The sequence below is a fragment of the Scleropages formosus genome, chromosome 2 (genome assembly GCF_900964775.1).
Source record: "Scleropages formosus chromosome 2, fSclFor1.1, whole genome shotgun sequence".
Taxonomy (NCBI): domain Eukaryota; kingdom Metazoa; phylum Chordata; class Actinopteri; order Osteoglossiformes; family Osteoglossidae; genus Scleropages; species Scleropages formosus.
This window is the reverse complement of record NC_041807.1, coordinates 32,679,866-32,743,419: the sequence shown is the minus strand read 5'-3', so window position 1 is coordinate 32,743,419 and position 63,554 is coordinate 32,679,866. Positions and strand designations below refer to the sequence as shown.

The following is a 63,554-nucleotide window of genomic DNA, read 5'->3' as shown; positions in this document are numbered from 1 at the left end:
AAAGAAGCAAAAGGGAAAAAGAGTCAATAGCTGCTTTAAGTAGGTCTCAAAGATGCTTTGAAGGAGCTACAAAAAGAATAGCAAATTTAATGGCACCATCTGACGCGCAGTTCAAAAATGCTACTTGTGCATCAAGTAATTTACTTCAATTAATAACCAAGCCGACTATATTTACAAAAATAGGGCGAATATCCTTTGATTCATTGACTAACGCTTTTTTAATCGACTGTTACAGTGCGAATGAAATATTAATGTTCAGGTATGGGGGAAAAAAAATGGAACTGAATTTTAACATAATTCTATATATTTGGGAAAAAAAAGGATCATGTTTCGTAATAAAAGAATAACCCAAAAGACTGTATTATAATTTTTTCACTTAGCTGATGCTTTCTCCAAAGTGATTACAATTTTACTTTACAGTTATTTACCCCTTTATACAGCTGGGTAGTTTTCACTGGAGCAATTAAGGGGAAGTACCTTGGCTCAAGGGTACCGCAGCTGAAGATGAGATTCGACCCTACGACCAGCGGGTCCTAAGACACAGCTCTAGCCGCTACACTATCAGCTGTCCCCGCTTTATTATTATTTTAAAGAGATGTCAGTAGAATTGACCGAATTTAATTTGAGGCAGGATCGGTTCGGAGTAGATGAGCATGGGTGGTGGAGGAGTGTGATGCACAACTGTCCCCCATCATCCCAGGCCCAGCCCTTGCGACAGGGCAAAAAGCAACATTATTGAACATTTGCACTCAACTGGGTAAATCGCAGGGCCTTTCGAACCTGGCTCTGAGCAATACGGAAATGTGACCGAGCGCCACGTTGTCTTGAGTCGCACCATTCAGACGCGACATAAAATACCAGGCAGTGAGCAAAACAGTTTTTCTTCATTTAGGTCTTTGTATGAAATAAGAAAACCTATTTCATAAAGTACGAAGTAAAGCTCTAAAACGGTTGGCACGGTGATCGAACCTGCGGGCGATGGCTTTGTGCCCGCAAAGCAGTGAGTGTGGCCCTGCTCCTCCTGTCCTTCTGTCCTTTCTGCATGCGACCTTCTGTGAGGCTGGACCACCTAGCCCCTCTGCGCGTGCATGTTCAGAATGCTTCCTGTACTTCCTCCCAGGGACTCGCCCTGTTTCAAGCTGCCGCTGGCCAGCTGTCAGATCGGGGCGAATCTGGATCCCCATCCCATCTCCGTCAGTGCCCTGCGTTCGTGACCCTAGTGCGGCGCTTAGCGCTGCTGCCTTTGGGCTGAGAGAGCCTGGGTTCAAACCCCACTTCCTGTTGTAGAAGCCTTGAGGAAGATACTGAAATTACTGTTGTTAAAAAAAAAAAAAAAAAAAAATTACCCAGCTGTATAAATGGGTCAATAATTGTAGGTTTCTTCACATTATAAGTCACTTTGGGAAAAACACATCAGCAAAATGAATAAAGGTAAATTCATCTATTACCACAGTTTTTGTGTCCTCAGCACAAAAATATACGTACGACCAAGCACCTGTCACTTAAAAAAAACACACAGCAATACTCGTTTTGAAAAGTTAATTTTTCTAATTTTATTATATTGGGCATATGAGTTCTAGTAGGTCTATATGAAATATATGAAATAAAATACTGAATCTACATGTATTCATGAAAACGTGTAGTTCTAATTTTTCATAATGTTTTCCCCCATATTTCATTATGTTGTTGTGTATATTTGTAATTTGTCATTTCTTTTTATTTTATTTTTAAGCACTTCCCCAACCCAGGGACCACAGATGAATATTATCTCTGGACCTAACTGGCAGACCAAAATGATGATGATGCTCCCTGCAAAATTAACTAGGAAACTCTACTAAAATATAGAGAATAGTTTGATAAAACGAAAGTGAAAAGTGAAATTGCAGTTTAAAAGAACTGAATGCAGAGTGAGCAGACCTCCCTGCTGACTACCGGGCCGTACGAGAATTACCGCACTGCGTGTAATTGTACAAGGAGGATGGCGAGCGCTTCCCACCTGGAACATCACGAGCCTCCGCGGCAGGACAGCGCTCCTCGGCGCCACCGTGGGCTTCCTGTCACACAGCACTGAGCACTGAACTCATCTCCTTTAGAACCACTTGCCCTTTATGGTCAGCGCTTGCTGGACCTCTTTGTACTCACTTCATCGACCTATCACTAAATAATCCAGAAATGAGAAGGTAACAGAAATTAAAATTAAAAAATGTTTTAAGGGAAAGGCTTATTGCCAACTAGGTAACAAGTAACCCTAACGGGAAAAAAAAAAATAAAATTTTTTGAAGCGTTACAGGGCGTCTGAAATTGAATGTTTAAATTACTGCAGAATGATGAGTATAACACTGTTTCGCTCAGCTTCAGTTTAATGCCCATTCAAACATGATGTGATAACACTTGGCTGTCCAGTAACAAACTGGAATCGCTTTTCTCTTTGCTTCTTCTCGATGGGGACGCTTTGGCGAGGGGGGGAGGCGGTTGGGGGAGATTGGGCCAGTGCACTCTAGCACATGTATATCTATGATGAAGACTGGCTAATCAGGACACCGTTTTTCTTCACACAGAGGTCTAGGCAGCATCTTTCTGGTGTAATGAGATCAGAGGTGTTGTGAACATGTGGAGAATCTGATGATGTGAAGCTTTAACCCTTCGAAGGGGGGAGGAGCTCTGCCTTCAAAGTATAATATTAGGTACTGAGAGTCGGTGTGGCACATTAGGGAGGCTCCCTTACAAAAAAGCAATATAAGTAACCAAATGAAATAAAGAACATAAGTATTTATTTATATTCATACACATCAATATAAGAATATATTTCTCATAGATGTCAAAATCTTCGTAATACAACATATTTAAAATATACACATTATTGCCACTTTCAAGTATTCTGTGCTGAACACGATGCAGCATAGAGATATTAATCACATACAGATATAACATGTACAAAATGGCAATAATAGATATATTTTCCATGTATGAGCCATATTTTGACATCTACAGTATGACCTTTGTGACATTTTCCTAAGGGGATGAGTCCCAGGGGACTCACAGAGTCAGCACCACACAGAAATCTTTTTTCTTTCTTTTTCTCAGGAACCACTTCATCATGCATGTTATGCTAATAACTTTCGTTGGAACAAAGTGGGAGAAGACATAATGCAGATGTCCACAAAATAACATATGCACCTTTGCTTTTGAGCGACTAAAAATTTGTCAGTAAAAACCAATTCATTTGGGCTGCAGTTCACTACTGTACACGTACTGATATGTAGGGGGTTTTTTTTTTCCCCTCAATGCATAACAGACCTACTGTATATGTGAAAGACAAAAAATGTGTGTATTTACAGGGAACACTTAACCATTCTTGTCCTCCTTGAGAACTACAGTAGTCAGTCAGAACGGCTCGGGGAAAAATGACTTGTCAAACAGCGCAGATCCTAGGTCAATACAGAATTGCACTGTGCTCAGTGTGCAAAAAAAAAAAAAAAAAACCAACAAACCCAAAAACATTAAAGCTGAGAAAATAAGCAGAAACCTTAAACCATGTTGAGACTTTTTGGTAATTCAGCAAGGCTTGTTTCGCAGTGTCAGCTCTGTGATAAACTGATACGCACACCCTGACCATTTCTGTGTGGAGGTAATCGATGATTATTGAATGGGTGATAAGGCCCTTCCTGCTTCAGGAAGCCATGACAGGCACTGTACCGACACCGTGGTGAAACAGGTCAGCTGGACTCAACCTCAGTGGGGAGGGCTGCGGATCCGACCGGAGGAAGTGTAAATTAGAGCATGCAAAGCTAGACTAGTCTGCTAGTCATAACTTGAGTGAACTCAACTAAACCAGGCAGGTAGGACAGACCAGGGTGCTCGGTAATGGGCGGACGTAGAGAAAGTGAATAAGAGAACATTCGCACCCACGTCTCAACTGTGCACTATAGCAAACGAAGGCCTAAGGTGTTTTTTTTGAATGAAAGAAACAAAAAAAAAAAATTAAAAAATAATGCCGAGCCAAGTGGAAGGTAAAACAGTTGTACAACGTGGTCCAAAGCGGCCATGCAGGAGTTTCTCAGACACCTGCCGGTGCACCATCTGCCACCACCTCCATTACTATTATAATCATTCTCATCATTACAAATGCGTTAAAAAGTGAAAGAGCTTGCAATAGCAGGGAGCTTCTTCCGCACCGTCAAGGTCGTTCCAGCTTCTCCCAGCCAGTACCCAGTACTCAGTACCTCGAGACAAACATCGGCGAACCTCAGCCTTCGTAGACGAAATAACAGTGACAATAACAATAACCAAAGTGATAGCAAACAACTCTGCAGCGAGCAGCTTAAAACACCGTAAGTGGTTCCATAGGATCAATAGCAATGAACTCCGCCTAATCACTTTTGCATTGATAAACAGTTATTTCCAGCAATGTATGCGCTTGCTGAAGGAGGTGGCGCAGGCAGGAATAAAGACCTCCCTACAAGCTGCCGTGTGTCTGACACGCAGCCGAGTACCGCTGGCATTAGTACCGTTTGAGAGATAGAAAAGGTGGAACCTGATCCGTTTTGTGACCCATGGGCTCATCGCTACGTGTTTGGCTCTTCAGTTCGCTGCCCTAAAATACCTGTTTCTGTAAGAGAATCCTACTTAGACATCATTAATAAAATTAAAATAAATAACATTAATAAAACTTTGACATAGATTTCTATAACATTCTACTAAAAAAAAAGCCATGATCATAGCCGTATTGTTTCCCATAGGTTCCTTAGGACCTATATTGAAATTTAGGTACTCGGGTCCCCAAGGTGTGTTAATTAATTAGCATTCTCTATTCGTTAGCATTGCGTTCCTACAGCCGGGAGCGCGACGCCCCGCCCGCCCCAGGCCCCGCCGTGGCCGAACCCACGTCTCAGGCGGCCGTTCACAGCAGAAAGACAGTGGAAAGGTCAGGTTACACACGAAAAAAGCAGAGCGACAGAGCCCACGTGGCTGTGCTCCGTACCACTTCAGATTAGTCTCCAGTGCCTTATTGCAGATTTTGGGGTGGAAATTAACACACACACGTGCGCACACCGAAAGGAAACAACAGACAAAAAAAGAAAAAGAAAAACAAACGTATAAATCAGTAGTAGGTGTTGTAGTAGCTGTAACTGCAGTGGAATGACAGAATAAAGGTGTCTTCCGAGAACGACCCCGCGTCTTCCAGTTAAAGTCTGTGCAGATTCAGTAACCCCGTCGACCACAGGACACTTCGCAAAGTGTGGGGATAACAAAAATGTAACAATAATCGCAAGAGTAAAAATCCCCAGAAGGATTCCTCCTTAGTGGTTGTGCAATGGAAGGGGGTGTGGGCCTATGACTCAGAGGACGAGCGAGACGCCCCCTGTATCAGGGATTTGTATACGGGCGAATTGAGGAACCTGGGGTAGGAGTCTCTGTGCATGAGGGTGTAGATCTGAAGCTGGGCGTCCTCGAAGGTGTGAGATGTCGGTTCCTGCATCTTTTTGTTGATGACCTCTCTCACCCTGGAGTCCAGACTCACCTGGGGGAAGAGAGAGAGAGAGAGAGAGAGAGAGAGAGGAAGGGAACATTACAGCTCTGAACTCTTTGTCCGGGTGACTCGACAGGTAAAATGAGCCAAACGTGTTTGTGAAAGGTGGCTTTGCACCGATTACTTCATGTAATGCAGCGTATGCTTCGGAGCACACAAATATGAAAACACGCATACTATAACCCTAAACTGCGACATCCTAAAATGAGGGAGTCGATAACACGCGGACGCTTCCTTGCGTGTCGAATCACGGACTCGGAGTTCAAGAAATCACGCGCAACATAAAACGACCTTTACTTTTATACGCATGTGTATATAATGACAGCATGCGCATCGGCCTGATTCAACATCCTTCAAATCAGTGTAAATGTCAACATGAACCAGTATTGTTTCACCCTTTATATCAGCGAGCAGTTGAGATCTGACAATTAGTGTCAACACAATAAAGCACGTACAGTTTAGTGCTTTCAGATATCTTCTTGGTAAGTCGCATGATTCTTTAATCTCTGTGTGCACGCATCATAAAATTGTGATTATTTTGCAAAGATCAACAGCTTACTTCTGGTAAGATCAGATTTTAGTCTCTGGAGAAAATTGCTGATCATCTCACCCAGTTGGACCCAGCGGGAGGAAACGACTAAATGTGCTTTCGGTAACGAAATGGCCACACAGCCGATGTTTGGGTCGTCCGCTTTAAATACTGCAAGTTGTTCCTCGGCGAAAGCTACGGACGTTGCTTTTCGATTATTTTAATCGCAAAAAAAAAAAAACGCGCGCACACAAAAGCGTCTGTATTGAAAGCGCGCTGTGCAAACGAAATGAATGCATGAGCAACCTTCTTCGATAGCGGCCTTTCTCCGTGCTTCGAGAGCAAAGCGTCAGAGCGGTTCGAGTCCCGGCGCCACGCGCCGCACCCGGCGGGGAAGGAAAGCCGACCCCTCACTCGATAACGGAACGACGTCCGGACAGCCTAACATCGCAAGTCCCGGAGCAAAACCGTTTGGACCGAACTTAGCACTTTCCTTTTCTTCACGTCCCGGTAAATTAAAGCCACGGTTTTGACTATTTATAGCCGTTTGTGGCTGCAATTTATGATTTCCTGTATGAAGCGTTTGCCGCGAGTCGTTGCGAGGCCTTGCCTCGGAAAAGGAATAAAACGAGATTTCGAGAGGCTCCAAGCTGTGAACTTTCCAGTTACAAGTTGGAGTCATAATCAAACCTGACAGAGAGCACTCCAGGCAGGCTCTAAATAAAGAACTCATCCGCAGACCGCTATGAAAGGAAAAAGCATAAAACTAAAGGACAATAATGCAGTGCTGTCAAGAGAGATAACAAACTTACATCAACCAGCTCCAAAAAGTATCTGCAAAAAGAGTCCTGCTCCTTTCACGTCTGTTTCTAATCAAACCGAATCCGTCGCCGATGCACACGCCAACGAGCAAGGCTGCAGCGGAGGGTTCGTCTCCGATGGACCGGCGAGTAAAACACCGCGTTTGCCGGTTGCTTCCGGTCCATTATGAAGGGATCCCCAGTGCCGGACCGGGGCCCGTGGCGTCAACGCCCGGCCGACTCTCTCTGGGGAAAGCGCGATACCTCGCGCCGACCCTGTTCCTGCGCATACGCCGCGCGTCGGATGAAGTAACGCAGAACGCGGTTCTAGTCGATAACGGAACAGCGGGTCGGCCTGCGTGTCTCTATGATATAAACACCTGGGGGAATCCGAAGAGACGGTGCTGCGGCACAACGCAGTAAGTACGCTATTTGCAGAGCGCCGTTTTTGAGGAACCGAGACCGCGAAGCGGACTCGTCGGGGGAACTGCTCCGTCGGACGTTTCAACGCTCAACTTGGCGCGCGAATGACGAAGGGACGTACGTCAACCGGTCTCGAACAGGGACCGAGTGTAAGACGAGCCGCTCTGGACAACGTTCGTTTGAACCCTTCCAGATGTGACTGATTCGAGGAGCCAGTCAAAGTTCCACGGGCTCAATAAAATGTCGCATCTACACCTTTTCACCCCTTTCTTTCTTGGAAGGAGTTAATGTAAGCCAGAGCCGGTTCCCGGAGCAAAGCCTTACGCCGGCAACAGACGGCCCCCGATTCCAAGACGAGAAACGAGCGAAAGAATACGGCTGCTGGGAGCAATTTGAAAGCTACAGTCATCCCAAGCGAAAGAAGTCATCCAAGAAAACGCCACTCGATTCCAAAATCCCAGACCGAAGGGCAGCGTCTTATCCTGTTGACATCTGACGGTGTTGGTTAACAAAACGCTGCAATAAATGTGAAGGGGAAATTTTCACTTTTTTTTCTGATGACGGACTGTTTTCAGACATACAGAGGTCGACATACGGCGTTCTCAGCTTTTTAAGGCGGAGCCTCACTCAAGTACAGAAGTACAAGATGTCAGCGACTGTTAAAAAACGGACATATAAGAGAGCCAATTGCTATCTTAAACATGTTGCGTTTCAAATCTGAGAAACAGAAGTTTGAATTTTCTCAGCGGAGACTCGGTTTTGGAATAAACCACAACGCGCGTATTGTAAGACGTCCGCTGAGGCAAATGGCAAAATTCACCAAGCAGTTGCAAGGAATCGAGTGCCTGAAGGCTTTATATCTTTACACTGTGAAAACATTATATTTCATTATCTAACAGCTCCCAGGAAAATGCAAGGTGATGGTACAGAACCAGGACAAGTGTGACTGATTTCATTTGAATAAATTATATTACTTTTAGAGTGAGTGTAGGCAAACTTTGCAGATTCAATTTTGAACCCAGCATCCAAGCACTGTGTTCTTGTTGCAGAAGTTTAACTGGTATCGGAGTTAATTTGTGCCATACGTGGCACCCTGTAGCTGCACACACTAAAGTGAAGATTCCGGCTATGGCCTAAAACTTGATTAAAGGATCTGCATCCTGGTACCGTTAGGGCCGGACCACTCCCTTCACCCCAGCAAGAGTCCTCCTCCACATCTGACTGCTTGGTGGTCCAGCTCACAAGAGTTAAAAGTAAAAAGTTCTCGAATGTGTTGGCACAAACTCCCAGTGTCCCTCAGAACTACTGAATCCCTTTCAGCTATCAGGAAGGGTCTCAAAACCCATCTCTTTCAGATGCTCTTCTCTCCTTACTTCCTGGCAACTTCTTACAATTAGTCCAAGACCATTTTGACACTATTATCGAGATATTTCCTACCCAACTCTCCTTTGAGTAATGGGTCCCAGCAAAAGGTGATATTGACAAAACGAGCTGTGTCTATATCTAAAGCTCTTGTTGTGATATGGCTTTGGGGAGAAGTGCATGCCAGGTGCATTAGGGTAAATGTAAATGTACAACTCGGAGAAGACGGCAGGGCGGTATGCTCTTTGCTGCTGAGACTCATAGCTCACTGCACACAGAGTGCTCTGTGATGCGCGAGACTGAACCATCCAACTCCTTGACAGTATGTCAGGTGTGTCAGCGTGCTGCTACTTGCGTGGAGCACAGTTGGGGATGTGCTCATAATGGTTTTACCTCTGTTAGCTGCCCTACCAACTTCACACTATACAAAGCTCTGTGGTTGCAGATCTGCAGATAGACTTTTGAAGGTAATATAATGATACAGATGGAACCAGTTAACTGTGTCAACTTGTTGCAAATTAACTTGAATCACACAAAACAACTGGTATTCACACTATTGATTAAGGTTTAATGTTTCCTTTAAATGACCCACCAATTTTCCATTTGGATCGTTCTACTACGATGTCTGGATTAATGATAATGCTAACAAACGTTATGGAAAATCCAGAAAAGTACTGGAAATGTGTTTCTATCCAATTCTCCAAACTGAAATATGAGGTATGGGACATTTATTCAACTCGCAGGCCTGGAGGGCCAAATCCAGTAGGTTCTCCAGCCGCTATTGCAACACTGTGAGCTCAGGAGGGGAGATGAATGGCTTCACTCAACGCAGTAAGCTGAACCAGGAGGTTTTATGGCTGCTTGGAACAAAAACCTCCTGGACACTCAGCCCTGGAGGCCCGTTGTTGGGAAGTACTTTGACATTGGCTTGTTCCACAAAGTTTTCCTTTTGTGCAACTGTGAATCTTCTCTAGTTAATTTAGCTTTATGCACAGATTTGGAGAACAATTTATGCTTTTCAATGATATCTGTATTTTTTGAATTTCAGAAAGTTCTACTTTTAAGCCTCTAACTGTCAACTATCTGCAAATTAGGCTGAAACACACAAAATGACAGGTATTCCTGCTACTGACACACACGCATTTTCTGAACCGTTTGTCCCATACAGGGTCGCGGGGAACCGGAGCCTACCCGGCAACACAAGGCGTAAGGCCGGAGGGGGAGGGGACACACCCAGGACGGCACCCCAAGTGGGACTCGAACCCCAGACCCACTGGAGAGCAGGACCCGGTCCAACCCCCTGCGCCACCGCACCCCCTCTGCTACTGACAAATGTTTGAAATTTTCCTCACATGGTTGAACAATCTTCATTTGGATCTTTCTGCTGCGATGGCAGGATTCCTTTTAATATTAGTAAACTTTTGGACCCACTTCCCTCCTGGCAACTTCTTACACGAAAGATCTTTTGCTATTATCATCTATGTATTTCCTATCTGCGTCACATTTCTATAGGCAGCTACTTGAGTATTATGTAACGGCAAAATGGTGGCATCAATCAAAACAAGCTACGGCTGTCCGTACCTAAAGCTCTCTTGTCTGTTGTGAAACGCACCTTGACGTACCCCGAATTACTTTATGAACGTGGAATTGCATGGAACGAGAAAAGAAAACTAGTTCTTGCAGAAAGACTGTCGTACCTCTTTGGGTGAGAGTATTGAGATGTAGTCCTCGTATATCATCCGTGCCTTCTCCTCGACGGCTGTCTTGTTGATCTCCGTTTTGAGGTCCTCACAGGCTAGCCAGAACAACATGTTCTCCTCACTGTATTCAGTCCTTAAGAATTCCCTGAAGACGTTCCTCCCGGCTGGGTTTTTCATCAGCTTGTCAAAAGACTGAGCCCAGAGCCGCATCTCCTCTACCGTGGGTTTGGTGCTGGAGACATGGGAAGGGCAGGAGGTTCAAACATGTGATTGAAACTGCTGAGCTCATCACAAGACAGCTGTCGATGGACACGCTGACTTCACAACAGAAGCAAATGGATCAAACAAACAAAATGAGCGATGAATAGTCAAATCCAAAACACAAACTTGAAGCTCACACAGAAAAAGTAACTCGTGACAAACTTCATGTGCCACAGAAGACACAGGTGCCCTGGCAACTATGTATAGTATATACCATAGTATACATTTATAGTATAATCAGGCCAAGCAGCTCATGCTGACTGAAGCTGATGACCACCTGCCATGATGGATGAGATGGACCTTTGTGAACTGAGACATCAAGTTAACACTCAGCTACAATGTCATTATCAGTTGTAAACTGATTTAAATGTCTTAATCTAGAATGCCCAGGAGGGGTGGATAGCCAATGGCACTTAGACCCCCAGAAGTTTTATTTTTTACCCTTGATTTTCATTTGGGAGTTTTTTGTTCCAAGGCTAATGATGTCATATGTGCATCATGCCATGAGTCAGGACAGGTTACAAAGTCAAACTGTTGCGCTACTATAGTTGTTCGCTTGGAAGGTGCAAAATGACAGCAGATTGTGTGCCAGGATCCAAATGTCATGTATTGTTTTTCCCACAAGGCAAGGCAAGGCAGGAGTGTGTGTGTGTGTGTGTGTGTGTGTGTGTGTGTGTGTGTGTGTGTGTGAGGTATACTCACCAAGCTTCACAGTTTGGTATGGTCTCCAGCTTGGTCTCCTGGGGCTTCGTCCTGCCATTCTCATCTTCATTCCTAACAGTAAGACTGAAAGGTGGTGAAACAGCATTGAGAAATAACTGGACAGCCCACAACTGCCATAACTGCTCAGGGTCCACTGAAACACACATACACACGCATGCAAGCTTAGACACGTGCACACGCACACTTGCATGCGTGCACACACACACAAACACGATCACAAGGGCAACCGCACTGTTACAATTATGCAACAGGTCAAGTCTTTCTCAAGAGGGCCGTTGATATCATGCAATGAGACAAATGAACGGGAAAACGTCTATAAAATTCAAATTTAAACCAAACACCGACAACGAAAAAAAAAAGCAGCATGAAGTCAGTATGGACACATTCTGTGTAGACATCACAGCGTTCAGCTCTGATCTGCCTCACATCTACAAAGAAATCTTGACGCCTCCTGGTTCCTCCTTTCCTGTTTGTGTCCCTGTCTGAATCAGCTTTAACCGCCATGGGTGGTAAAAGGCACAAATGTTGTTTTTCATTTAGGCAGAGCAGGGAACCTGACAAGACACCAGAGAGCCCTGCTTTACAGCGCACGTGGAGACCCAGCCCTCAGGTGGGGTTATGAGCCCAGGAGAGAAGTACTCTCTCTTTCTCTCTATGAACACACACACACACACAAAGGCAGCAGTCCTAGAGAAGGAGACGAGCGTCCCGACTAATATTTGCGCTGATCAAACTGGCACTGGCCTCTGCCCCAATAGTTATCTATCTTTTAATATCCAAAAACTGCAAGGCCTCAATGACGGTTTCTGCTTCCAGCATCTTCCTCCCCCTCCACGCGCTCCATCTTTCTCTCTGCTCTAGCGGAGGCCAGGACTTCCTTGCCCTGCACGCCCTGTCAAAGGCAAACTAGAACTAGTTAACGCGAGAATTACCACCGACACAAAGTTCAGCAGCGGCTTCTCCGTAAAACCAGCCACGCTCCTCTCACCGCGCCGTGCAGAATGCGGCTGCAGACTAGACTTGGATGCATCGAGGAAAAAAAAAGAAACAAAACCGACTTTGAGATTGAAGAAAGACATCCTTTGCAGTCATGCCTCTTCATCTGTCCAGTGTGGTGAATCACTACTTAGTTCAGAAACTAAACCAAATGACTTTTAGGTCAACTACACTATGGAAAAGATACTTTTAAAGGTCCTATATGAAATAAAATTTATTATTTTTAATATTATTATCACTAATATGAATTTTGATGTGGAAAGGAACCTTACAACATTAGACCGCTATTCTGTATATTCCCCCCAGGAACAAAATCATACCTTCACTATGTTATTTACTAATAAGTGCCCATTGTCCGACAATCTGTGTGACAACACAAAACCTCACACATGTGTCCAGTGGCCTGTGATGACAAGACTCGAGTGTGTTTACCACAGCCTGCAAGAAGCTAAAGGGATGTGCTGGGGATACTGCCCTGCTGACAGGAGACCAAACCCTTCAGGACTTCCTTCGCTGGCAAAGGAGGGCGTCCTCGTCCTTCGCGGACTTGCGGGCCAGAAAGGAGCGAAGGCTGGAGCGCCTTCCATAGAGAAACAGTGGAGCCCACTTCTTGGGCTGCAGCAGATCTAGTTCTCCTGGTGCAAACCAGCTGTTGATATGTTCTCCACAAATTAAGCCGAGCTCAGCGAAATAGTAAGCTTGGAAATGTACTCTACTTCTGGTCATCTACAACAGCAAAGACTTGTCCACAATACTATTCTCCCATCATGCACCATCCAATGACTGTTCGTCTGTCCATTTTAGCCTTTTATTCTTATTTGTCAGTTGCAGACATGGCTTTTTCTTTGAAACTCTGCTTCTAAGGCCAGCGACCCAGAGTCGTCTTGTCAGCACAGATGACACTGGTTTTTTGTAAACTAACAGCAGCTGACTGAGGACCCATAAGAAGCTTGTTTCTCAAACTACAGACCCTGATGTGCTCATCTTCTTGTGCAGTTGTGTATCTGGGCCTTTTGCTTTTTTCTATCCCGCTTAGAGCTAGTTTGCCCTCGTCTCTCAAGACAGCAGTGGACACCTTTGTAGGAAACCTTCAGTGTCTTGGCAACCTGACTTGCTGGAATAGCCTTCTTTTCGCGAAACAACCATAGATTGATGCGTTTCTTAAGAAAGCTGTCTTGTTTTGGCCATTTTTGAACCCAGAAATGATGAGCATTAGGAATGGCAGTATCTTGCAACCCAAGAAAAGACAGTTTACTTGACAATTTACTTGACAATTTACTTGCTTTGTTGAACAGAATAGTGGGTTTCAGCTGTGCTGAAACAATTACAAAGGTTTCTCTACTTTTAGGACCATTACCAATAGAGATTACCATTAGCAAATGAGTAATGGCTGCTGAAAATGGGGTCATATGTGAATAACAAATTATAAATACAGGCAGTCCCCGGGTTATGAACGTCTGACTTACATGCAACCTGTAGTTACAAACCACACCCTTACTGACCGGAAGTAAAACTTTTTTGTCACCCTTAAGTGACAATGAAATGAAAACTTCATAATTAAGCCTATTATATAAAAAATTTGAGTTACTATACATACATACATATTGTACATACAGGGCGGCGCGGTGCCTGAGTGATATGAGAGGATGTGGGTTCAATCCCCGCTCAGTCTGTGAGGAGTCTGCACGTCCTCTCCGTGTCTGTATGGGTTTCCTCTGGGTGCTCTGGTTTCCTCCCACAGTCCAAAGACATGCTGTTCAGGTTCCCCCATAGTGTGTGAGTGACAGAGAGAGAGTGTGTTCCACTGATGTAAGGATGAGTGACCCATGGTAAGTAGTGTATCCAGCAGTGTAAGTCACCTTGGTGAATAAGGGGTGTGGGCTGATAACACTACACAGAGTTCATTGGAAGTCGCTTTGGACAAAAATGTCTGCTAAATAAATAAACGTAATGGACATACAATGGTTTGTAATAAAGGGGGTGCAGTGGCGCAGTGGGTTGGACCACAGTTCTGCTCTCCGGTGGGTCTGGGGTTCGGGTCCCGCTTGGGGTGCCTTGCGATGGACTGGCGTCCCGTCCAGGGTGTGTCCCCTCCCCCTCCGGCCTTACGCCCTGTGTTACCGGGTAGGCTCCGGTTCCCCGCGACCTCGTATGGGACAAGCGGTTCAGAAAATGTGTGTGTGTGTGTGTGTGTGTGTGTGTGGTTTGTAATAACAAACATGCGCTACTTTGTGACCCGCATCAAAACACTGCGTGTCTACAGAGCTTCGTCGGCTCGTGGGCGGGTTGCGTGAGCCCTACGTAGGACAGACTTTCTTCTTTTCAGTCGGACCACGTTGCTGTTAAGTGTCTTTTGTGTTACTGTATTTGGCTTTAATTTTTTTGTTTTTACCCTCCTAACCATGGCACCAAAGTGTAAATGTGATGCATCAAAGAAAAGGAAAACAATCACAACTGAAACTGAAATGGAAATAAAGCGATCGGAAAAAGGTGAAACGTCAACGAACGCTGGATAAGCGAACATTAAAGTTTCTTTAATGTTTTGCACGCACACACACACACACACACACACACACACACACACACACACACACACACACACACTCTCTATTATAAATACTGTAGTTGTCACGAACACACCCCGCACCTCAATCGGCAGCTTCAATCGAAGCACTCGGCTATAAAAGACACTTCCCAACCTCTCCCCAGGTGCGGAATCTCACTTGACACAACCGTCCCTTCTCATCGTTCTCAGTCCCGTTCCGCGTCTCTTTGATAACGACCGCCCGCCTTGTCCCTCGACCACGATTTCGGATCCCCGCCTCTGTCCAGTTTGTCCATCGAACAACCATTCGCCCGTCCCCGACTCCCCGACCACGAGAACGTTTAGTCCTTCGATTCTCAATAAACGATCCTGCATTTGGGTCCAGCCTCATCCGTGTCCTCTGTTCATCATGACAGTAGTAACATTTATTATTATCTATTTCTATATCTATTATGTCTCTCTATTATAAATACTGTAGTTACATTTATTACAATAATAATAATAATTATTATTATTATCATTACACACACACACACACACACACACACATTTTCAGAACCGCTTGTCCCATATGGGGCCACGGGGAACCAGAGCCTAACCCGGTAACACAGGGCGCAAGGCCAGAGGGGCAGGGGACACACCCAGGACGGGACGCCAGTCCGTCGCAAGGCACCCCAAGCGGGACTCGAACCCCAGGCCCACCGGAAAGCAGGACCGTGGTCCAACCCACTGCGCCACCGCACCCCCTATTATCATTACATTGTACTATTATTACTATTGCTGTATTGTTACATTAAAAATTAGTGTATCCGGAAGTGTTTCTTTAGTGTTTTTTTATGCACAGAAAGGTACAAAATATACAATATATTAAGACAAACAGTTGACAAACTGACGTTAGATACCCACCATACCAGACTGCGGACATGGAACTCATTCGTAATGTGGGGACTGCCTGTAAGCCATTTCCATCAGTAACAGCCATTTGCAACATTAATAATGATATCCTGGCTATAGTTTTAAATCAACTTAATGGCAGCTTTATTAAACCAATATATCAATTCTTTCAAAAACATGAACATTTCCGCAGGATTCCACACTTCTGAATGCTAGTGTATTACATATGGTCAGTAATATGTACAATGGTACCAAATGCAACAGGCATATTGCCCATTGCAAAAATGCCTGTTGCTCATATTGTACAATCATAACATTGCACTTTTATCCAGAACGAGCCATATTGTCCAGTAAATGTTTCATTCATTTCTACATATTGACATGTTCGCTAAAATTATTAAGATTAAAGATATAGCTTTAAGGTGCAGCAGCAGGCCACGTGGGATTTTAAATGTCCAGGATCTGAACCACTACGCTACCTATTTTAACACTGAGGTCTTCCTGCAAGAGTAGACTAAGACTTTTTCATGAACATGTCAATGAAGAAATATTAAAAATAAAAATGAAATAAATACAATTATCCTCACGGGGAAACAAACAAAAAAAAAATCACAGCGCACTACTGTACTGCATTCATACACCACACAACAAAATGCAAAGCATCAATGAGGATTCATGGATTCATGTCTCGAGTGTGACACAGGCCAGGCAGAATCACACACAGCAGCACTTGGGAGGGAAGTTCCACAAGGCTATTTACCTGCCGTGACACACGAGGCGTATGCGGAGGCATAGAGAGTGTATGACGTACCATGAGCAGCTACAGCAGCAGCACCAGCAGAAGCAGCAGGTGTTCGGGCGCTGCGTGGCCGCCCGCTGGGTCCTGCCGGAGGACGTCCCGCTCCGCACCATGGGAGGCTCGCGCTCTGCCGGGACAGGACCTGTGTACTGAAACACGGACACAGGTCAGCGGGCAGCTCCCCAGCAGGATGCGCTTAGCAGGAACTGCTCTTTTCCTCTTCTCCGTTTTCCCGATCTTCTCTTCTCCTCGATTATTGTCGTGTGATGCCCGGTGTCTCTTGCGCTCGGCTACACCCGGCAGCCTCGCACCTGTCCAGGTGGCGGAAGGCAGTCGGACACATGCTCCTCCGACCGATGCCCGTTTCGCATAGCGTGAACCAACTGGCACCGTGCGAATAACAGACTTTGAAGCTGTGTGCCGAGAGCATCCACCGTGCCGGCGCCTGCTGGTTTCTCCTCCCACCCTCGGCGGACAGGAAGACTCCCTGCCACCGCAGACCGGGATACACATGGCAGACAATTCCAGTCCTGAATGGGAGTAGGCTGTGCACATTTTTGTGACAGCTTAGATTATAATTACTTCATTAAAGTCACTATTCCAATTGCTGGTGTTTCAGGTAAAAGGTGACAGAGTTCTGGCTATTGGAAACTGGACTGCCCATCCTGCTTTAGGAAGTGGGTCAGACTCTTTTGGCACACAACGCAGCAGAGATAATGAGGTGTAACATTTCAGAGACGCTGCTGGCTTCCAGTGGCATAAAGCGAAGGCGTGAAAGTCCGGCGTACTGTGTATGGGCAGCTGGGTGGACACACTGGGTCAGTGTGTGTGCTGGTGTGCCTTGAAATACAGGAGATCCAGAAATCCTGCATTGATTATGATAATGACCCAAGCATCTCTTCAATATTACATTTATAAATTTATTCACTACGCGGACACTTTTCTCCAGAATGACTTACAGCACTAAGCTACTCGCACTGCTTTACTGAATCACACACACACACACACACACACACACACTAAGGGCGATTCAGTCTCCTGTTCTACTGAAACATCTGACTTTAGACTGTGGATGGAAACCGCAGTACTTGGAGGAAACCCGCAGGATCAAATAGAGAACAGGAAAGAAGTTTTCAGACTCGCGTCTGAACCCAAAGCCCATGATCGGTGAGGCTCCAGCGCTACCCGCTGATCCAACTTACCACCCGAATAGTCATAGCTCCCACATTACATAGTCTTTACTGATGTACAAAGCGAGTAAACAAACAGAGAACAGGACAGGACACATTTCAGAAGCCACTACATGTCAGGAGCTACCTTAGAACTTTAATTACAGCAAGTTTTTCCCCACTTGCTGTAGTTAATATTGCGCTGACTGTGTGGGATGGCCTAATTTTCCAATTCGCCACGGACCATTTCATCTGAAACCAAACTCTGGAACTAGCAGATAATTTCTTCTATGCTTGCAGGGAACTGAACGGTCAACCCCTTTTTCCCATAAAGCACACAAGGGGTGATATTCAATATTCTTTGCTCAGTTTCTCCAGAATAAACCCGGTCTGTTGTATCTCACGGCAGCTCGGGTCAGAATCCCAATCTAATTGAGCGATCCCACCAGACACACCATAAGAAGTGTTCTCCGCCCTGGCAGGAAGTGTTATGTAGAAGCAGGAAAAAAAAGGGCAACGTGATGTGTCATGTGACTGTGGCATAAGCAGTTAGCTGGGTCTATGTTATGACACGCAGACCCATATATAGCAGGCAGACTCTGGCGCGTGTGCCCACACATAATCACACAAGCATTCCACTGATCCTGTGTCCGTTATAAAAAAAAATGTCATTTTTAGCATACGCTAGCCATCTGATTCCATGGGTTATTTTTAATTTTCAAAAAGCTTAACCCTTCATTCTTTTCCAATTACATTTGGCCCAACTGTCACGAACAGAGGACGCCTGTACTGTATGCTATGTGTTAGTAATGTGAATCACAATAGGATGAAAAAGGGAAAGAATACAGGGTAAAACAAAAGGCTTTTGTCTGCTGATGGGCCATTTGGGAGAACAGCTAAACATAAAGGGACATGCGAAGTGACAACAGCGCCCTGGACGTTCACAGGCGCCTAAACACGAGAGAAAAGGTGAGACTCAAAAAGCACCCTGAAACCCTCGAACGGCACTGGAAACCTCCGAAGGAAAGCGCAGCTCCAATTCCCGCCAACAAATGCGAGCTTTGGAACCACCGTTTGGATTTATCTACACATGCACTCGCGAAAATTAAACATAACCTACCGAGCATCATCCCAAGTTCTACTACGAGGACACAATTAAATTAATCAGTTTATGGAAACTAGACATTTTAAGTATCAAAGAAACAATACGGACGTGGACATTTTCCTAAAGATATAACAGGAGGATTGGATCCCAGAACCTTCTGGTCATGTTTTATTCATGGTAAATGTTACTGCTGCAGGGGGTGCGGTGGCGCAGTGGGTTGGACCGCAGTCCTGCTCTCTGGTGGGTCTGGGGTTCGAGTCCCGCTTGGGGTGCCTTGCGACGGACTGGCATCCCGTCCTGGGTGTGTCCCCTCCCCCTCCGGCCTTACGCCCTGTGTTACCGGGTAGGCTCCAGTTCCCCATGACCCTGTATGGGACGAGCGGTTCTGAAAATGTGTGTGTGTGTGTGTTACTGCTGCTGTACCTTTAACTACTCAAATACACATCCCAAAATGCTCCAGTAATTTTTCCAACTCTAAATGCAGATAATGTATAACAATTTTGTTTTTGTGGACACAAATATCTAATAAACTCACACTCGGTCACTTTTCGTAAACCACTTATCCTTGTCAGGTTGTACTGGAATCACTGGGCGCAAGGTTAGGAGGGGCACATCCTGCAGGGGATCCATGTACATCGCAGGGTATGAATAATGAACAAAATAATACAATTCTCAGTTCCAGGAGAAAACACATCGCATTTGTTGAAGATGAGTAAGAAGCCATACACAGACAAACATTTATTCATTTAACTGACACTTTTCTTCAAAGAGACTTACAGTGTCAGTCTACCAGCAATTATTTACCCATTTATAAAGCTGGGTAATGTAACCAGAGTAATTTAGGGTAAGTGCATTGATCAAGAGTACTACAGCTGGGGATCAAACCAGCAACCCTTGGATGCAAAGGCAGCACTTCTAACCATGAAGCTACTAGCTGTCCTAACATCTGCAAACTAAACATGACACACACTTCTTCAAATTACATGCCCTGTGATGGAGGGACATTCTGTTCAGGGTACACCCTGCCTCATGCCCTATGCTTCTGGGAAAGGACCCGGCTCACCAAAGCCCTGCACTGGACAAGCAGTCGCTGATAATGAAACAATGAACGAATGAATGAATGAGCGAATTTAGTTTTTTTCTAATGCTGAAATATTTACAGCTTAGATGCTGCTTTAAACCTGTGTTAGACTCACTCTAAGTGTGCTGTGTGCTACAGCAATAGAAAGTAGACAATACAGATCCGTGTAGCAGTCAAGCCAGACCAGATGGCACCTACAGGAGCTGGTTTGGCATCTCGGCCGTATTGGTGGAGAACAATCATTCCCCCCGTCGTGACTTCGGCGCAAGTGCTACTCATCAGACGATCCGGAACGCTCTCGTGTACACGTGCTGTCGGCACGTCCCCGCGCGCAGCTTTGACAAACCCAAGAGGTCGGGCTTGCCCTCCAGGACCTGGCCACTGCGTCTCCGGGTCTCACCTTCAATTTGTGAAACGCAACACACTTCTGGTGAAAACGATTCAATCGTTAAACACTATGACTTCTGGGACAGATGACGCCACGGTATCAAGGTGATTTTGTTCATCATCCAGGAAGTCTGAAACAATTTGCTGAGGCACAGGACATCAAGCGCGTCCACCCTGCAGTGCCGAAACGCGGCAGGTTAGTGTTTCGCAACGCATCCGAATTCATTTATGAATCCCTTTATGCGCTTCCCCGGAAATGAACGTTCTGGAAGATGGCCGTGCGCGCTTGTCCTCTCCAGCGGGGAATGGCGACTGCCCGTGCTGTCATTACAACGCAGAGATGCCATCGAGGTGAATGCGGGCATCACGCCGCACTGCGGGTGAAAATTATCAATACGGTACAGGGAGGACCGAGGGGACATGAGCAAACGAGAGAATCGACGTGTAGGATCGACCGGTGACACACTTACACTGATTGGAACCTTCACTTATCTACTGTTACATCAGTGTTCAGGTAATGTCCCCTACAGTGCCTTCAATTAGTAAATATGCTGCACTGTTGACAGCTGCCATTTGCTACGAGTCTACATTTTTCTTTTTCTATGAATATGTTTATTTCGGATGTACCGTTCCGATAAAAGCATCAATGAGATTTCATGTTGACGACTCCGTGAAACCGAATTTCTTAAGCGTAAACGGAAATGACGTAGAAACGGAAAGGAAATGAGTCTCGGGGCATTGTGCGTGAACGTTGAAAATGAGCACAGTTGATAGAGGCTGTGATAAGAGTCCAGGATTGCACAGCGCTGGTTTCCTGTCAGAAGAACACTTCTGATCATGGTTCTGTACGCAGCGCCTTACTCCTCATACAGCAGAGGAATGAGCTGAAAACACAGCAGAATTAACCCGACACTTTTGCGCTGCATACATCATGTCGGCAACGATGACAACAACCAAAAAAAAAAAGAAAGGGCAAAAGCCAAGCGAATTCGCTGCGCCAACCTGTCCGCGTGGACGACCGGGCTCAGAGCGAGTACACGACTGGGGTGACCCTAGCGTATTACGACAGGTAGGCAAGATGGCATCATTAACCATTATGCCACCTGCTGGCCCAGAGTGCGCTTAACGTGAGTCATTAAAGCGCTGCGACTCTGTAAGGCCTTGCTCATAAGCACCAGGGTGGTGCAAACAGGATTCCATAAAGAGTGTGTTGCTCAACGAACCTGCGTAATCTTACACCAAATAAATGTCACTTTACTCATAAAAGTCCTACTTCCCCATATGCTGCTTGGGGTGCTCTCCTCTAGCCCTGTGAAAGTCATGAAAGGACAGCTTTGTTTCACGGAAGAAAAAGGCCGGGTCGAAACAACCCTGGAGGTTCTGGGATTACTACAATTTACCGATCGGTGTGAGAAATGGCAATGTGGCAATCGTTTTTCATCACCGTCAACAAGTGGACGACGGTGTGTTTCCGGTACGATGGCGTAAGGAGAACGGAAGGACCCGCTACAGCTCCGATTAAGGCAAGGGGCAGCAGACCAACTGGACCGAGCTGAGAGGAAAGAGAACGAACAAAAAAAAACCACGTACCTGTGAATTTGTTTAAACGCGCACGTACGGATTTACGTCGGACATCGTGCCAAAAAGTGTCCGCGATAACTTGTCTTCATCTGAAAACAGATCGCTGCCGATACTTTTTGGCGAAGTATGAGACGGCTTGCTAGAAACCTAGAAACGGCACATCCCACGGATGTAGGACACAAATGCTGCGTGTTGCTTTTCTCTCACTCGCTCTTCCGCGCACTCAGACTTTAGACTGGCAACGCACGCGTGTCATTTTGGTTTATAGGCAAGACGTAACTCCGAACGCATGTCCCTTTCCTACGGAGGATAAGAATCCCTCCTTATTAGGAACAAATTTTAAAAGTGTCTCTTATAATGAGGTGGAAACAAGGTCAAAATGGAGTGACTACAACCTCAGGCCCGAATGCAAAATCTCTACCGGCAGATGCTGCAGAGAGAAGAGATTTGTCCTTCCTGAACTCAGAGAGGTGGGTGTAGCGCAAGAACCAAGAGAGGAAATGTGACATCCTGTGAGTCTCCAGTTTAAAACGGACCAGTTACTACACTACACTTCTCCTGACTCTCTTTTAATAAGACGCGCTCGTGGACCGGTCTCAAGAAACCCCCGCGAAGTGCCATAGTGGTAACCTCTCCTTCTAAAATGAAGGATATATGTCAGCACGCTTACTTTTGAGTAAAACAAAACGAAGCAGAAGAAAAAACTAATTTTTCAGGCGCGCCGCAAACGCGAACATGTCCGCACACCTCGTCTGTCATCAGTATACCTGTGGAAGAGGAACTGTCGCCCGCTCAAGTAATATCCTGCTGTATTTGCGCTCATTTCTCTCTTTCTCTTGATTTCTCCTCCTCCCAGTAACCGTCTCTCGCTCTAATTGATGAGTTATGCAACGCGCCGCTGCTGAGAGATTAGGGTTAATAAAGACGTGCCTTTTTAATCTTGGCAGCGTTCAAAACAAATTCTATTTTTTTTGCGCTTTAAAAGCATGACCTTTCCGAGGATGGGGTATTTTTAGGCCCCTACAAATTGGCAGTCTCCCACTCCTTATTTTTATTTATTATCCCCCCGTGTCTATTTTCTTATCACAGGGTCATTTCAAATATGAGCGCTCAGTCGAGCCCATTTGGAGTTAATCTAACATAGCGGGGGGGGGCTCCTGGGCTTGGAAATAAGAGCGACAGAGCGGCCCTGCGCGGCGAACGGTGCCGACGCTGACGAACGTGCGTGTCGGGTACGCGCACCGTATCCCCCGCCGCGCACAATACATAGAGTCTAAATTCAGATTTTGAGGTGAGAGTCACACAGTGGCTCTGATTTGTTTCTGATGTATTCAAGGCAAAAAACTATCTTCTCAAGAAAAGTGCGGTACGCGAACAGCGCTATGTGAAACTCGTCACAGTTCCGTTTCTGAACGTTTCCACACAAGCAGCCCTTACAAGCGTGCCACGAGGCAGCTGGGTCTAATGGACACGTCTTCTTAACTCACTCTCGTAAATAGGGCCGGCAAGCGGCGTAGCGGCTGCCACGTCATTGCCGCGTAACTGCGGAACCTGGGTCTGAACCCCACCTCCTGCTGTAGAACCCCTGGTCAAAGTACACATGCAAAATTGATGTAGTAAAAGTTGCCCAGCTGTATACGTTGTATTTTGTTTTGGAGATGAGCATCAACTAATAATAATAATAATAATAAAATGTATCCTTTCTGACGGGACATCAAAGCCAGGACTCTGGGACATCCCTGGGGGTCGAACACACAGACTAGGGCCTTTAGTGCATCGCTCCACTTAGACAAACACCTGTGCCCCTGAGCAGGCGTACTGTGGACATACTGATCCTCCGCTCAGCCCTCACGTGGCTCTGCTCCTCTTTCAAGTGCCCTGCATGCTTTCGGACCACCCCAGAGACCCGACTTCCATCTTCTCTTCCAGCTGCCAACCTGAATCAAAAATTATATGGTTTTTGTAGAGTGGCAGAAATGTGAATCACTTTGTCATTTTACAAATGACAATTGTAACACATACATAGGTGTGGGTGTACATTTTCATAATTTGCATATAACTCCGGAACAGACGCATTTCAATTTCATTGAAAAACATGAAGCGCCCTTCCTTGACAAATGCAAAACTGTCCAGGAAGTCAGTGGTGCTCGTGAAAGGGTGAACAACTACAGTCACAAATCATCAACTGTTATTCCAAACACTGGCCTCTTCTAATAACAGAGCAACCAGAAAAAGAACTATTCATTCATTGTATTTACAGTTTTCGTTCTGACAAAAGAAAACAGGGAAGAAGGGTTTTTTTATTAAAAATGCAATCCACGCATCCAATGCATGATCCCCTCGCAACCAATAACGCTGGTTATGTATTCTTACACAGAGAGAAAATGTCTTTGACTGCAGCCTGTGTTTCTTCAGGAAAACTTCAGCTGACAACCGATATTAACGAAGTATCAGATGCTACAACTCCATATTCATCAGCGGTTGTTAAATAAATTGATTAATACAGGCTGATAAAGGCATTGTTTAATGTCCCCAATTGGATCATTCCTGTACTTTCAGTACTAGAGTTGGCAGCTGGTAGCGGAGTGGTTAATGCTGCTGCCTTTGGATCTAAAGGGTACACGTTCAACTCCTACCTCCAGCCGTAGTACCGTTGAGCAACATACTTCCTCTAAATTGCTCCAGCAAAATTACTCAGCTGTATAAATAAGTAAATAACTGTAAGTAGCTTAACAACATAAATTGCTGTGGAGAAGTGTGTCAAATAACTACACGGTGCTGTGTGGGGATACTTGAGCAGCCGGTCCGTTCAACGGCAATGCACCCCTACCGAAGAGTACGGTACGGAGGGGTCCTTTTTCAGCGGGAGGTCCGAGTGCGGCCGTGCATTGCATCAGATAAAGGCATCCGGGGTGCGTGCAAACGAAGTACGATGTTCCGTCTCACTGAAAGCATGTTTCCTCTTTTGCACCATGTGCTCCTTTTGCACCGAACACTTTCAGTGTCCCAGCGGAAGGGGCTCCTTTTTGTTCTCGAAGCACTAATTTCAAAACCAGTCACACTCGTACACGATTTAGTCACTGCAATAACGTCTCGTACTCTGAGTAATCCAGTGACACCTGCCACCATTAAAACCGATGGCCACAGATGTTCGGTGGCACACTCCCGAGTATGCAAAGACACTAAGAAGTTTGTCCTGGAGCAGGGCTTCTAAACCTGGGGGTCCGTGGAAAGGCTTTCCTGGGCGGGGTGCTCAGCTTCCATCAGATTCTTAACGGGGTCCGTGGCCTAGAAAAGGTTCCGAACCTCCGATCTAATGTGGAACCTGTCGAACCCAACCGTCCTTCAACCTCATCATCAGTCCCAGTCCAGAAGGAAACTGACCCACACTTATAGGTTCATTCCTCTGCATTCCACCTTTGCTCTCGTTCCCTTGCTGGACAGATGTCGCAGTGATTTGTAGAATCATGGAAAACTGCAACTGCCGATTTGCTTGAACACCAAGGCCTACTGTGTTTACACACAAAACGCCTACTTGCGTCAAAGCTTGGAACACATATAGGGGGATGACATCGTGGCTGGCTTGTTCACAATAAGCGGGTGGCTACACTAGCAGGTTAACCTAGACCGGGCTTGGGTACGATGTGGGAAATGGAGAGTTAGAAGCTATTTCCTTGGTCAGATCTCATTGTTCTGGTCTCTGTTGCCGTGAGGTAACGTCTCATCCCTGCGCTTCCGCTCCCATGAGGAGCCATGAGGTCACACTGTTTACACAAAGTGCACTGGTGTGGATAATCGGTCTCACGGGTGCGGGCAAACAGCACGTGGACAGGTAAACAGTGAGCCTGACATAAATCCGCACGGGAAACTCACCGCTGCCACTTATTACGAGGGGGTGGAGATGCCTGCAGCATCATCGACAACTTTAAAACGACCAACGGCGCCAACCTCCTCACACAGGATGATACCCCTGTCTTTACGATACACTGCAAGCAAGCCAAAATTGACTGAAAGAAAGAGAGAGCAGAAGAAAAGAAAGAAAGGAACTGAACCTCTTAAAGACACAGTACATACAGCCTTCCCCATCCAAAAAAAAAAAAAAAACCAAAATAATAAAGCACTAAATAGACCAGGACACGCCGAGCTACTGGAAAAAACATGAGTGGGAAAACATTTGATGACTGTCATACTGCACGGTGTTTATGGCTGCCAGGCGGCCCACCGCAAGTGTCTCACAATGTAAACAGAGACCGAGACGATCTGCTATAATCCTATTACGGCTCCCGCGATCCCGTGAGTGGATTTGCCGGAGCTGTTTTTTGGCTTTCTGCTAGAGTCGGAAAGGCAATACTTATGATTTACTCATTTGACCAGAAAACAAAATAAAATAATGATTTCAAGACTGGGAAGAACAGTGATATGCACAGCTAGACATCAGCGTACAGCGGAGAGCAGACTGGGTGTATTTTTCAACTACCTGCTTCCGCATAAAATATTACTATTTACCCATGAAACAGAACGAAATGGATCACATCTGAGTGCCTTCATTCTTCATCCCTGTGGTTAAGGAGCTGCTGCAGAGCTCTTGTCCGTTAAACGATACTTTAAATCGATGCTTGGTAAAACAGAGTTTCTTCTGAATCTCCATCCATAAAACACACAGTGCAGAAGAAATGCATTATAGCCTTCAACAATATTTAGAAGGAATGGTCATGAGCTGCTTAAGAACCATTACATCATATCATACTTAAAAAACTGCTGAATGATCTTAACTCATTGCAGATTTTTGCCCTCGCGTATTGCCTGTATCAACTTCAAGTCTGTCTACGGCAAACAAGAGCAACAAAGCATGTACACCCTCATACCTGCACGACCCGATCGCTCCATACATCACAGCAAGAGCGCTGCGCTCCTCCACCAATGTCCTCTTAGTGGTCCCACACACAGAGGGGCCAAAATCAAAAGGTTGAAGGTTCTTGGTTTTGGCCCCAGCGTGATAGAATGAACTCCCTCTGTCTTTCAGAACTGCTGAATTCCTCTCAGTATTCAAGAAGGGTGTAAAAGCACATCTTTTCCAAACCCACTCCTCTGCTGAACTCCTCACAGCTCCCCATACTTGCATCACATCCTCGGTCATGGACTCGTTCGCATTTCCTATCAGACTCAGTTGTACAGGTAGCCATTGGTGTGATATAGGATTAGCAAATGGATAAATAAAGCGTGCGTGATAGTCATGTGCCTTTTCTAAAGCTGTTTACCTACTGTTGAATGCACTTTTGTTTACTCTGAATTGCTTAGAGTTTGGAGGTGTTTGCTTCTGAGGTTTTCAAACACGCCGGACCGACGCAGATCCCCGAACGGTGTCAGTATGGCCGAGCGGGCTGTTTATTCAAATCGGCTGCGCCGCGCAACACGCTGAAATCGGTACCTGCGATCGGAACAAACTGACAGCGGTGCCTGTCGCGATGGAGGACGGACCACCCCCGGTGACCAGGGTGTGCGGTTTGAGAGCAGGTCTGAACCAAGAGAGGAAACACAACGTACCACTTCCTGTCAGCCCACGGCGTAGACTCAGCCTAGCGTCACACGTTTCCAGCTTCTCATTCTGCTAACAGTACCTTACGTAAGAGCAAAAAGCTTCAAATGAAATGGTTAATCAACGGCTCATTTCAGCTTTTCTCGTGGCTTTAATCTACAACTGAGAGGGCCTCGTAAGAATAAAAAAAAGTCACGGCAGGATGTGCGGTTCCACGCAAATAGTCTTTTTTCGCAAACTTGAGTCAGCCGCGCATTTTTGAAGGGGGAAGTTTTACAGTAGGAACCGGGGGAAACTACACGGGCAATTGAATATACGAGGATCTCCGAAATGTACAGGAGATCAACCGACGGCCGTTTCGTGGGTGGCGGACAGGTATTACCGTAGTCAAACCATTTCTTTGCACCGTGAGACACAAAATTGAGCCATATAAAGAACAGAGCTAGAAGAACATGGGTTCGGCGCTAGACAGGACATGTGCCGAGAAGGTGTCCTGATAACGGCTCTACCCTTACAGCCGCATACAAACTGGGGTATACAACAGAGTAACAGCAGACGCGTGCCCACACAGTCAGGCACCTGACTAAAAACAAAACATTTGTCTCTTTATAACCTGTACTACAAGCAGAACGGATTGCCCAGGTAATCCGGGTAAACGTTTTCCCTATAAGGAAATCTCTATCCGCGTACATTTGTTGAGTTCGGCAGCCGAAAGACAAAAACTCACCGTCCAAAAGCGAGAGGTGTGACGATCAGCGGTAATCGGTTTGTGTTTGCGCCGCGCTCTTCTCGCCCTGCGTATTTCTCCTCACATCCCTCCATCCACTGCTAGACGGAGGCAGGCTGAAAGGCGGCGTGCATGTCAGGCTGGCGTAAAGGACCGCGCGCGTTCTTTAAAGGCGTAGCTGAAGCCGCCGAGCGGACACCCTCGCTAACACACCGCGCCGAGATGAAGGAGTGACAGCGTCTGAGGGAGAGAGAGAGGAGGAAAGGAGGAGAAGAGAGAGCAAAAGCACAGGCCGGGCGAAGGGGAAGTGTTGAAACCATGCAGATGTTGTAACAGACACGGGGTATGTGCGAAACTTCCATGAGTCAGCGCCCTCCCGTCTTGCCCTCCGAGACTCCGCGCCGCGTCCGTGCACGCGGACTTGGGGCTGCGAAGGAAAGGAGCGCTTCTGGTGCGTTCGCAGGGAGCCGCGCCGCTGTCCCGCCAGACACCTGTTGGGGGTCGGGCCGGCGTTTCGGCACATCCCCAAGGGAGAGCGTGTTCCTGCAGCCGACCTCGGGAGCCACCGCGTGTAGGCCAGCGCCGTGGTGCTTACGAGGGATGCCGCCCCACTTTGCGGTAGTGTTTGAAACAGATTCAAACCAGCCCTGTGCCCCGCAGTGCCTTCTAGCGAAGGAACTCTTAGTGTGAGGTCACCGAGCGAGGACTCAGCCGCCCGGGTGGGTGGTCAGAACAGGGACACTCTGTGACACTGAGTCCCGTCTCTTGAACTACCTGTGGGACAGGTGACCAAACCAGCTACCTGCCGAGAAACACAGACCACAAGTCCACGGTTCACCTGCAAGCTGTCAAAACTGACTTCTTTTACACCTCATTGCATTTACATTTAGTTATTCCCTTTGCTGCAGTGGGTTGGACTGCAGTCCTGCTGTCCGGTGGGTCTGGGGTTCAAGTCCCGCTTGGGGTGCCTTGCAACGGACTGGCGTCCCATCCTGGGTGTGTCCCCTCCTCCTCCGGCCTTACGCCCTGTGTTGCCGGGTAGGCTCCAGTTCCCCGCGACCCCATATGGGACAGGCGATGCAGAGGGGGTGCAGTGGTGCAGCAGGTTGGACCACAGTCCTGCTCTCCGGTGGGTCTGGAGTTCGAGTCCCACTTGGGGTGCCTTGCGACGGACTGGCGTCCCGTCCTGGGTGTGTCCCCTCCCCCTCCGGCCTTACGCCCTGTGTTGCTGGGTAGGCTCCGGTTCCCCGTGACCCCATATGGGACAAGCGGTTCTGAAAATGTGTGTGTGTATTCCCTTTGCAGATGCTTTTCTCCAGAAAAGCAGTAATTATCATCACCTAAAATTTAACTGACACCTTTTATCCAAGGTGATTATGCTATATAGACTCTACTGGACTACCTACAATCATTTACCTAGCACAGTAAGGTAACGCACTCATTCGGTCACAATAAGCACAATTAAGGGTCACCAATTCATCTAAAACATGTCTATGGGAGGAAACCAGAGCGCTCAGAGGAAACCCATACAAACAAGGGGAGGACACGCAAACCACACACCGAGTGAGTCGGATCCACATCCTAAGATGTGTCAGGCACCAGCGCTAGCCGCTCTGCCATTGTCACCTCACTTCAGCTAAATGTAATTACTTCTTTGTTAGAGATACTTAAATTAGCTATGCAATATCAAATTATGTCAATTCCATACATTTATTTTCTATAAACAGCAAAACTACCTAAATGATTTCTGGTTAAATTTGGTTAAATTATTGTTAATGACTTTTTGCTTTTGTGACTGTCACGTAGATGTTGGAACCAACTTCTGCAGACAAAAACACAGCATATATATTCCAAATCTTAACAGCAAAAGGTGCTTCATCCAAACTAATTCTTGCCACCAGGTCCCTGGACATAATCTCTCATTCTCTTCAGGTGCTGTGATGCCTTACGATCCAATGCAAGCAAATGTAAACCCATCTCGATATTTACATTTATTTAGCAGACACTTTTCTCCAAAGCAACTACCAATGAACACTATGTAGTGTTATGAGCCCACACACCTTACTCACCAAGGCGATTTACACTGCTAGATACACTACTTACACTGGGTCACTCATCCATACATCAGTGGAACACACTCTCTCTGTCACTCACACACTATGGGTGAACCTGAACAGCATGTCTTTGGATTGTGGGAGGAAACCAGAGCACCCAGAGGAAACCCACACAGATGCAGGGAGAACATGCAAACTCCACACAGACTGAGTGGGGATCGAACCCACGTCCTTTCGCACCACTCAGGAGCTATGAGACAGCAGCGCTACTCACTGTGGCACAGTGCTGCCTGATGCGAGAAGTGCAGCGAGGACACTCGGAGAAGGCCGGAAATCATACCGCACGTACATACAGGATCCATTCTGCAGAACTTCACCATCATGCTGTACAAACAAGTGTTTCATTATAACAATTAATGTCATAATTTTACAGTTACTTATTTGGCTGATGCTTTTGTTCAGAGCTACTTACCACATTAAGGCATCTATAATTATTTACTCACTTATACAGTTGCACAAATTTTTAGTGGAGCAATTTTAGACTAAGCACCTTGCTCAAGGGTACCCCAGCACTAAAGGGATTTGAACCTGCAACTTTCACGCTGAAAGGCAGCAGCTCTAACCACTTATGTAACCTATTTCTCTCTCTAGTACCTCTGCCAACTTAATATTAACTTAAAAAGTCAGTACAAAAAAGTGAGATAACAATTTCCATATGATTCCAAAGTACAGACACCCCTCTACTTACGTAAATTTGACTTACGTAAATCTGAATTTGTGGTACGTACAAAATTCCAGCACACGCATTATTTACAGACAGGGCTTTTATCTTACGCAAAACATCAGAAATACGTTAAGCGCAAGTGAGCATAGCCAGACAAGGCAGAAAGCCACATCTTCTAGTTCCTGCATGTTCTGAGCCATGAACACATCTCCTCTTGTTAGTGTAGTGCTTTTTTTGCATATTTTTTTAGCTTTTTTATTATTCACAATGCCTGGTACTAAACATGCACTTGAAAGAAAATGAGAACCGTCTTGCAAGCGTACAGCAATCGATTTGGAGATGAAGTTGAAAATAATAAGGAAGTATGAAGGTGGACAAAGATTATCGTCTATAGCAAGGGAACGAGGTTTACCCGTATCGACTGAATACGACAGTGAAGGATATGTCTTATTACAGTATTTAATATGGTTGACATTTTCTATACAATTATATTGTGTCTTTTTTTAATACCCGTGTTTGCAACAAATGCCTCGGCCAGCCTATGATGAATGGTGGGGGGGGAGGGGTAATCTGACATATGTAACTTTTGACTTACGTAAAGGGTTGAAGAAGAGTCTCTGTGTATGTCGAAGTGTGTCTGTATGTAAAATAACAAAGTACACACACACACACAGAGTCTGAAACGACTTATCCCAAGTGGGGTCACGGCAAACCGGAGCCTAACTTGGCAACACAGGGCGCAAGGCTATGGGATGGGGGGGGCACGCATAGCAGGATGCCAGTCTGCTGCAAGGCACCCCAAGCAGGACTCAAACCCCAGACCTGCCAGAGAGCGGGACCCGGCCAGGTCCGCTGCGCCACCATGCCCCCCATAACAAAGTATGTAAATAAAAAAATGCACCACAACATTCCTTTGTAATAGATGTTCAACACGTAAAAACACAACACACGTTTGCTGAAAGAAGATCTTAGAGGGCAGAAATGGTTGCTGTGTGTCCCAGGCAGCGTGGACCTCTCTCCCACATCCTGTGCGGAAGGGGGAGGTGTGCAGCTTCACTGTGTGCTGTCCCAGGTTACAGTTCTGGAGTCGGGACCCTAAAACAGTCCCCATCAGGATGCAGGAAGAAATGCTGTCTTTTGTTCCAATGCTCCAGAAAACTGTTCACTTTAAAAGGGATTTAAAAATCCGAGTCACTGCTGGCAACCAACAGTCAAAGTAGTACTGCATTGATGGAATATTTCTATTCAATGTTTTTCTTATTTTAATGATAAAGGCCTCTACTGCTCAAGTTTGACACTGATTAAGTGAAGAATTCAAATCGGTTTTAGAAGTCATGGGAATCGTGGGAATCAGACTCAGTGGGAATTTTTCCTCCCTTTGTGGCAGTAAACTAACTTCCCATAAAGAGCAGCCCGATTCTCCTGCCTCGTACCCTCGTACACTTTTATTCGTGCTGTAATTTGTGACATAATTACTCATGAACCTCAAGACATTCTTAGCATCACTGCCTCTGCTGCCTCCCATGGTTCCAACTTATATCTCTGGGAATATCCTCTTAACCAATGTATGTAATAATAAACGAATGAACAAACTAATTTATCGGGGGCTTTTTTCTGTAGTGAGTTACACTGTTCAAGTCCTTATAATTATTTACCCATTTATACAACTGGGTAATTTTACTGTAGCAATTTACAGAAAACACTTCACTTGAAGATACTACAGCTGGAGGTGAGGACTGTATCTGCAACCTTTGGTTCCAAAAGCAGCAGCACTAACCGCTACACTAGGAGCCACACCTATATAATCAAACAAATAAATACAATAAGTTCCTTTTGCAACCACAACAAAATGCATAAAACAGTATCTTTGTATTACTGCTAGATCTGAGATCAAGAGATGATTTAAGATGAAAATGTGCTTTAACGCAACACAGACATTCAGTCCTTTACATATACTTTTGACAATATTTAAACAGATAAATGCAGTGCAACACCGGAGTAGGGATGCGTATTAAATGTGCGTGGGTGATACGGAAGGTGGAAAGCGGCAAACAAACGTGACGGAAAACTGAGAGACGCTATATATGCAGGGGCGCGACGTGAAAATTTGTGAAATTGAATTTGGTTAGCGATGCCACTGCAGCAACATAGCAGAGCCTCAAAGGAAACCGAGTCCATCCCTGCCGGACGCTGGCTTTAATCTTGGATTCGGAGCTGCGGCTCAAGCCATCTCACCCGCTTGAATGATGCAGACAGGCAAAGTTCTACGCAAGTGTGTAACAGATTCATTTCCTCATAACATACCCAGGCTTAAACATTAATGGTAGCCTGGAAATCTTCACACATAAGCCATCTTTGACAGAGTGTATTTACGGTATTTTTTGCAGGGCACATGTGCTTCCGACTGTAGCCGGAACAACGGGGCAGGAGATGACAAGGTGGTAAGAATCACTGACTTGTAATTCACAAACTGAGGTTCTCAACCCCCTTCTGCTGTCGTACCCTTAAACAAGGTACTCATCCTGAACTAATACGGTAAAAATTATCTAGCTGTATGAATTACTGCCAATAGCTTGGTGTACATGCCTCACACTTCACCTCTTTGGAGAGAAACTGTTAGATAAATGAAGAAATAATGACAAATGTTAAGCACAGTTGGCCTTGAGCTTCACATTTCCAACATACTTGAAATAAATTGGTTGGCTAATGTATGGGGCACTAACATTTGAGACAGCAGGTAGTGTAGTGGTTAGAGTGGCTGACTTTAGACCCAAAGGTCACAGGTTTGAATCTCACCTCTACCTGTAGAACCCTTGAACAAGGCACTTACCTTAAAATTACTGCAGGAAAAAATGAGCCAACTGTACAAATGGCTAAATAATTGAAGGTAGATTAACATTGTAAGTCACTTTAGAGAAGTGTCAACTAAATGAATTAATGTGTACTGTTTCTGAAGTAAGTGGGTTGAACTGGGTCCTGCTCTCTGGTGGGTCTGGGGATTGGGTCCTGTTTGGGGTGCCTTGTGATGGACTGGTGTTCTGTCCTGGGTGTGTCCCCTCCCCCTCCAGCCTTATGCCCTGCGTTGCCAGGTTAGGCTCCGGCTCCCTGCGACCCTTCATGGGACAAGTGGTTCAGACTGTGTGTGTTTCTGAAGTTCAGAAGTGTCACACTCTGGGTGTCCTGAGTGCTGTGAGACTGCTGTAGCCCAGGACCCATTCCTCTGAGGTTTGAAGTGAAGGAGCAAAGCAGCTCCCAGTCCTAATGCCTGCAAACCACAGCTCTGCATTCTTATTCACAAGTGACTGGGCTGCAGAAACTTGTTCCCTTTCGCTCTTCATTTGTCTACACCAAGCTAAAAAACACACACCTTAGACAAAAAAAGACTGAAAATGTATTTTTACTATGATGCCAATATTAGAGGTGTGGTAACATACAGTGATTAAAACTAGACTGGGCGAGTTTTCTTAGCAACAGTTGTTTATCTATGGGATTTTATTACACAATGGGCATGTTTTAATTGATAATTTATATGTATATATGTATGTATGTATGTATGTATAGTGGATAAAATCAAAGAAACTACCACAGATGAGTACAGGCAACACAGGTACTGTAAAGCACTGTTGTCAGTGTGACCTCCATCAGAACACACATAAACTCAAGGTTGCAAAAAAAAAAAAAAAAACCTCTTGGACTGAAAAGCATAACAGCTTGACATATATTCTTTTATTTATAGACATCTCCAATGGTAAAAGAGGGCAACGGGAATCAATGGTGTCTAAGGTGCAACAGGTTGCCAATAATTTCCCATTTCCTTGTTTGCTAATTTGACAAACATTAAATAGCTTGGGCTTGGGGCAGCTCAAAGCGCAGTGGTAAAAGCTGCTGCCTTTCGATCTGAAGGTTGCTTGTTCCATTTTCACCTAGTGCTGTAGCACCTTTAGCAACGTCCTTACCTTAAACTGTTCCAGTAAAATTACCCAAACTGTATAAATTGTAGATATCTTAACGCTGTAAGTCACTTGGGAGAAAAGTATCTGCGTAAATGCAAGGTGTGTCACAGTGTAAAAAGGGAGGTGAATCATGGGAAAAAGAGCATAACGGCGCTGTGTCATTGCAGCATTGAAACATAACTGAAGCCTTGAAAGACCTACATACAGGGACAGCTTACCTTCAGCACAGCCCTATAAATGGTGTACTGTACATTTGTTAATATTCATATTTTTTGTCACTTTCTCCCCGATGGCTTAACATTTACTGTGCAAATTGAGATTTTTAAACTTTACGTGCTCTAGCGAGTCCACATTCTGCTCCGAAGTGCAGATGAATCACACGGCACTTTCTGCGACAAGAGGGAGCTCCCTCCTTCTCGTTTTCCTTTCCAACCCTTTGCTTGGGCCTCTCTCCAAGGTTATACGCTAAAAACACATGTGCGCGTGCACGCGCGCGCACGCACACACACACGGACAAGGGGAACCCTTGCTGATGACCAAGAAACAAAGAAAGCAGCTCATATGCCTGGAAAACAGGTGAGACTTAAACGAGACTACAGGGATGATGCGGGTGTGCCCAAGACATTCCTCGTCACAGGAAGAAGTGAGCTGCTTCCTGCTGTCTCCCTGATGGGGGGCACCTTGGGTCCGAACGGGAAGCAAAAGCAACCAGCTGAAAAGTGAGCCACAGCCATGGAGATGCAGGTTGGCACATATGTGACCCCCCAGCTGCCTAGAGCGCTGAGCAGACGGGTCAACCATAAAGGCCCACGGGAACAGCTGGAGAACACTGGCCCGGCCGTCAGAGTGCGTGCGTTCACACGAGCGGACGCAACACACAAGTACACTCAGACATTTACAGAGGAACTAACATGAGAGCGCAGCACCCAGATGCACATACACAGACAAGCATTTCTGCACCCAGATATGACACAGAGACCCATTTAACAGAAAAAGAGTAAAAACTGCAAAACTAAAATAACAAGTCAGTGCCTTTCTCTCTCACACAAACACACACTTAAAAGTTTGAACACAGTAGGCTGTGGCAGGGCAGCAGGTGGCAGCTGTTGTCTTGCAAATCAAAAGACCTTGGCTGGAATCCCTGATCCTGCTGCTGTACCCTCAATGAAGGTATTTACCCTGAACTGACAATGTAAAAATTCTAGGTCTATAACTGGGTAGATCACTGCAACTGGCATAGTAATTACAAACCTAATACTGCAAGTTTCTTTGGAGAAAATCTGAATGAATGAATGAATGAATGAATGAATAACAACAAAAGCAGCATGAACACAGTACCTTGGAAAACAACCTGCCTGGGCAATTCTCCACTTAAACTTGCCATCAACCCCCCAGACTGCCACCGGAGATAGGTAAACTATTTGTTTTCACTAACTATGAGAAAACCTGTTGTGTGTGAAAGTTGTCTGCTACTTCAATCCTTTCTTCACCTCACATTAGTGCTAAATTAAGGATGCATTTCTCTGCCATTCTGATCTGCCTTTCTCAAACACGCTCAATGTTCCATGACGCATTTCTGATTACCGACTTCAAAAATACCATTTGACAAAACAGTGCAGGGACACTGAGTTAGAGCGAAACCTGTGACCCATCCAATGACATTAAGATGCCACAAACGCCAAAGCATTTCAGCCTCCTGATAAATTCCTTTTTTCGTGCAAGCGGCCATCATAGGACCTCAGCGCTTTCAAAATAATTCTCAAATTACTCCATGCCATGTTTACATCACATAGTTTAAAAAAAAAAAAAAAAAACATTCTGACCCTAATCCTTATTAGCTGTAAAAGCTATTGAAGAACACAGATTTTTGTCTCCTAAGCATAGTTAATACGTGCCAATACATGCTTCCATTTTAACACACAGCCTTGCCTCCTTATACATGAGATGTGTGTGTTTTTGTCAATTTTCTTCAATGCCCAGTAACTCCACGTTTTGCAGGAACACTGAGGTCACAGAATAACAATAGTTTCCAAGGCCAAACAAACAAGGGAAGAAACACAGACATGAGTCAATGGCTAAGTTTCCATAGTAGGTTTAGTGAAGCCAGAGAGCACAGGGACTGGTCTGACACACTCCAGACACATCCTCTGTCTCTCAGCAGAGCAAATTTAACCCATATTTACCGAAAGGACATTTTTCCATTATGTTCCTCTAAAAGGCTCAAGATCAAGATGCGCGTTGTATGTTGCATGTGAAGCCAGGATACGCTTTGCTCCCTTAAACATTCCAGCAGGAGGTGTAGCGGTTTATGGACACAAGACTTTAATACGAAGGTTGCCGATTCAAGTCCGATGCGCCTTTACCGTAACAGCATTTAGCAAGGTAATTAACCTAAATTGTTCCTCCATCTATTTTTAAAATTGTGAGCCAAATTCGGATGAAGCGTTTAAAAATGCAGGTACAGAACTGGACATGGATCATTATAACCTTCCGTGGAAACTTGGCCATCAAGGCCAGAATTTGTGACAGACACCACAAATGTGGGAAAAGCCAAAGATAACTGTACCAGTATGTCCATCATGGCTTGACAGCTTGCAGGCGGTTAGTCTTACAGTCCTCAACGTTGTTAACAGCCTGGAAACATGCATGTCATCCCCCTCCCGGCCGCAGACCTCTCCTTTGCACGCCGGAGACAGACAGAGACAGAGAGAGAGGCTAGACTTCATTATGTAGCACAAGGCAAACCAAATGTCACTCTGAAAGCCCAAACATGTTCTCAAACACAAGACATGGCATACAAAGTTTGACATTATTAGAATGCGATACTGAACAATGTCTGAAGGCTTAAAGGATTTTTAAATGTGATTCTACTCTTTGTAACGGAAAGGTCAGAGCCCTGCTGGCACGCATTGAGAAGAGGCTGTAGCGCAGATACATGCTGAGGGGTCATCCTCAAAAATGGAACGAGCTTCAATAGCCACTGCGCACCAGGTCACTTCTGGAGCGCCTCTGGGAATATCGAGAACCCGACGAAGAGGAGGCAAGAGGAGTTACAGGAGACAGAAAGCACTGCGTCGCAAAGCTCTGCTGAATACCACATGGCAGCTGACCAGCTTAGTGCCCAGTACACACTGACCGCCAAAGTCCTGCCAGGCTGAAGATGGCATTCCTAGTAATGCTTTATGGCAAAGTGGGTGCAGCGACAATGGCACCTACCTCTTTACCGTAACGAACAATCACCTGATTCCCTTAACGTAACACCACTCCAAAAGTGCACGTAGAGTTTCACAAATAAAATTTATACGTAGACTTAAAGGCTCAACATCTATTTAAGTGTCTAAATGTGTCTTTCGGCAGCTGTCACCACAGAGCGCAAAAAACCCTCCCCACATCAGATCCTATTCCCACCCAGATGAATTCTCTCCGACTTTGATCATTCTACCTAAAATATTAATACCGTCCATGAAAACAAAATGTACCAAGTACATGTACACAGTATGAAAATGTATGTTTACTTGACAGGCTCACAACAGGACATCTTTTTCTGTTCTTTGCTGACATCAGTTTAAAAAAATTCTTTAAAACAATTATTTGTATGTTCAAGACATGCAAGTCATCCATCAAAGAACTTGTCATTTGTTCCCACTACTTTTTGTTGATGGTGTAGCATAGGTATTCTATTTATCATAACATATCTCCAGTCCAGGTTAAAGTATCGAGAAGGTAAAAAGTAGCAGGTTGTAGAAATCGCGAAAATATGTCTTGCCCGGTTATTGCAAGAGACTCTTCGTACTTTCCGCTGTTGTCTAAGCAGCTCTCCTTACCCACATTTGACTTTAATCAGACTAGCTAGTGATGCCTTCCATCTTCTCTGGCCTTGTTTTTAAAAACTGTATAGCAAACGATGTTATCGTTTAAAGGTTTACCCCATGTCATGTTGTTTACATGTTATTGTGGTGGGTTTCTAATTGAAAAGGGCCCTACTGGGCACTTTCAGAAATATTTCTAAAGATTCACTTTTCATTTTAAGAAGTTTGGCAATTTATATTAGAGCAGTTCGACAAATGGACGACAGACTTTCTGGTTTCCCCTGCCAATGTCTGACCACACCCATACTGTGGATATGGAAAGAAACACACCAGACATAGACTGAGACATTGGACACACATTAACTGAATCACCTCAACGCTACAATCTCACAATAAATCCATATTCTGATTTCCTATTACTATTATCTCAACAAAATAAAAGCAAGCTTAAAGGTGGATGTTCTCCTTCTCCTTTACAAGACTGAAGACTACAGAGGAAGAAGAATCTGAATCTGAAAAAGAGGAAACAAGCAACAAAAAAGAAGACAATAAAAAAAGAGGAAGGAGATGACGTGGGAAAAAAAATACAGAGGTTGAGAAGTAACAAAAAGTGCTGTCAGAATGCAATGATGCAGTTTTGAAAGTTTGTCATTTGGAAACCAAAATCTGAAAGCTTGCATCCTGTGGTCGCTAGAAACACAAAGCAACAGGTCACTCCACCTTGCTGATCAAGCGAGCCGTTAAAGGGTTTTACAGTGGTATTCATTCAAATTAATTGGTAAAATTTCGCTGTTTTCTTTACTTAACAAAAGCGCTCAATTGTGCAGCCATGAAGGCCCAGATATGACCTTTTGATCACTTTCGAGAGTGTTATAAAAAATAAAAAAAAAACATTCTCTAGTTAACCTCACTGCAAGCAGATGCCTAAATGGCAATCAAACAAAGGAATGTAATGAATAAAACATTTAAAAAATTTATTGATTTGTTCAAGTCCCAATTATCTGTTCACTTCAATATTTCTCATGAGTGGGATAGAATGAACTATGTCTTAACTTTGTTTACACAAGCAGCATATGCATGTATGTGTACACTTATGGTTAAAAGTGAGCCCTTTTTCCCACAAGATATTTATAAGTTATTTATAACCTAATACCTTGAGGCAGCCTGTATATGAAAAGGGTCCATTTAGCTTGACTGCAGCCCCTTCTTTAGCTTTAGGCTTTTTAAAATGTGACCTCATGCTGAATAACTTGCACTGTTCATTTACTTAAGAACAAATAAAATTAACACCAAGCTAAAAAAATATTAAGAATGTATATTTTCATTTCATTTTATGGCATTTATAGAAGGATTACCCAGTATTCCTGCATGCTTTCTCTTCTCATGCTAAAATTCTTACCATTTATTTAGCAGATGCCTTTGTCCAAGGTGACTTACTGCATTAGGTAATGAACTTTACAGTGATTTACCCATTTATCCAGCAGGACAGGTTTACTGTATCTACTGAGGGTAAGTGCTATAGGAAGAGTGGGACTTGAACCCATATTCTCATGTGCAAGGGGACAGCATAACAACTACACCACCTGCTGCCCCAAGGTAGATGATTCAGGACACATCACAGAAGCATTCACCGTTTCACCCCTCGTCAGTTTTCATATGTCACCTGTTTTAGGCGACCTGTGCCCTTCCACTCCTCCGAAAGCGCATCAGTGCTGTCCCACACGATGAGCTCTAGTACGGAAGACACTCGATCAATCAGTCGGGACAGGCCTACCGTGCTCCAAGTATTGATCAGTACAATTCACTGCATGGTCTTGTTTGGGTTCCTTTCCTACTTTTAATGTGTTACTATAATTAGTAGTATTTATTACTATTTATTTCAATGATGCTCATCTCAAAAGCGAACTGCGGTGTTAAGCTGCTGCTTAGTGATTTATACAACTGGTTAAATTTTACTGTGTCACTTTGGGGTATGAACCTTGGTCAAAGGTATGGGAGCAGCAGGTAGGATCAACCGCTACACCCCAGCCAGACCCCTTCGCTCGTCTACTTCCGCTCGCTTGATGGTCCCGCGCACGAAAAGTAAAGCACGGAGATTCTCGGTCCTGGCTCCGTTGTGGTGGAATGACCTTCCCCTCTCACTCAGAACTGCTGAAACTCCGTCTACATTCAAGAAGAGTCTGAAAACTCATCTTTTCCGGACTCACTTCGCCCAAGATCTCTCCAGCTCATGTATAGTGTGAATGTTCATGCACCATTTATTATCATGCCCAGATAAGCCTTTACACAGCCGCTACTCCTGCACTGTATGTAAAGGTTTGTGTATCTTACATAAAAAAAGAAAAATTTGTAGGAAGGTTACGAGCATACACCTATCCTGTGTGTTATGCGCCTACTCGAGCGATGAACATCGGTGCATCAAGCGGAAAGTAACAAACTAGCTTTACTTAAGAATCACGTCTGCAACTATGTCTTTCTCCTAATGTAATGGACAAATGATATTTTCTCTGAGATGTACGTTGCTTTGAAAAAAAGTGTCTCTGCTCAATGAATAAATGTAAATTTGGACACGGGTCCTTCCTGTACAAGGTGACAGCTCTAACCACTGCGCCCCCCCGTGGCCACAGCTATCATCCGCATCCGGTAAAAACACACTCCTTGAACCGTGTTCTTCTAAGCCACGGCTGCTGCTGCTGCTGCTGCTTTGCCGCCGCCGTCGTGCTTCCAAGAGAAGGCAGCGCTTCAGGACGTAAGAAAACGAGTGAAAGTGCACAAATAGCTACTCGGCAGTGAACTTCCTGCGACGGGCAGCCAGACGTTGCCACATTCGTACACCTCTTACTGTTTTCGAGTCTAAGGAACTCAAATAAAATCACATTAAAAGAGGCAAAACGGGCCAATTTCCGACGTAAAACCGCATTCTGGCGGAAAACATCCAGGGCAACCGCCGCCTTCCACTTCCCTTTAAAGGGCGCGCGGCGCTCCGGATGTCGGCACGCGCGCGGACACGTCCGAGGAGCTCCGGCCGCCACGCGACACAAGGGCCCCGCCCCCCACTCCCCCCACTCCCCCCACTCCCCCCCCCCCCTCGCCCGTCCGCCCGCCCGCTCGCTCCCCACATCCACCTCCTTTTTACTGTAGGAGCGCGCGACTCGGCAGCGCGCACACCAAATTCATTCAGCCGCTGGTCTCGCGCGGGCGTCACGAACGCGCCTTACTACACGAAAACTGAGGAGAGGCGGGGAGTACAGTGAACAGAGCCGCGAACCCCGACAAGAAAAAACGATTTTTTTTTTTTTTTTTGTAGCAAGAGCATATTATCATGCGATTTACAGTATGAGTATTTTATACTTTTTTGACACTTGTCCCGTTTTTTCATCTTCCTGTTACACACGGATACCAGAAATGAATAATATGGGCACGACTCACTCACTGTCCTATATTCTCTCTCTCACACACACACGCACACCATCCTCACACACATTTCAGGCTTTGCTTCCATTTTCAACTAATAACCTCCCCGATGAATCTGTGAGAAAGCCGGAGTGATAAAAATAACAATGTTACATAATTCAGGTATTCCACTCTTTCATAACCAAACGGACGAGAGATGACCGACATTCATATTTATCATCCGAAGCACCGCGTTCTTCTTGACGAAAAATGAGCCCGTGCACTGAACACACTGAGGGCTGTCGGCGGACACACGACACGGAGGACGGTCACGGAGCCCCTTTCCCCCTCTTCGCCTCCTCCCTCCCAGTAACCTCACACAGAGGCAAAAAAACAACAAGAGCAACAATGAGTCGCATGAACAACAACAACAACAACAACAATAATAACAATACAGTACTGAGTAACTCCTGCTGCTGGACAGACACGGACGGATCGCGCGCGCGCTTTCCCCCAGCTAGTATGTGACAGTCACAGAGCGCACGCACGGCAGCACCGGACCGGGTGCTTCGGTTCGGTTCCGTTCTTCGGTTCGCCGAGTCTGAGCGAGCCCAACACACACCGCGGTTCTCACACCACGACACTGACTGCGCCGCTCGCTGCCCCTCCAACACAGACAGAGCAAAATAACAATAACCACAATCATAACGATGCGATGGCTAAATTAAATAAATAAATATTATAATGAGGCGGCGGTGGTAGCCGCGTTGCTCACTCTGTCTGACTACTTCACTTCACGAATAAAAGCCATAATTATATCATGGACCCGAGCCTCGGCGCGCGGAACCGCCTCCGCCGGGGTCTGCCCCGGAACACCCGCGTGTCAGTGTCCGCGACCGCGTCCGAGCGGCGGGAAGCGCGCGGCCGCCGAGGACGACCTCCGCCGGAGGAATCACGGACCTCCTTCCACACGGGAAAACCCACCGGTTCCCGCACACGCGCGCGCGCGCACACACACACACACACACACACACACACACACACACAGCCCCGAACCCGTCTCCATACTCACCGTTTTTGCATTAAAATGACCTGGAGGGCGGTAGCCGTTTCGTTTTCTGTAGCACATCCGTTTCCTTTTTCTTAAAAATGTATTTTATGTATTTAAATGGTCTTTTTTCGCTCTCTCGCTACCGCTCCAGCTTCAGAATAGACACCCTCTCCGAGGCAGGCAGGAGCCGAAGTGCGCATGCGCGCCCGCGGACACTTCGACTGGGAGGGTTGGCGGAGGACTTCCTCCACCACCGCTATAATAATAATAATAATAATAATAATAATAATAATAATAATAATAAAAGGGTACTGAGAAGTCTACAGTATTCAAAAACACATCCACACAGCTAAAACTTCCCGAATGAAAATGAACAGGTTTTAATTTCCATGATTTTCTGCGATTTTTAAGAAATATAATTCTTCCAGGCTGAAGTGATGAACGCACAAATAAGTATGAGTCGTAAAAATCTATCATGTTAACGCTATGAATGCCGCCTGGAAAATCGGAATTCATGCATACAACAATGCACTGGAAAGCACTTTATATTTTACTTTCCTTTTACTTTAAATTCAGTCCAAAATGATAAGTGTACTGTAGTACCGGGCACCGAAAATCCTCTGGTCCGAAAGAACTTGCTGTTCTTATGACGACCAGCAGGGATCGCCAGACACCGGCGATAGTGATTTTATTGAATCAAAAGTATCACTAGCGAAGTATTACGTTGTTTTTTGTTGATTTATTTGTCACTAGTACCATCTAGGTATAATAATGTAGAAAGACTGAAAGCATACAATGCGTCCATACATTCAGAAATGCGGTTGACAGCTGTTATATGTCTCTGATCAAATAGAAAACAGTTTTTCCTCTCGTTTTTAATTTGTCTGGATTGTCCTTCAGAGTGGACAGGCCTGTCTTTGTGCCCCTGTGTGTGTGTGTGTGTGTGTGTGTGTGTGTGTGTGTGTGTTGAGGCCATCATGCAGTCTGGTGAATAAACACTTGGTGTCAGTCAATCCCTCCCCTTGGTTTTGGGGGAAGGAACCAAAACACTCTTGAGTTCAGCTGTCGGGGTTATTTACTTCTTCGTTTTACTTTAATAAAGCACAGATTCACTTTTGACTCTGGGAGAGCAGATGGTCCAGATCGATGCACTTGCGCTTCTTCGCTGTCATTTCAGTCGGAAGTCACTTTGTATGGCTGGGCATTTCTCTGTATTCTGGTCTTTTTCATTCATTTATCAGACACAATTCTCCAATGCAGCTTACAGTGGATACCACTTACACCATAGTACAGTACAGTGCTCACAGTCAGTCATGCATCATCTATATGGGTCAGTACAGCCATTGTCAGACCCTGAGATTTCTCCACATGGCCACTTTTGGTAGTTCTTATACAGTCTGCAGAATTATGTTACATTTATGTGATGCTTTTTCTCCAAAGTTACTCACAATGATCATCTGCCTATAGTCTTTTATCCATCTGTACAGCTGGGTAATTTTACCAGAGCAATCTGGGGTAAGTACCTTGCTCAAGGGTACTACAGCCAGAGGTGAAATCTGAACCTATGACCTTCAGGTCCAAAGGGCACAGCTCTAAGCACCACACTAGCAGGTGTCCCTTTTACACCCTTACACCAGACTTTTCAGTCCACAGCTTGTATGGCACACTGCAGTGCTGTAATAGTGGGAAACAATATTACTGCAGTGATCCTTTAATGGCAATAAGGTGGAAGGATACTGTGTGTTTCATCAGTCTTTCCATCCAACACTAGGCATGAGAAGAAAAAAAACCCAAACTCTTCATGAATGTAGCCTGGGACCCATAAGGTGAGATACATACTCATCCCTTGATGACGACATTAACTGGACTACAGGGACACAATCAAAATGTGTTGATCACCATACAGAATTTGTGCTTCCTTTTGCTGGAAGTCGGCAGGCTGGCAGACTGAGATTTTTCCCTGCAGATAGCTGTGGCAAAGTAAATAATATGAGCAAGTTAGGAGAAAATGTTTAGAATGCAGATGGAAGCAAACACAATTTCAAAAGAGAGAACAAATAAATACCCAGTTTCAAAGTGTGAAATAAGACATGCACTTGTATTCACAAAAAATTGATGGATATTTAAATTTGTCATCTCTGGTAATGCCTCTGGTTTCATTCTCTTTTTCATTCTATGGTTATGTATGCTTACGCCATTGAGAAACTCCAAGCATGTACTGTACGAGGAGGTATTTACATGCGCTTCACAACGAAAGCACAAAACCACTGTGAAGATGCAGTCAAGCCTCAAGCACGGCTACAGCAAAAGCAGAATCTCAGGAATTCCGTTGATTTTCATTAGGATTATTTCTTAAACTACACTGTTTTCAGCCTCAAAGACTCATGTTTTTGCACATCTTTGTGCAACACTGTGCTTTTCTAGCGCAACCTGCACCCCGTTATTTGCTGAAATTGAGCGTGACCGAGGGCAAAATGTAAAACAGAGGGATATAAAATGTTTTGAAAGCTACATTCAAATGTATCTTGTATGCTACCAGGATTATTAGTGAGAAAACTTTGAGTAAATAAATATCCATTGCTGACCAGGTACTAACTCAAGAGAAGCTGTTTGCAGCTTTTGGATTCTGATAGATTTCGTAGCCGACTAAGAATACTTTCTATATTTTCTTTTCTTGAAGAACACATTAAGCAAAGAAAGTCACAAAGGACAACAGGGGGGAGAAACGGTTATTTTAAATACAACGCAAGTTCAATCAAGACTGCTATTCCCAACAAATGTCGGGCCGCACATCTGAAAGCAGCCATCCATCAGCGACTCCGTTCAGGTTTGTTCTCCGATATTGTCTGATGTTTTCAGTTCCTTCGGGTCTGGAGCGGCATGAACGCTCGCAGAGTCAGTACGGACCACTGGATTGTGACGGGCTTCATTTCCCGTTCACATAATGACGAAGCGCAGAGCAAAAGCATCACAATGAAGGTTTCCCACCCCGTGCACTTGTAGGATTGTTAAGGCTTTTGCTATCATCCTCTCCTCCACACGTCGCACATCCAATTCCCAGCCTGAAAAATGAAAACTGGAAAAACTGTGTGACCCTGTGGATGGAAGAACTGGAAAATTGCCATTGGTTGGAACAACACAGTAAACAACACCATGCATGAAACTGGGCTGTCACTGTGAAGGAAACCTTGCAGTAGAGTAAGAGGTAAAATACTCTGCTAAAACAAGGTGAAAGGGCAACTGGTAACATAGTGGTTAGCGCTATTGCTTTTAGACCCAAAGGTTGCAGGTTCAAGGCTCACTTCTTGCTATAGTACCCTTGAGCAAGGTAATTACCCAACTCTATAAATGGGTAAATAATTGTAACCTCAACCGTGTAAGTTGCTTTGGAGAAAAGCATCAGCTAAATTAATGAATATAAGTGTTCTGACTTTAAACTAAAGACCCTCAGCCTTTGATACGTCTTCAGATATTGGGTTTCTGCTGCTGCCTTTCGTGACCCCATGGTCCAGAAAATATACAGTGACTACAAACAGGACATGATTCCACTTTCAGGGGGATATGCTTTCTTAACTTAATTTCTGGCCTCCAACAAAGCCTGCGAGCCCCTTATTTTCTCTTCTAGATCTTCTAATAACAGCACGAAAGGCCTGTATGAAGCAATAATTACCCTTTGTCCATCCTTGAGGGGCCATTGCAAAAGTACGTGGACGTCACCCGGCTTGCAGCGAGGGCAGCCGGTATTAAACTGTAAATAAGGGTCGGCCCCACTTCTCTAGCCCTAGACACACACACACGCAAGCCTTGTCTAATGACTTTCCAGAACTTTCTTCAGCCTCCTACAAAAAGTTTTCTATAATTGAGAAAGTTATCCCCCAGCATCCCGCCTTAAAAGGAAAGTGCAGAAAAATGACCCGAGGGAACACGGTACAGAGAGCGAGGGAGCTCTTGTTTGTCCAGACTGTCACTGGCAGTGAAGCTGCCTACTTCGACTGCCAAGTAAAGCGCCGAAGGAAAGCTTTACCCCGGACTCGGGCGAAAACCTCCGGTTCGTTCAGTCGAGGAAGAGGTGTCAAGAGGTTACAGCTGGACAATTTTGCGGCTAAAATTGACAGCAGTAGCTGAAAAGAAGCAGGTAATGATGGAAAAAAAAATGAACCTGGATACATAATGAAATAAAAACCACACAAAAAAAAAAGAAAACGAGAATGGTAGGTGGGAAAAACAACGAATCTAGCAATAAGAAGACGCAGGGGTGCTTAAGGGAAAACGGAAGGAAGCAGGCCGAGAGAAAGACAGGAGAAAATGATCCCAGGCTAATGTCTGCACAAAGATATGCGAGGAGATTCTGCAGCCTTCCGCAGGCTCATCAGTGTATCCTGGTGATTTCTGAATATCCAGCTTCTTCTCAATTTCAGAGAATAGAGCACAGAACTACCGTGTCGACACTCACAATCACGTACGTGTTTTTATGCCGCAGACAATGGACAAGGCGGACTTGCTTATCTTAGATGACTTAATGGCCTTCTACACGTAAAAATGAACAGAAGCACTAATTAAAATTTCAGACAGTAAATAATGGTGGCAATTAGATGTATTTCTGTATTCATGCTGTACAGATAAGCAGTGCAGTGTCAAACTCAGCAGTATTAAAAGTGTTCCAGGGGAAATTATGAAAGAAGAGAACTGAGGGAAAACAATATTTATCATCTACATGTATTTATTTAACAGATGCTTTTCTCGAAAGTGACTTCCAGTGAACTCTATGTAGTTTTATCAGCCCACACACCTTATTCACCGTGGTGACTTACACTGCTAGATACACTACTTACAATGGGTCACTTATCCATACATCAGTGGAACACTCTCTCTCTGTCACTGTCACTCACACACTATGGGTGAACCTGAACAGCATGTCTTTGGACTGTGGGAGGAAACCAGAGCACCCAAAGACTTACACTGCTAGATACACTACTTACACTGGGTCACTCATCCATACATTAGCGGAACACACTCTGTCACTCACACACTATGGAGGAACCTGAACAGTATGTCTTTGGAGTGTGGGAGGAAACCAGAGCACCCAGAGGACATGCAAACTTCACACAGACACGAGCGGACATCGAACCAGGTCCTTTTGCACCACCCAGGCGTTATGAGACAGCAGCGCTACTCGCTGTGCCACCATATCGTGAAAAGAATGCATATGATAATGTAAATAAAAAGTAATATAGACAGCAATGTCAAATTTTCATTCATGCCACATACTAAATTGAGTTTTAAAGTACTACAGTATGTACGGTCTGCTGAGCTAAAGAATTTTGTCCGAACCAGTGAAATCCCCAGATTGTTCAGTTACGGTGCACAAAGAGGTGCTTTCGGGAGTCCTTCTCACCAACAGCCGTCTGCCTCCATAATGCCAGTCAAGGGCCTCTGAGCTTCTCAATGCAGTAAAAGAGGATATGAATTGAATCACTTCCATCTGTGCGCTGGTTTCATCCCCTGCTCTTGTTGCAGCAAAGCTGGAACTCATAAATGCTGATTTTGTCTTTTTTCCCTATTTATTTCATCATAGAGTATATTATTTTTGTTCATATAACTGCACTTTGTTGTTGAGTGAGGTTGTGCTGCTGTGTGTGAATTTCCCCGCAGACATTAATGAAGTGTTATCCTACCCTATCCTGTCCCACCCTACCCTAAAAACAGAAGATCTGCTGACAAAAATCATTGACGTTGTAAAATGAGGCTATAAGAGGTTCATTGCTCACTTGACATTGTCGGCAGAAGGTCAAAATAGATAATGCAGATTCCAATGTGCGGTGCTATTTTGGCTATTTTAACATTTCCTTGTGATTTTTTTAAGCAGATTTAGGAATGACTCAAAAAGCGAATACATAGATTAATTTATGACCGCACTCTTAAACCGGTGAAGTGCACCGAAAATTCGATTATTGAAGTGTCCATCGGCTGCGAGCGAGCTACGTAGGAAGCGCGTGTGGGAAGATTTTTCCGAGACACCTTCAGACAGCTGTCACCCTTTTTCGCGGAGATGCACAACTTATGGAAGTGGGATCTGGCCAGCGGCACCGCACTCAGTGACTGCGTGCTGCCTTGTGGTTCGGGGTTGTGCAGCTCCGTCAGCAATGTTCTCCTGCAAGAAAGGGCGGAAAGCACAAGACAAAGCTGCGGTAGCCAAAACGATGAATTTATTCTGAACATCCAGATCCCAAGCTCTAAGAATACACACACACACACACATTTTCAGAACCACTTGTCCCATACAGGGTCGCGGAGAACCAGAGCCTAACCCGGCAACACAGGGCGTAAGGCCAGAGGGGGAAGGGACACACCCAGGACGGGACACCAGTCCGCCACAAGGCACCCCAAGCGGGACTCGAACCCCAGACCCACCGGAGAGCAGGACCCAGTCCAACCCGCTGCACCACCGCACCCCCCATGCGCTAAGAGTAGTGCTCACAATTTATAGAACTTATTCTTCAGTTAATGTCTGTATTAGTCATTTAACTGCGAAGCACCTGTTTTACTTACTACTTAGTATTTTGTTTTTTTCTTGTTATGTTTTCTGAAAAACTCAATTAGCAGTCAGCTGTTTTTTTTTTTTTTAATAAATATACACTTGGCTTTCTGCTCGTGTTTGCATATTTATCAGCATTCAGAGGACGTGTAGGGAAGGTCCATTTGCCTTCTCCCTTGTCTAGGCGAGAGCTTGTTTATACTCACACAGTAAAATAGAGCACAAATTCAATTCACCTAGTTAAAGAGAATATAGCGAAGTAAATTATGATTAAAAAATTCTCGGTTGCAAGCCACAGTGACCAAATGTTGGTGCATTAAAATCCATTTATTAACAGTGCCTATTGTTTTGTAAATACAGCGGTAAAAACATTGCCACAGTATTACCAGGCACACATTAAAAAAGGAAAAAGCCATTACCTCAACCTTTCAAGACTGTGCGATATGAAGGGCACAGTGATTTTTACAGTCTGCGCCACATGAACATAAATGGAATGGAACTAATAAGAAATGTAAAGAAAATCATCAGAATCACTCAGGAAGAAATAAGACACCTTTCAAAAGGTCTGGTGTTCATTGTCACAGGATATAGATCTGGGCCAAGAAAAAAAAGGATTTCTTGAAATAAGGCAATTGCAATAAGTGGTCATAGTGCTGTTGACCTGATGGCTAGAGCCATCATCAGATGTTGCTATGGAAGTAATAGCACTGAGGACCATTGACTGGATCTTAAAATGAGAATTCACTTCTACAGTGCAATTTGTTTTAAATAGATGTTCATATCCAACATTGGAGAAGGAGATGGTCATCCTAACAACTTTGGAATTTTTGAACCACCTTCCAATCATCAGGCAGATAGAATTGTTTCATTAGATTTTCTCCTTTTTATTTTGCATGATGAAAAAGTGAAGTTTGTTTACCCGTTGTTTACTCCTTTGTTATGTTCGCACAGCGCCTGGGTGGCACGAGAGGACATGGGTTCGATCCCCACTTACTCTGTGTGGAGTTTGCATGTTCTCCCCCTGTCTGCCTGGGTTTCCTTTAGGTGCTCTGGTTTCCTCCCACAGTTGTTGTTCAGGTTCCCCATAGCGTGTGAGTGACAGAGAGAGGGAGAGAGAGAGTGTGTTCCACTGATGTATGGATGAGTGACCCAGTGCAAGTAGTGTATCTAGCAGTGTAAGTCACCACGGTGAATAAGGTGTGTGGGATGGTAACACTACATAGAGCTCGCTGGAAATCGCTTTGGAGAAAAACATCTACTAAATAAAGTTGACATAAACCCCAGCAAATGAGGTTTTTAGCTAACATTGTAATGGTTCATATTTCGACTGGCATTTTAGAACATTTTTTGAACAGCTCGGTTGTTTCAGAAAAGCATTTTAATACGTCATATTGTACAACTGAGACACCTCAAGCAACTGAGACTGTTTTCTGTATTAAAACATACGCATAGCTCATCAGTTAAAAACGTTGATGGCAGCAATAAAGAGTTTTGTAAAAACCCGCGTTCTGAGCACAACTTTTGGTACTGGAGGGTGAGCCCAGATGAGTCCGGCTGGACACCACACCGAGCGCCTCTTTTTGTCGGTCCTCCCCTGAGTCATAAAGAAGCAAGATCCTGTGAAAGAATGTAATGGTTATTGTTTTACCTAAATATTTGTTAATAACACTGCAGCAGGCAGAGCTGTTGTTCGTTTTACTAGGGTGCATCAACTAAAAATGTCAATATCCAGCCATAGAGAAGCGACATACTGACTGCTTACCAAAGATAGACTTGTGCAGGTTTGCAAATGTTTTATCCCAGCCGTGTCTAATATTCACAATATTCAACAATTCTAAGACAGCATTTAAATCCCAGTCTGTTCCAAATTAAATACTGTAGAAAAAAATTACAACCATACATTCAGTCAATGAATAGTTGGTTAATTATTTATAAGGTTCATAATAATTGCACTTTAATTAAAGAGAGACGATGGTATTAAATTAAATTTCAGTGCCTAAAACTGTCAACGTATTGGCATCACAGGTAATTAAAAAATTTCTCCAGCAATGACTTTAAGATGTCCTGAGCCTTAGTTATTTTTATAGTTAAGCTTTAATAATTTAAAGCATTTAAACATTTTAAAAGAATCATTCAGCAAAAACATCTGTAATGTGAGATTGCATATAAAATTCCCTCAATGCATTCAGAATACCGCCCGTGGGGAGCAATAAAGATATGTCTGTAGAAGAGGTAATAGCAATCTCCTGGACATGTGTTGAAGTAGTCTCGCAGGTATAGAAATGCGTCAGCAGTGATACAATTTCAAGCAACGTGACATTGTCCGCGGACATCTTTTCCTTGAAAGCATCTTGTCCAGATGCATGCCATGAGTAGCAGACATTTCGTTTGCGTTTGCGAACCCATCTTTGTCTACCAACGCGACACAAACGTCTCGGTGGGTTTCGCAAACCAGGTCTTATTTCTGGAAGGTGGTTTGTCAAAACCAAACAATCAGAGCCTGTGACGGTTCCATCAATCGCAGCATTAATGCATGAGAAACCTCAAGAACTTGGCATTACGTCGCACGGCCTTGAGCGTTTCCTTCACGCAGCCTCTCTGCATGCAGCCTCAATGAGCATGGGCCAAGTCTGACTTTTCAAGCACTTAACTGATGATGAGCTAACAGTTCATAATACGTTCAAGTTTTCTTCTGACACTGCGATGTTGTCTCAAACACAGCAGATAGATTCCATGGATTTTTCTCATGTCAAGTCAGTGGCAGGATTCGACAGTGCTGCCCAGTACTGAAGACCGAAGTCAAACTCCAGCAAGGGACATGATTTGTGCACATCTATAAACCAGCAATTCATTATAAAGCATGATTGTTCCTTGGCCTGTCAGCTGTGCTCGCAGTATCTCACAATCAATAAAAATTGTCTGTCATAGCTTTGCAAATGAAGTACAATTTAAATTAAATCACTTTATTGTCACTTCACCATTATATAGCTGTCCTGAACTAACCTTTCAGTGCTTGTTCTATCACCGCCCGAAGATCGTAATTCAAAGTTTCTGTGAAGACAGCTGGTGGTTATTAAGAGTTAAAGACCACTAATGTGGAGCGATTAACATTTTTTTCCTCCTTACTGTAACGTAAGTGGGCGGCTGGTGGTGTCGTGGTTGGAGTCACTGCCTTTGGCTCTGAAAGTTGCAGGTACGGTCCCTGCCTCCGGCTGTAGTGCCCTTGAGCAAGGTGCTTGTCCTGCGATTGCTCCAGTACCTTTGCCCATTGGTGTGGGGACAGCTGGCAGTGTAGTTGTTAGAGCTGTTGCCTTTGGAGCCTAAGGTTGCAGGTTTGACCCCCACCTCTAGCTGTAGTACTCTTGAGCATTGTACATACCCTAAATTACTCCAGTAGAATTACCCAGCTGTATAATTGTAGGTAGACTAGCTAGCATTATAAGCTGCTTTGGAAAAAAGCATCAGCTAAATGAATAAATGTAATGTGTGCCTGGGTACCTAGTAGTGGCCCTGTGATGGACTGGCATCCCATCCAGTGTGTGCCCCCTTCAATCTTGTGCTCAATGTCTCTGGGGTAGGCAGGGCTTGCCGCAATCCTGCTCGGGACAAGCGGTGCTTGATATTGGTTGGTGGTTATTCTAAGGTAGTACAACATGAGTCTCTGGATTGTTCTTGGGCAATTATGCTGCAAAGGACTTTGCAAAAGAAGCCTAATTGGGTCCACATTTGATATTCCATGTGTTTTGTTCGAAAGATGACTACAGTAAGGTGACATCACGTACCAGCACTGACAGGTAGTATGTTTTGCCTGAATCTGAACCTTCTGAACAGACTGCACGAACTGGAATATGTTGTGGTTGAAGTGACCTTTTTTGCTTGAAGTTTCTGCCCTGCAAGTATAATAACACATAGCCCATAGGGAGTTGCATAAAGAGCATGAAAACAGTTGTATATTTCAGATCACGATGGAGATCATATAAATTACTAAGAATGATCGTCATTATCCTCATAGAATTGAGTACGATGGAACTAATATCATATTATCCTCAGAAGACCTGTACAAATTTGTGTGTAATAAAGCTTCAAGAGGTCACACTTTCTGTGAAGTCAAACTAAGTGGTAATAACTCTTCACGTCAAGTGTTGAAAACACTGCGGATCTTAGCCGTTCAGATAAAACATTATGAGTAAATTCCAAGAGTTGAAGATCTATACAGACTTTGTAGATTTCAATGTAAAAAAAAATAACAGCAGGTGGCATACTGGTTAGTGATGTCATCTTGCGATTGGAGGACTCATATTTTAGGCTGCCTTCCTGCTGTAGTACACCCTTAATCAAGGTACTGACCCTGACCTGATACAGTAAAAACTAGCCATCTCTGGGGCCAAGTGAATAATTTTAAGTAGCTTAGTATAAAACCATGAAATTTTAAACTGTCATGGAGAAATATGTCAGTGACCTTAACATTGTAAGTCGCTTTGGAGAAAAACATCAGCTAAATGAATAAATGTAAATGTATGTCAGCTAAATGTAAATCTAATAAATAGGTACATTGATACTGATGTACAGTATACTGCCCTAACTTTGGTTTTCTATATGAAAGATTTAAAACTGAGAACTTTTTATAAAACCAAGCTAAACTCTTGACACTGCCTAAAGAAGACAGAGTTAACGCAATGGTTGGAGCCATGCCTTTGGATCCCACGGTTTTAGGTTCCAATCCCAGCTCTTGCTGTAGTCCCCTTAAGCAAGGTAACTACCCTAGAACTGCAGCAGTGGAAGCGAAAGTGTAAAGAGGAACAATTATTTAAGCTGCTTTGGGGAACAGAGTCAATGAAAGAAATGTTCTGCGTTCAGTTGATTACGCAATCTTGTCTTTTCCATACACCCATCGTGCATTTAATTTTCAGCATTATTGGTAAACTTGCCTGCAGTTTAAGGTCACCGATTGTACAACTATCTTTATTTTTGGAGAGAAAAACATTTGCAAAGTAAGCCCTGTCCTATTTTTATGTGTGCAGTTAGAAGTTGCATGATAGTTTATCATGATATGTGTGCATTTATATGAGCATGAAAAAAGTGTAAATGTTTATGTTTAATAATTTTTTGATATTGTTGAGTAAGCAAACCTTCATGCAGCTACTCGTATGATGAATACTGGCTCGTATGGTGAACTGTGACAAACTGACTGTACTCTAGAACCACGTGTCTGCGTTCAAATCTCTTCTTCTGTTCATGCAATGCACTCATAGCTTTTTCTCTGTGAGAAATGTGCCGCTTTGCTGAATGAATCAATGTAAATGTAAGGTAAATGTGGAAAATACACTTTCCCTCCATTCTTGTGAACTACGATCGTGCTCTTCTAAAGAGCAAATCGGTTGATTTTGACTCCAGCTAAGAGGTTTGCATTTTTCATTAACATATAGTCACAGTTTACACTCAGCATTTTCAGCTGGTCAGCTTTCATCCCTCCTCTTTCCCTCTGTTTACCTCAATTATCATTCCCAGGATGTCATTCTCTGTGTGGAACTAATGGAATCTAATGGAAAACTCCAGAGGTGCAGCCCACCACATGTGGCCCCGGTCATCCAGTCTGAGGTCAAAAGGAGAAAGCCGGCATCATCCATTGATCTGTGCCATTTCTGGCTGTGCTCTCATCTGCACTGTGAGACATGCATGCCCCCTGGTTACTGTGAGGCGGGGGGCTCGGAGGAGAGCTAGTGCAAAAAACATCAAGGTGGAATGGCTGGCTATATGGATGTTCACATAATAAGAGTCGTATCATGCTGATAAAAGCAGCCATAATATTATAGCAAAGGAGAAACATTAAAAAAAGAGACAATAACAGTAACAATCATAGGAACAAGGAACAAGCACCATCAGCATACATTACTCTTTCCAAGGAAAGTTTTTAATTTTTAATGCCCTCTACCTTTCGCCCTCTGCAGCTGAGATTTTTCCTACTATTCTGTTGAACTGTCTGGCTAACAGTGCAGTATACAGACTGTCAGTAAATCGTCCAACATTTGCTATGAGAAACCAGCCAATGAGTAGAAAGTCTAAGATTTATGCAAAATATCAGGGGTAGCTAGTGTTTTTCAGATAGCTTTGGACTAAACTACCTGGAGCCAAGGCTTCTTCAAACTTCTAAAGTAATGGACCACGTATGGGAGAGTTTTAAAGAATGGTAGCATACCGCATAGCATTGGTGCTTCACAGATCCTGGGTTTTGGGTTTTAATCTTGCTCAGTCAGTATGGAGTTTGAATGTTCTCCCTGTGCTCACTTGGATTGTCACCGAGTGCTCTGGTTTCCTCCCACAATCAAAAGACATGTGTGTCAAGTATATTGGTGACTCTGCCTCTGTGTGTGTGTGTGTTACGTTGCTCTGATCTGTGGACGGATATATAATTTATAAATAGCCTAGTATACAGTATCTAGCATTGTAAGTCCCCCTAGTCAAATGCATCTGCTAAACATGAAATCATAATGAAATTATTCCGACAGAGGAGAGATGAAAGGGGAGCAATAAAAAATTCCTGCACAGTCAGAGACTCGGTCTGTCTCTTTTTAGGCTGAACAATATAGATATGAGCATCTGCTGTCCTAATTGTGTGAAGTGGTCCCTCAGTTATATATTCTGGTAAAAACAGCAAAAATGTAATTTTTTCTTGCGGAATCCTAAAAAACCCACAAAAAAAAAAAAATCTGCTGAGGACAAAAACTTTTGGGACTAGTCAACACATGTGGGAGAACCCATCTGGCTGCTCTGATGAGTCTAGTTTTAAGGGCTGAGATCCTTAGGAAAAACCTGCTGTGCCACCTTTTAAAAGCCCAGAGAAGCAGCTCTGCAAAAAATGTGAGCAATACCCTCTGAATTTCACAGCCGAATGTCTCAGGGATTGGGATGAGCTCTCTCCTGCGGTTGTGCCGCTGGGGAAGCTCAAAAACAGCCCCAAAATTCTCAGAATGATCCACCGAGCTGGGACATTACCTGCCGGAAAGCACTGTGTTTTGTGCGAGTGTTTGATGCTTATCCATAATGGCCTGGGAGCCACTGTTGAACGTATAATCTGCCACTGCAGGGACACTGCTTCACGATACTATTAAGAAGAGGCATTTAGCTATAGTCGACAAGCACTCGGCTGAGCGGGCGCTGTTTTGCTCTCAGTTACAGTCAGCGTGAGGTCCGAAAAGCATCGAGAATGCGCGCAATTATCAGACGCCATTCGGATGCGTGGCTTGGAATCCTTACCGAAGAGTTAAATCGAACAGTGTGATGAAAAGGAAACACGGGACAGGAGCACACACACACACACACACACACATTTTCAGAACCGCTTATCCCATACGGGGTCACGGGGAACCGGAGCCTACCCGGCAACACAGGGCGTAAGGCCGGAGGGGGAGGGAACACACCCAGGACGGGACGCCAGTCCGTCGCAAGGTACCCCAAGCGGGACTCGAACCCCAGACCCACCGGACAGCAGGACTGTGGTCCAACCCACTGCGCCACCGCACCCCCTCGGGACAGGAGCAGTGGAGTGGAACTTCAAGCACAGGTGTCGAGACTCTTGACTACTTCAAGCACAGGTGTGATGTTCACCAGAGACTTCTTCACAGAAATTTATACTAGCACCATTTCTTCTAATTTAATTTTGGGCAAGCTTACACAGCCCTCATGACATCTTTGTGGATGTGGATATCTATATACATCTCAAAAATATATCTATATCTATATCTACAGTATATCTATATTTACATTTACATTTATTCACTGAGCAGATGCTTTCGTCCAAAGCGATGTACATCTCAGCAAAAGTACAATTTATGCATTACATTAAAAGAAGGAGACATAGCTGCAGACATGAAAGTCTCTGTATTTTATCTATATCTATCTATAGATTTATACACATCTCAAAAAAAATACTAGGAAGGTGATTTAGGAGGGTGCAGTGGTGCAATGGCGCAGTGGGTTTAACCAGGTCCAACTCTTCAGGGTCTCTGGAGTTCAAGTCCTGCTGCGGCTGCCTTGTGATGCACTAGCGTCCAGTCCTGGGCGCGTCCCTTCCTCCTTCAGCCTTACGCCTTGTGTTGCTGGGTTAGGTGCCGGCTCCCTGTGACCCTATATGGGGCAAGCAGTTTCAGACAATGTGTGTGAGGTGATTTGGAGTCATAGGTACTTGGATAATGTGTTCTGCAGCACTTATGTGATGAACATTGATTCATATGGTGAAAAGAAACATTAATTAACTGCACTTAACAATCACACATCTGCAGCTACGTCTCTTTCTCCTAATGTACACATTGTGTTTTCGACGAGATGTACGTCACTTTGGAGAAAAGTGTCTGATGAATGAATAAATGTAAATGTGGATCAGAATGTTTGCTGCACACCTTGCTAAAATGACTGATATTAATTAACAATGTGATGCAAGCGACCAAGCCCAATTTGTTAAATACGCCCCATGAACATGATGCAATCTGTGGTAATCCGCTAAAGCGTTTTCAGAATTACGCATTCCGCTGGTCATAAAAGTAGTACAAGCAATGAACGGTCATTATATACAACCTCATCCCGATAAGGCTTCAGCAGTGCACTAAATGTGCTTGGAGATGCCCTCATTTAGTGAGGACAGACCCCACCAGCAGTGCCGAACTCCAGCAGTGCCATGGAAACACTACAATGGTGGCATGTGGACTCCGACTTGAACAGGCTGAAGCCTGTGACTGGGAGATTGATTTATTTGCAGAACCGGGATGGAGCATGGTGATCCACAGCCAGCTGCAGGAAGCACAGATATGTATAATGCTGGATGCACCCTGAAAGGGAGATCTTTCCATTGAAGCCCAATGAGTTCACTTGAGCTGCTTGTCTTTTGAATGTGGAATGACATTTGATTACCTGGAGGACACTTGCAGAAACAGTACCCGAGCCTGTAAACGTGGACCAGAAGGCAACAGCACAACCTACTAATTCACCATGTTCCCCTTGTACCCAAAGCTTAACATTTTACTGATAAAGTTTTTTTTTTCAAAAAAATTTGTATGAAGTTATTGAACGCATGAAGTTTTCTAATAAAGGCAAAAGTGAGAAGGGCATCTCTTCTTTGTTCGATGACGGAAGCAACACTTTATTCTTCATATAATTCTCAAACCAGAGAGAAACTTTCATTGTAAATGTTCCTGCTTCCACTGATTTGCTGGAAATTATCACTATTGCTCTTAATGCCTGCTGCAATGTCATAAATTTCTAGAAATACAAAGAAGAAAAATGTTGACTTTTGTGGATAGCAGGAATAAAAAGCAGCCTGAGAAATGGGACTGACCTTTCAGCAACAATAAGGAGCTAGAACGTAGAGAACACTTCTCTGGGAAGTTTTTTGATGGATGTATACGATAAAAGCAAAGCCCCTCTTGAAATGAATTCTCTCAACAGGCTCGCAGTGATGAACAACTGTATCTGTGTACTTTGATCTTTTGTACCCTTAATGGTTGTCAACTTTTTTGATCAGAGTGCTTTTACAATAGACTAAATGTCTTCCTTCAAAAGTGCAATTTAACATTTCCTCCCGGATACCTAAAATAAGGGTGCTTGGTAAGAACAATTTGAGTGCGATATGTTGATTTCCTAAGAGGATGACATTGCCTGAAATGTAACTCTTGGTCTGCTGCCATCTATTCTTTGCTCTATTCAAAATAAATACACAAAATGTATATATTAGCAAGCGAAAGCATTTTTCTACTTGAAAACAAAGCAAAAACGTTACGCGATAAGGCAAATATATAAACATGGCAAAACCAAAAACTATACTTATAAATTGCCCAAAGAATGGTTATTCAGATCCAAATTTACTAGACTTAAAATCACCTTGGATGGCATACCAGTCCGTTGCAGGGTAGTCACACATGGACACTCTACGGGCACTTTGCCATCCCAGTTGACCTGAAAAAGGCATGCCTTTAGACTATGGGAGGAAACCCATGCAGACATGGGGAGAACATGCAAAGCCCCACACAGACTGAGTTGGATTCGAACCTACACCCAAATAGGCCAGGGGCAGCATTACCTTGTAGCACTGTGTCGCCCAGTATCTCAGGATCTATGCTTATATCTCAACATACAGATGCTCCCAACTTACGATTTTTCGACTTTGCGATGGCGAGCTAGCGATAGACATTCAATAGAAACTGTACTTTGAATTTTGAATTTTGATTCAAAAACCCAGGCAAGCGATATGCGGTGCAAAACTCTCTCGCGATGCTTGGCAGTGGCAACGATCCGCATCTCCCAGTCTGTCACGCAGAGGTGTGTATTAGATGTATTAAATGCATTTTCGACTTACGACGGGTTTCGCGGAACATAACCCCATCATAAGTTGGGGGCCACCTATATGTAAGAAGCTTTGCTAATAGCTCTTGCTGCCATGCACATTTTGAGTGAGCAGTGCTGGGTGAGACATGAAGCATTAAGGTGAAACTGAGTGTCTTAAGCAAAGGTATTATTATCTTACAGAGGGCCTTATCTTAAGCTCTCTCTCATGAACCCCTGGAGGTGCATCATATGATAACGACAGAGCTCCGCCTCCACTGCTGTCTTCCCGCATTTCCGCACGCTGGCTTCTCCTCGGCCGTCAAGTCGGACTTCAAAAGGGAAGCCGATAGAGACGGCCTCTGAGGAATCTCAGTATATTCTTGCTTAGCCGGCTCAAAGATCTGCTCCAGCATCTTATATAGCTATTCGTGAGTCACTTTCTTGTTTCTCATTTTTGTAATTCATCTAATCACTGCAGACAAACTCTGCACTTGGGTTCACCTTAATTCTCTCTTTCCGTGACATCGCTACTCTAATGCTTGGGTCCAGCACGAACAGTGCTGTCAGAAACGTCCCCATTCCTCTTTAACTCTCAGTTTTTCAGAATCTCATGCCACATTCTCACTGCTGAAACAGTGCTAAGTCATGCAGTTTATCTAGACATTTCATAGTGGGGAGCACTGCAAAATATTATGAGGATTATGCCATGTTTGTAGGATTATGCCATATAAGAAAAAAAATGTGTTTGTTCTCATTTTAATGAGAGCGTAATAATGAGAGTAACATAATAATGAGAGTAAAGCACATTGGATCATTGCACATTTGGATATGTGTTACTATAAGATTGTTAGGTCTTTTACCATTATGTTCGTGTAAATCACTGAATAGCTATACTGTGAAGCTTTGCTGAAATCAATTGCTATAATTGTTGCCAGAAACCGTAAGAATATAAAAGCAAATGATGCAATAGCAAAAGGGTGGAAAGGATGTGAAAAAATGAAACAGAGCCAAGTGGATTTGTGCCGCAGGACTCATTAACTAAAAATGAGGTAGGGAGGGAATTTTAAAAACAGACCTGACATGTACAGCTTGATGTTCTTCTAAACAAGACATCAAATGGATTTCAAAACTTTCCCTGCAGAAATTTAAAAATAAACATCCAAAGGTGAAAATGGTGGAAGAATTAGAAGGTACAGTTTGTGAGAGAAATGCCGGAATCACCCAAAATGACAGCAGAGGCTTTAAAACTTCTTCCACTTGAGACACGTTTGGGAATTTTCTGGGTCTTTCTGGAAAACAGTCAAAATCATAAGACTGCATCAACGAAGTACATTCCACATTGATAGCTTTGTCTCAACAACACAATAAAAAGGAAATAAAGGCATGTCTAATAAATGATTAAATCATACAAACTGTACTGTTAAGTTGCTGTGCCGTTACACCACGCAAATGTAATGCAGTAGTGCATAAACCAATTTTAAGAAATATTTTCACTTTTTATGCCCTGAAAGGTACGGAACCTTTAATCTGCCTCATGCGGACGGGGATAGGCTCCAGACCACAATGACCTTGCGCTGTAAAAGAAGTTGTTGATGACACAACGTAACAAAATTTCGTAAAGTTTTTAGTTATTTCAGTTTTTGCATTGATTATAATTAAAGTTCACTGATTATAAAAGTACCACTAGTTCTTCTACACTGTTATTGTTAATTTTGTTCTTTACAGCTGTTGGAGGATTCTAGAAGGTGCCAGAACATAGTAGAAAGAACCAAAACATTCTCAAAGCATGAGATCCTGAAAGGTAATGCAATATTTGGTGCTTGGAACACGATGTTAAAATTCACCAAAAATTTCCCCCATTTCAAGATTACAGAATATTCGTCTAAAAAACTGACACATAGTATGAACTAATGCCAAAATGCACTAAGTACAATTAAATTCACCCGGAAACACACGACTGCTGTAGGAAACCAGAGCACAAACAGTAAATTCCAAATAAAACACTGAAATGTAAAATTGCCATTTGTTATGCAAGTTTCTGGAATGTTTCATTAATTAAAAAAAGATTTAAGAATATGGAGAAGCTGGGATTGCAGACCTCACCCACCGTGGAGCTGTCAGGACGGTGGCTGACATGGCACCGATGGGACTGTGGCCGAGGCACTCCAGAGCGACCTGGAGCAGTGCCAGAGTCCTCCTCATCGAGCAAACAACTGCTTCACACAAAGCCCCGGCCAGGTGTCTATTTTAGGAAAATCTAATAAGATCCGGTCGGGTGATGCTGTCAGCTCTTCTGTGTGGTGGCGCTCCCCCCCCTCAGAGAGGCGGCCTTGTTTTCGGGAGGGACGCGCTCTCTCCAAACGGCTCAGCGGAACCTGGGCTGAAGGCGTGGGCCACGTCTGCCGACGCCAATGAAGCGACTTTATACGGCGCCACATTGTAAAGAAAAAAAGTGCACGCACACTCTGAACCGCTTGTCCCATACGGGGTCGCGGGGAACCGAAGCCTACCCAGCAACACAGGGCGTAAGGCAGGAGGGAGAGGGGACACACCCAGGACGGGACACCAGTCTATTGCAAGGCACCCCAAGTGGGATTCGAACCCCAGACCCACCGGAAAGCAGGACCCGGTCCAACCCACTGCGCCACCACACCCCCTGAAAAAAAGTGCATTTAAAGCATATTTTCATTTACTTTGAACTCCTCCCGAGGTGTGCGGACGGCAATATTTCAGGTGTGACTCAGCAACGCCTCGCGGTAATTGACCAATCCATCACGTGTTTACGCTCAGACGTGTCACTTTTGCACCGTGTGCCTCAGCAATGCCAATAAAAGATGCCTTTGGCTTGATTGCTTTATTGCAAATACTCGAGCTCCAATTTAGGCATTTATAACCTGCTGAGAGATAAAGCTGATGGATAATATTGTCCGTTTGGCCCCACGTAGTCAGATTCTTGCAAATTCAACGTCAAAAAGGATGATGTCGTAATTATAATGATTTTGTCGCAATGATTTTGTCATAATATAACGTAATGTAATGATTTTGTTGTAATTATAGTTTTAGTGACGGATCTACTCATTTTAAATTGAACTTGTTTAGAGGACTAATTATGCCGGCAGGATGAAGGCAAACAGCCAGCTGAGATTTCATTAATACTATTCATTCATTAGGAGGGTGCGGTGGCGCAGTGGGTTGGGCCGGGTCCTGCTCTTCAGTGGGTCTGGGGATTGGGTCCTGTTTGGGGTGCCTTGTGATGGACTGGCGTCCCGTCCTGGGTGTGTCCCCTCCCCCTCCGGCCTTACGCCCTGTGTTGCCGGGTAGGCTCCGGTTCCCTGCGACCCTGTATGGGACAAGCGGTTCAGAAAGTGTGTGTGTGTATTCATTCATTAAAGGGGAGGTGTGGTGGTACAGTGATGCAATGGGTTGGACCAGGTCCTGCTCTCTGGTGGGTCTGGGGTTTGAGTCCTGCTTGGGGTGCCTTGTGACAAACTGGTGTCCTGTCCTCGGTGTGTCCCTTTGCCGTGTTGCTGGGTTAGGCTCCAGCTCCCTGTGACCCTGTATGGGACAAGTGGT

The 63,554-nt window shown here is 44.5% G+C and overlaps 1 protein-coding gene across 12 annotated transcripts; it reads right to left on the bottom strand.

Annotated features, from left to right (window-relative positions):
* Positions 1-3,080: 3,080 nt before the first annotated feature.
* On the bottom strand, positions 3,081-43,309 carry rgs19 (regulator of G protein signaling 19). Of its 12 annotated transcripts, none has more exons than XM_018737716.2 (6): positions 43,154-43,225; positions 37,446-37,556; positions 16,575-16,704; positions 11,308-11,391; positions 10,342-10,576; positions 3,081-5,521 (listed from the first exon to the last, which is right to left on the bottom strand). In XM_018737716.2, the coding sequence occupies exons 2-6, from the start codon at positions 37,525-37,527 to the stop codon at positions 5,333-5,335; spliced, it is 720 nt and encodes a 239-aa protein (XP_018593232.2). In that variant the 5' UTR covers positions 37,528-37,556; positions 43,154-43,225; the 3' UTR covers positions 3,081-5,332. The 12 variants fall into 12 exon arrangements, with proteins under 12 accessions (XP_018593232.2, XP_018593233.2, XP_018593234.2 ...); XM_018737717.2 differs by lacking the exon at positions 43,154-43,225 and adding an exon at positions 42,857-43,053; XM_018737718.2 differs by lacking the exon at positions 37,446-37,556 and having other exon boundaries at positions 16,575-16,711; positions 43,154-43,309.
* Positions 43,310-63,554: the final 20,245 nt, after the last annotated feature.

Bases quoted from the DNA above. Each gene is read 5' to 3' on its own strand.
- rgs19 (XM_018737714.2), bottom strand. From the start codon at position 37,689: ATGTCAAACTTTGTATGCCATGTCTTGTGTTTGAGAACATGTTTGGGC. The intron at 16,705-37,445 runs GTACAGTTATCT...TTCAGTACACAG, and splicing joins AAGCCATGATGGACATACTG to GTCCTGTCCCGGCAGAGCGC. The intron at 11,392-16,574 runs GTACGTCATACA...ACCACCTTTCAG, and splicing joins TGCTGCTGTAGCTGCTCATG to TCTTACTGTTAGGAATGAAG.